The sequence below is a fragment of the Erigeron canadensis genome, chromosome 5 (assembly GCF_010389155.1).
Source record: "Erigeron canadensis isolate Cc75 chromosome 5, C_canadensis_v1, whole genome shotgun sequence".
In the NCBI taxonomy this organism is placed as follows: Eukaryota; Viridiplantae; Streptophyta; class Magnoliopsida; order Asterales; family Asteraceae; genus Erigeron; species Erigeron canadensis.
Window position 1 is genome coordinate 3,806,942 of NC_057765.1, and position 60,948 is coordinate 3,867,889.

At 33.1% G+C, this 60,948-nt stretch overlaps 5 protein-coding genes and 1 long non-coding RNA gene across 6 annotated transcripts; 4 read left to right on the forward strand and 2 right to left on the reverse strand.

Annotated features, from left to right (window-relative positions):
• Nucleotides 1–2,943: 2,943 nt before the first annotated feature.
• Nucleotides 2,944–7,336, forward strand: LOC122600730 (sugar transport protein 7-like). Its single transcript, XM_043773484.1, has 4 exons — nt 2,944–3,244; nt 4,325–4,644; nt 5,594–6,220; nt 6,609–7,336. The coding sequence occupies exons 1-4, from the start codon at nt 3,100–3,102 to the stop codon at nt 7,080–7,082; spliced, it is 1,566 nt and encodes a 521-aa protein (XP_043629419.1). The 5' UTR covers nt 2,944–3,099; the 3' UTR covers nt 7,083–7,336.
• Nucleotides 7,337–9,758: 2,422 nt separating this feature from the next.
• Nucleotides 9,759–12,878, forward strand: LOC122600457 (sugar transport protein 7-like). The gene is made up of 5 exons (XM_043773170.1): nt 9,759–9,968; nt 10,088–10,247; nt 10,814–11,133; nt 11,386–12,009; nt 12,258–12,878. Exons 1-5 carry the CDS (start codon nt 9,966–9,968, stop codon nt 12,672–12,674), a joined length of 1,524 nt encoding a protein of 507 aa, XP_043629105.1. The 5' UTR covers nt 9,759–9,965; the 3' UTR covers nt 12,675–12,878.
• Nucleotides 12,879–41,950: 29,072 nt separating this feature from the next.
• Nucleotides 41,951–45,432, forward strand: LOC122600491 (leucine-rich repeat receptor-like protein kinase TDR). The gene is made up of 2 exons (XM_043773213.1): nt 41,951–44,363; nt 44,945–45,432. Exons 1-2 carry the CDS (start codon nt 41,981–41,983, stop codon nt 45,259–45,261), a joined length of 2,700 nt encoding a protein of 899 aa, XP_043629148.1. The 5' UTR covers nt 41,951–41,980; the 3' UTR covers nt 45,262–45,432.
• Nucleotides 45,433–47,246: 1,814 nt separating this feature from the next.
• LOC122602301 lies at nt 47,247–48,980 on the forward strand. Its single transcript, XR_006324205.1, has 2 exons — nt 47,247–48,048; nt 48,756–48,980. It is a non-coding gene; the product is annotated as an uncharacterized LOC122602301 (long non-coding RNA).
• Nucleotides 48,981–50,359: 1,379 nt separating this feature from the next.
• Nucleotides 50,360–55,983, reverse strand: LOC122599382 (ATPase 6, plasma membrane-type-like). Its single transcript, XM_043771887.1, has 8 exons — nt 55,617–55,983; nt 54,361–54,912; nt 53,801–54,127; nt 53,250–53,492; nt 52,464–52,854; nt 51,364–51,878; nt 50,824–50,997; nt 50,360–50,525 (listed from the first exon to the last, which is right to left on the reverse strand). The coding sequence occupies exons 1-8, from the start codon at nt 55,776–55,778 to the stop codon at nt 50,373–50,375; spliced, it is 2,517 nt and encodes an 838-aa protein (XP_043627822.1). The 5' UTR covers nt 55,779–55,983; the 3' UTR covers nt 50,360–50,372.
• Nucleotides 55,984–56,708: 725 nt separating this feature from the next.
• Nucleotides 56,709–58,453, reverse strand: LOC122600675 (60S ribosomal protein L39-1-like). Its single transcript, XM_043773429.1, has 3 exons — nt 58,352–58,453; nt 57,049–57,152; nt 56,709–56,938 (listed from the first exon to the last, which is right to left on the reverse strand). The coding sequence occupies exons 1-3, from the start codon at nt 58,352–58,354 to the stop codon at nt 56,890–56,892; spliced, it is 156 nt and encodes a 51-aa protein (XP_043629364.1). The 5' UTR covers nt 58,355–58,453; the 3' UTR covers nt 56,709–56,889.
• Between the last annotated feature and the right edge of the window lie 2,495 nt (nt 58,454–60,948).

A 60,948-nucleotide genomic window follows, 5' to 3' on the forward strand; every position in this document is an offset into this window, starting at 1 on the left:
ACACCTATAGTTCATATACACCCAAAATATGACTCAATTGACACAAGAAATCCTATATTGATTCACGGATTCAGTAAACACATTTTACAATTGATTTGACACTCGATTTGACCTAAGTCGACTCTCAAACATGATCGAATCCAAACTGAAACCCTTTGACCAGAAATGATTGACATAATAAGATCAAAAGACTGTTAAATTAAATCAGAAGGGAAACATCATATATACTTGTAGATGATTACGGGGATGAAATATCTAGACAAAAACTCTATCAAATCACCTTAAATCGGAAGAATCACACAATAACTGATCAAGGAAGGGAGAGGGCGGTTACGGTTTGATAAGAATGAGGGAGAAACTGATTTTGATTGTAATTAGGGCTTTATTAACCCTTAATCCTTTTTTTTTAATTTTCCCCCTATATCAAAACTAGTCCTTAGACTTCCTTATGGCTCATTTTAGGCTAAAAACACCTATAGGAAATTCTTACAACATATTAAGCACTTCAAGTACATCTAAAGGCATATAAATATACCTTAAACACATTAGTACATAAATCATTAAGGCATTAAAGCCTCATACCTATAGCACATTCAACACATCTAAGCATTAAATCTCCTACAGACTTAACGGACACGTTGTGTTGACTTTACGACTCAAGTCAACCGTTAATTAAAAAGTTTGGGATATTACAACATTCCACATAAAAAAAAATTTCCTCATATTTGCATACTAATTATAGTTTTTTCAGGATAACATGAAGTTTTTGATCTCTAAATTGAACTCTTTAAATTACCATTTGGTGACAACTTCAAATCTTTTGATTTTTCCGATTCTATCCCCATGATAAAGTATTGAGACTTACCATCCCCATGATAACGTATTGAGACTTTGGGATAACTCGTGAGATGACGTATTATGGGACTATCTAGTGTTTAATACTTTAATTATACTTTATTTGATTATTATGTTGTATTAAACATACATTGTATTAATGTTGTATATTATGATTTCATTTTGTCATTAAACCTTTTATGAGATATGTGGTGTAAATTATAAATGTGTTATATTTAGTGTAACCCGAGCAACACACGAGATTGTTCTAATTTCTCTACCACAAAGAATCTACCACAATCTTACTAGATTCTTGTTACTAATTGATAAACATACTAGATTTCATAACAATAACTATATAACCATTATCAACGTCAACGGTCCAAATAAGTTTTCTCTAATATAACTCATAAAAATTTATTTACAGTCTACAATGTCATAGGAAAAATTAAATAGGTTTGCTATTTAAACAATTCAAAACTTTATCTTATTAAGTTGATTATGAAGATTTGATTAAAGAGTTTAGTCCTGAAAAAACTATGAAAATAAACTTCATAAAAATATTTTAAATGATTTTAAGATTTTTAGTTTATTTTTGCCTAATCCTAATCCGGATAATGAAAAATGATTCTGTTGAAGAATTTACATAAATGTCCCCCAAATAGAGTCTTCTCACAGTCACCAAAAATGTTAAAAGCAACCTTGAAAAACACCCTTTTTCCCACTATTTTATTTGGCATTATACTATCTACAAAACTATGATGGGGAAAAAACGCCAAGAGGATGAACCAAATTACAGGTGACCACAAGAATTCATTTCTTGTATACACCGAACAAACGGAGATAGAAAAGATATGGTATCTACGCGGACACAATACTTCTTAACTACGAGTAGTTGATATCAATCTATACAAAATCCCTATTTTGACGCTTGGTTTGAAGAAACATTTGTTTTTCGTATACATTGTCTAGATTTAGTGTAATAGAGTTGTATATGTTGATTTTAGTGTTACTGGACTATTTAACGCGCTCGTGATTTACTGAAAAGTGAAAACTTAGAAATTTCGGGTTAAGCTTAACAACCGATAATTTAGGAGACTGCAAAATGAAATGCACATTCGTTTAAGCTAACTAGATAAAGCGAATGGTTGCGTTTTGGTTGATGCTTTTGACCATAAGACATATTTGTTTGTCAAATGGTGCAACCATCCATGACACCCTTTTTGGCTTTTTCACCAAAGGATGCAACTTTTCATGTATGTTTATAGTCTTAAAAATACATAAGATATATAGTACATATGCTCTACAATCTACATTAGAGTTGCAAACTTGGTCAAATTCAATTTATAAATTTTGCATAATTCTATATATTTGGTTAAAATATTTTCATACTTGGTGGTACAACTTGCAAGATTGAGAATATGTACAACTTTCATACTCATAGAATCACAGTGTCCAATTTAAGTTATTTAAAAGTCAATGCATTAACTGAAAGAATGAGTGAATGACTATGTACCTCTTTCATACACGGTAGTATCAATTTGCAAGATTGTGAATCCCCAAAATCTAAAACATGCAAGTTGGACTTAGGCATGTGAAATGTTAGAAAAAGGTATCAATCATAACACAATTCTCAACTGAATGGATATCATGATTACATGAATATACCAAACATTAATGTTGTACTTTTCTAAAATCCTTCCAAAAGTATTTGACCAAAAGTGTTTTATCAAGTATCATTTTAAAGGATATACAGTATATATTTGTAACGTTTCTCCACATCAAATCTAATAAATCATATAATTCTCCACAAAATAATGTGACAACTTTTTGGATATATGTATGTTTGTATAAAATTAATGAACATTGAAATTCATTTGTAATTTTTGTTATACAATTACGTGTCAACAATTACTACATGTCTACATGGTACTTTAAGCCAGGTAAATATCTTGTTTGACTATTTAAATAACTTATCTCAAAAACATCATTAGATATTGATTACTTTGTGGAAATAAAAGCTGACTTTTTTCACTCAAAAAATACCAAAAAAAAAGAAGATATAATAGACAACTCACATCAGCTTCAAACAAACACTAGTTTATATTTAGAACTCTCAAAATCAACAAAGCATTAAAAGCTTCCAATTATTGCATATAACAAGTTAGATATTTTTTTGGAACACTTGTTTGTGTTTACATATAACAAAATCACTCATAGACATACACATAATTAAGCAGACAATCTGTGTAAGTGTGTGTAAATATGGCAGGTGGGTCATTTGCACCAGGAGGAGTGGCTAAGGAAAGAGCAGAGCTATATCAAGGGAAGGTTACAACTTATGTCATCATTGCTTGCATTGTTGCTGCTGTTGGAGGTTCTATTTTCGGTTATGATATTGGAATTTCAGGTAATTCTATCATCTTTACTTGGAATTTCTTGATATCTTGACATGAAATTTAGTTTTATTCATTACTATGGAAAAATTTGGGAGAATGATGAATATTTCGAGGTTTTTTTGTTTGGTAAGTTATGGTTCAGTATATATCTTGACAGGTGGTAAATTGGGTAGAGTTGAAATGGGTTGAATAACAGGTCAAAACAGATTCAGTTTTTATACTATTTAAAAGCGCCTTTTCAATAATTCAATTGAAAGAACAAATTCTTTCAAATCTCTGCTCAAATGTTTTATATTTGATAGACTTTTGTTATTGCTTTTCACAACCAATGGGTGAAACTCTTGTGGTACCGTCATCATGTGATGGGCACACAGAAGAAGGTTAGAGGTCATAGGTTTAAAACTTGTCAAGGACAAGCGGAAAAACTATATTTTGTGATACATGCGTGAGGATGATGACTTCTATTCGTATGTGCTCTGATTATCAAAACGGTATATGAGACCAATGGGTTCACAACCATTTATGTTTTTTTTTTCTTTTATTTTATAAATATTTTACTCAAAATGATATTACATCTATTAAAAAGGTTAATGAATACGTGTTGAATACTATGGACCAGCTAAGTGGGTCCCGCATCCTTTATATATGTCGATAGTTAGAGGAGGCAATATTGAAGTACTGTTCTCATTCGGGTTATGTTCATCTTTAATGGTTAATAAGATTAGCTTAAAATGTATTCTAAATGCATAAGTAACATCATAGATAAATTTATATACGTAACCAGATTACCAATTTTTGGAAAAATGGACAAAATGCGTTTTACTTCTAGTTGGGTAAAATAAAATAAAAATGATCACCATAAGAAGTGAGCCGAATGGGTCAAACACTACCTCAAGAGCATTTTCAGTGTAGCATTATTCACATTAGATGAAAAAAAAAAAAAACTCAGGACGTTGATGCAATTCATTCAATTTACATAAAAGATTTGACCAAAAACTTGGGACAAAATGTGATTTGAGTCAAAGTCAAACCAACCCGACCTGTCTGTTTTGTCAACTTTGCTTATGACTAATAATGAATTCGTATACTAGGCGGGGTGACATCCATGGATGCATTCCTTAAAAAATTCTTCCCCTCGGTGTATAAAAAGGAGATGCATTCACATGAAAGCAACTACTGCAAATTCAATGACCAAGGGTTAGCAGCATTTACGTCATCCCTATACCTAGCTGGATTGGTTGCAACGCTATTTGCATCCCCTGTCACACGTAATTATGGGCGTAGAATCAGTATAATCTGTGGTGGACTAAGTTTTCTTGTGGGTGCTGCGCTCAATGCTGCATCAGTCAATTTTGCAATGCTTCTTTCAGGAAGAATTATGCTTGGTGTTGGCATTGGCTTTGGTAATCAGGTACTTTGCTCTCCATGAAATTATTGTTCCATTTGAGAGGGGACACTTTTCAGTAGATTTGGTTAAAAGAACATTTTGCAAAAAGGTCGAAATGGACAAGCATAAAAACCACTTAATCAGTTAAAGATTAGAATGGGTCACATTAGATTGTGCTGACTGATTAACATTCAAATGCCAATTACAGTATCCAATCTGATAGCAAATACTATAGTGTTAAAGTAATACTGAGTATGAATAGATGTAATCGTGTTATTGTCTATATCTCTCAAGTACATTATAGAGGAATGTATATATAGAGATTACATTTATAATTTAAATCTGTGAATGTTACAATCTAATAGAGGTTGTAGGAATTTGATACTTTTAAGCATTAGATTGCCAATGTAATGTAATGTAATTAGTTAAACAATTCCGATGCTTTAACAATTAAGTTTATCGTTTAAAATAAGAACTTGCTTTTTCATGTCCCTTTTAAGCCATTGTTAAGTCCTTAAACTTACAAATGTGTTCCAGTTTCATGATCCTACATTTGGGTGAAAAACAACTTATTATAAATAATAAGTTGTTATTTTCAGACCACAGATCTAAATTATCACTCGTTTCAAAAACATTTAGTCAATTCTAATGGTTCATTTTGATCCTGGTAAGTCATTACTTAACGCCTTTCTGAGTTCTGATGCGATTTGTTGAGCAAATTCAAGCTCAATTTTCCACAGTTGTATCAACATTATTTTATGCTGTGTTGATTTCTGAGTTTCTGATGATTATTTTTACAAAAATAAACTTACACAGTTTTGGTTTCGTTTCTTGTGGTGAAAATTCTAACTGATAAATCTAAACAGTTTAGCTTTTCCGGTAGAGCTACCAGGATTTGTATCAGTGTCAAAGAATATGAGTTATACTTCTGCTAAGTGACATTTTCCCAGTAACAATCTTTCTACTGTTTCAGGCAATTCCGCTCTACTTATCAGAAATGGCACCAACCCATTTAAGAGGAGGATTAAACATGATGTTCCAATTAGCAACAACTCTAGGAATCTTCTCAGCAAACATGATAAATTATGGTACCAGTAAGCTTGACCACTGGGGTTGGCGGCTCTCTCTAGGGCTAGCCGCTGCACCAGCAGTTCTAATGACTATAGGCGGCATACTTCTTCCAGAAACCCCAAATAGCTTAATCGAACAAGGATCAAAGGAAAAGGGGAGGAAAGTTTTAGAAAGAATTCGTGGGACACAAAATGTTGACGCCGAGTTTGAAGACATGATTGATGCAAGTGAGTTGGCTAACTCAATCAAGCATCCTTTCAGAAATATTTTGGAGAAGAGGAATAGACCACAATTAGTGATGGCAATTTGCATGCCGATGTTCCAGATTCTTACAGGGATTAATTCTATTTTATTCTATGCCCCGGTTTTATTTCAAAGTATGGGTTTTAAGGGAAATGCGTCACTTTACTCATCTGCCCTGACTGGAGCCGTTCTTGCTCTTTCTACATTGGTGTCCATTGCAACGGTTGACAGATTGGGTCGAAGAGTTCTGTTGATTGGTGGAGGCATCCAAATGATCATTTGTCAGGTAAGTTACAAAAAATTTCTTATTTCTAGAGATGGCAATATTTAGTAATTTACTCAATGTTTTTGAACTGCAGACTAATTTACCTGTTAATGGAACAAGTCATAAGTACACACAGCCATAGCATAATTGTAATGCATACAACATCCTAAATCCTTTTTTTCAAATACTTGTAGTATAATGAAAACTATACATTTTATAAGTTAGATTCCTAATGTAATAACATGATCAAATCTAACTCTCAAGAGATTTATAAGAAAACTGATAGAAAAGAGCTGTACATCAGCAAACCTGACCTGACAAGTTTTGACCTCTTATACGACCCGCCTAACCCATCCAACTTGCCAGTATGCTGCATTTTATGTAATTCATATCTTGTCCTGTAAAACAGGTCATTGTGGGCATCATATTAGGTGTTAAGTTTGGCAATGATCAAGAACTCTCCAAGGTTTATTCAATCATTGTGGTGGTTGTCATTTGTCTCTTTGTGGCGGCATTCGGGTGGTCCTGGGGACCACTTGGTTGGACAGTTCCAAGCGAAATATTCCCATTAGAAACAAGGTCAGCAGGTCAAAGCATTACAGTTGCGGTCAACCTCTTCTTCACATTTGTAATAGCACAGTCTTTCCTCTCACTTCTTTGTGGTTTGAAGTTCGGGCTATTCTTATTCTTTGCTGGGTGGATTACTGTAATGACAATTTTCGTGTACATTTTTCTACCGGAAACAAAAGGAGTTCCGATTGAAGAGATGATTTTGATGTGGCAGAGGCACTGGTTTTGGAAGAAGATTATATCAGAAAATCCAGAAAAAGACGAGAGTTACGAGAGACAACGTAATTCCTTAGTATTGCCACAAGATATCTGATAGTTACATTTAGATTATACTTGTAGAAATTTATCAAATTTGTATAATGTGTAGGAAATCAATGACTATTAGCATAATAATTGCCAATATCAAACAACACATGTCTTGATGTAGGTCACACCCAAACTTTTTGAGGATCATCCATCATGTTTCACATGAGGAGCATTCTTGCTCGAAAGTTTGTAATAATTCTCTCGAGGATTATTATAACGTGTACTTATGAGTAAATATTCAACCATCAAGAACTGCAAAAAGTATATATTCAATCACTCAAAGCCGGCCTTAATAGTATATGAGAGTCAAGCCATTGCTTTGGGTCCCCATACTTTTGCTAATGACATTATTAGGAAAAAAAAAAAAAAAGCGTAGTAATCAATCTTATAACTCTTGCCTCTTGATAATAAGTAATTAGCTGCTCAGAATGGTCTCATTCTAATGGGTTAAAACTCAACTCACTATTTAACAGTAGCAGGTTCTATAAAATCTCCTTCACAGCCTCATGTTTAGTTAGGTACCCTTTTTTTTTATGCTAGCAAACTAGGCCCCCAAAATTTATCTTGCTTAAGGTCACCAGAAATCTTAAGCCGGCACAATCACTGAGAATTATTTTTTTTCTGTGTATACAACATACACTGAGAATTATACATACTGTAGTAACATGTTTATATATACTTAGTTGTATATGGAAAGAAAATAAAAATGTTTCTGTATCATCTATTATGTAATTTTAAAGTGATTAAAATGATCTGACACTTTGATCAACTCAAATATAATCCTTGTGTATACAACTCCATAAATAACCCCCAAATTACATTCATATTTCAAAAAATGTCTCTTCAATGGCTAAGCTTAGTTGTTACTATTGGGCTTTAATCCATCAGTGCAACAAACACAAACTTCCCAGCATACTTATCTCAGCTCCAATCTCTTCTTTCACTATCACAACTTCAACTCAAGAATCTGAAATATACAGTGACTAAGTGTTTGTTTATGCATGTATATGTAGTGATGATATATATATATCCTATAATATAAGTGGGTTTTCGTAAAGAAAAACTTGAAACATAATTCCCATGTGAAACAAAATCATACACATAGGGAGAATATGTCACAAGTCATTTTGGCACTCGTGGCCTCGTGAATGTGTCACTATTATTGTAACAATATAGTTTTCGATATGTTTAACCATATTATGTTAGACTCGTAGAAATCACAAGTCCATTATATATGCTTTCATGGATGAAGAGATCAAGAAGAAATAGATGCTTCTTTCATGAAGATGAGAAGTAGTTAGAATGCATTCATGATGATGAGAAGTAGATGAGAAGTACGTAGTTGATGAGCGATTGATATGATGTGTTGTGAGATAGAAGAGAAGAGAAATCAGAACAAGCATGCTTCTTTCATGCTGCTAAGAAGTAGATGTGAAGTACATAGTTGATGTTGGATATCAAGCCCAAGTTTTAGTTACAACCCACTCTCTCTCTCTCTCTCTCTCTTTATATATATATATATAGGGGTAGGTTATTTGTAGTACATGTACTTTTTATACTACATGTGTAACATGTGTAATTTAACTTACACACTACTTCTTCCTTCTTCCTTCCATCTCCGACCACCACCATGATCATCTCCGACCACCATGATACTCCGGCGACGGCGACCATCTCCGGCGAAACTTACACATGTGTAAGTACAACATATACATGTGTAAGTTAACTTTCCGGCGAGAATCAGGTTCGTTTTCGGGTGTTTACGGTACGGGCCAGAGGCCCTTATCCGTTCTAAACTTAACCGTCAAGGGACGCATATGGGAATCGTATGGATTTGATGGGCGGCAATCCTAGAGATGGTGGCGGTGTGCTACGGTACGGGCTCCGCCCTTGCTGCCGGCGCAGGCACCTTCGCTGGGTGGTCAGAGATGATGGTGGCTGGTGGTGGTTGTCTCGCGAAGGAAAAAATCTAGAAATTTTAAACGCTAAAATGCTAAAAAAGAAGTTGTACTTACACATGTGTAAGTCTCGCCGGAGATGGTCGCCGTCGCTGGAGGATCATGGTGGTAGTCGGAGATGATCATGGTGGTGGTGGTGGTGGTGGTCGGAGATGGAAGGTAGAAGAAAGAAGAATCGTGTAAGTTAAGTTACACATGTAATTACACATGTACTATAAAAAGTACATGTACTACAAATGACTTTCCTCCATATCTATATATATAATAATATGAGAAGATGCATGATAAAAGCGATATGCAGAGAAACTTTCTGTTCTATCAAAGGGAAAAGGTGTGTTTCATTCACTAAACACAAAGGCTAGTTATAGCCATACAACTCAAGAAACTGACCAACTAAACCCACTAAAATTACTACCTAAAGAATCGGTTTCATGTGACTAACTACACAATTAAAAGTGGTCAAACAAAGACCCGTTCTACCAAGTAAATTAAACATGCTAATAAACTCTAGACACTAAAAAACAACTGATAATAACCATAGAAATAGACTCATCAAAATGTACACCAAAATATGTTTTAAAATATTTGTATGTTTGAAAACTAACAATATATCGGATACCAAACAAATATGTTTTTGCAAAACACAAGCCTGTCCTGCTTTTCTCCTATGTTTTCAGCCATTGTCATATTCCAATGGTCCAAAACTTTCCATATAATATATTTCTCCTTCTGCCATTGGTTTCGGAGAAAATAACTATGCATTAAATTCATAAACAACTCTGCCAAATTTCTGGGCAGAAGAAATTAAAGGTGGATTGATTGTTTCGTGTGGAAAGCAAAGATGGCCATTGGCGATGGAGGAGATAGCCGGATGGAAGAGAAAATGATCTTTGAACATTCTGTTAAACGCGAATATAGCCATCGTCTCATAAATGGTAAGAACATAAGACAATGCCCAACAAAATTAAAATTTGTTACAATGTATTCTTTGTTTTTTAATTCACATGCTACTTTTGGGCGTAATGATAATATATATGTATCAAAATAACCATAGATATATCTAAGGAAGATGGCAGGGGGGGCTTTTGCACCAGCAGGAGTGGCAAAGGAAAGAGCAGAGTTGTATCAAGGGAAGGTTACGAATTACGTCATCATTGCTTGCATTGTTGCTGCGGTTGGAGGTTCCATTTTTGGATATGATATTGGAATTTCAGGTGATTCGATCGATACAGTTTTTATTTTGGTCAGTCATGGCCCAGATTTTAGGTTCAATATGTTTTAAGGGTCTAAAATTGTTCAGACCTAAGCATTTTCTGTTATGGGTCAAAATGAGCCATTGCTCTGCAAGTGACAAGTTGAGCGGCCAACATATTCTGTTACATATAATAAATATGACTACAAAAAGATATTGAAATTAGTTATCCCTAATCTAGCCTTTTTAATAGCCCTTTCGATGATTCCAGGCATTTGAATCGAATTTGGACCACCTTCACATTTGACTGTTCAAAGTTGCAACCTTTAGATTTTTTGATCATTAATTATATCTGTAATTTGTATTGCACAAACATCTATAATCAATTTAGTTGTTTAAACAAGTGTCAACTGACTAAATGGGATTGCTCAAACATCTATCATTAAATTTTGTTTTGGGTCAACCGACTTGATTTAACAAGTAGTAGAAAATTACCCATTTTGACCTGAACCCATTTGGACCTGTTACCTGACCTGCTCAATCTCCCATCTTTTCTGATAACGTATGAATAATTCTTTTGCAAACCAGGAGGGGTGACATCCATGGATGCATTCCTTAAAGAGTTCTTTCCCGTGGTGTATGAAAAGAAGATACGCTCACAAGAAAATAACTACTGCAAGTTCAATGACCAAGGACTAGCAGCATTTACCTCATCTCTATACCTGGCTGGCTTGGTTGCAACACTGTTTGCATCTCCTGTTACACGTAAATATGGGCGTCGAATCAGTATAATATGTGGTGGGTTCAGTTTTCTTGTGGGTGCAGTACTCAATGCTACAGCAATCAGTTTTGTAATGCTTCTTTTGGGACGAATAATGCTTGGGGTTGGCATTGGCTTTGGTAATCAGGTAATTTAGTCCTCGGCCTTCACTTAAATTGCTTCTTTAGGGACTTGAACCGGCTACAGAATGGTTGGTAGGCTATCTCACTGCCTCTATGCTTGATTTTGGCAAAAGAAATTGCAAAGAACTAGCGTAAAAGAAAATGTTGCTTGGTCACAAGATCCGAGTTTCATTCATATAGATATTCTATAAGGAACATTGTAACTAAGTTAAGCTTTTTCAAATATATCTATCAACAACGTGTTTTTCTGTTTGAAGGCAATACCACTTTATTTATCCGAAATGGCCCCAACCCATCTCAGGGGAGGCTTAAACATGATGTTTCAGTTAGCAACCACACTCGGAATCCTGTCAGCAAACATGATCAACTATGGAACAAGTAAGCTCGGGCAGTGGAATTGGCGGCTCTCTCTAGGACTAGCTGCTGTACCAGCACTATTAATGACAGTGGGGGGTATATTTCTTCCAGAAACCCCAAACAGCTTAATCGAACAGGGATCAAAGGAAAAAGGGAGGAAAGTTTTAGAAAGAATTCGAGGAACCCAAAATGTGGATGCTGAATTCGAAGACATGATTGATGCAAGTGAATTGGCTAACTCAATTAAGCATCCTTTCAAGAATATTTTGAAAAGGAGTAGACCACAGTTAGTGATGGCGATTTTTATGCCTATGTTTCAAATCCTCACAGGGATAAATTCAATTCTCTTTTATGCCCCGGTATTATTTCAAAGTATGGGTTTTAAAAGGAATGCATCCCTTTACTCGTCTGCTTTGACTGGAGCAGTTCTTGTTCTTTCTACGTTGGTGTCTATTGTCACGGTTGACAAATTGGGTCGAAGAGTTTTGCTGATTGTAGGTGGCGTTTTAATGATCATTTGTCATGTAAGTCGAAAAATGATCAGAGTTGGCTATTTTGACTCGTTTATTTATGAACAAGTCAATTTGTTTATCATCAATCTCTAACGGGAAAATATAGAAAATAATAGTTAAGACACCAAAAGCTACTTATTTTGTGACTCAAGTAAAATTACCCAACCCACCCATATTGTCCCTTCCAAGATTTTTATTATTTTACATAGTAGGCCTAACATACTGAATATATGTGGTATACCTGTTTTCATTTAAAACAGATCATTGTGGGCACAATAATGGGGCTCAAATTTGGCGATGATCAAGAACTGTCAAAGAGTTATTCGGTCGGAGTGGTAGTTGTAATTTGTATCTTTGTGGCAGCATTTGGATGGTCCTGGGGCCCACTTGGTTGGACAGTCCCAAGTGAGATATTCCCATTGGAAACACGGTCAGCAGGTCAAAGCATTACCGTTGCAGTCAACCTCTTCTTCACGTTCATCATGGCGCAATCTTTCCTCTCCCTCCTTTGTGGTTTGAAATATGGGCTATTCTTGTTTTTCACTGGATGGATTACTGTAATGACAATATTTGTCTACATTCTCCTGCCAGAAACAAAAGGAGTTCCTATTGAAGAAATGATGCTAATGTGGCAAAAACATTGGTTTTGGAAGAAGATCGTATTAGAAAAGTCATAAGAAAGACGGAGTTAAGACAGACAGAACATGGTCGCCGATAGGCACATACTGTAATCAGTTTAATTATAAGTTGTCTGTTAGAATCATATCGCTTCTTTCTTTTTTTTATTTATTTTTTAGTTATTTTATAAATCATCTATCTCTAACGGGGCAATTTCTTTTTGTTAACAGAATTGAACCCAAGGTGTTTACCACTGATCCAAATCATGTTGTTTTAATGATTTATAAATTAACTCATTCATAAATAAACATGTCAAAATTCAGGCAATTATTTCTTGCCATGTAGCATAGAGCGGGACATACCATAATGTACCAATTATTGAGTGGATACGCCACCATAATACATCAATTATTTACATTTTGAATATAATACTTTGGATTTATGTTGATATAATTCTTTCTATTTTTGTTATATGGCACAGGATTTCCAAAATTATTGGACGGCCCTGCTAGTTTGTAGTAAAGATTGTATTCTATATATCCAGGTCACTTTATTTCACTTTCCGAACATTTACTTAGTCTTGGATGACTTAAAAATGTACTTGTTAGGTTGTTATAGTAGCATTTTTTGATAAAATAGCACTCTGGGGTGAAAATGCAAAGCCTCACCCCTCCCCCTCCTAAAGAGATCCTAGCCTGGCATAAAAATTTCGTTGTGTTTTTAATATTTCTTGTATTTAGAAAATATGCCTTTTTCACGTAAACAAAAAAAGAATCGTATGTTCAAAGTGATGGTGAAATCTATAGTAACTTGTCACTTTGCTAGATTGCACTTTGAAATCTATAGTAACTTGTCACTTTAATAGAATGCATTATAGAGATATCATATCATTTCACTATACAGAGCATTACATGCATGCTAATTAAACAACATATATACATCTTTGCCAAAAGAATTGCGACTCATGATGACATTTTACTGTCATTTGCTCATAACGGTCGAATCCAGTTGTATAAGGCACAAGCTATTCATTCCATTACAATTATGGAAATTTGTTGGGTATATTAGTTATGTTAAATGTTTTTAAAACCAGGTTCGAAACAACTTCTGGTTAACTGGTTAACTAAGACCAATATATTAGTTAAATTGGTGGATTTTTTTTGTATCCTGGGTTTTTGGTTGTTATTGTTCACTTGTTTAATTTGATATATAATTTATGTATTTAAATATTGTTATCGCTTAGTTAGGTTATAGGTTTATTTCATTGTTTGTTAGAGCGGTTTGTCACTCATTTGTTTATTGGATGGTGCACTCTAAGTGCATAGGTTGTAATTAGTCTTGACATTCTTTCAAACGCCTATTTTAATTGTGAGTTACAATGTCTAAGATGATGACCTTTTATCGAAAAAAACTATAAGTATTGGTTATATAATGAATTGTAAACGCATTTTTGTTTAACCGTATATAAGTATTGGTTATATAATGAATTGTAAACGCATTTTTGTTTAACCGTATTAATTTAAATATATTACTTTTATGAAAACAATTTAATAATACCATTTGATGATTCTCATGTACCCTAAAGACGAAACATGTCATGTCTGCCGCAAGGCCTGCCTGGATAAGTATGGGGAACATGCGGTTCATTGTAAGGAGTTGTCTGGGTTTAAATATCGACACAATTGGGTGTGGGACGTTCCATGGGACATTATAAGGCGAGTCGGGATCGCGTCCAAAAAAGAGGCCCTAGTGAACTTCTTTACAAACCCCGCAGAAGGGAGATCTACTCTGCGACTAGCAAATTTGCTCGTCTTTGGTTAGGTCGGGGGAAAACACGCATGTGTTGACCTCACAGGGGTATCCCCTCTAGCTGGTTTGAGGTATATTGGTTTTGTAGCTGAATAAGCAATGAGAAGAGCTGAAGCGAAGAAAGTTGAAAAGCATGTCAAAGCTTGTGAAGAGAATCAACATGTATTTGTTACTCTCGCATTGATACCTGTAACAACCGTCACCTGAGCGTTCGTCTGACTGTACTTTTCCGTTCGAATAAGGTTAGTAACCGTCAAACATAAGTCTAAAGACGTGAGTTTTTATAGATTAAAGTATGATTAAGACATGTCATTTTATTGTATACTAGTGTTTTAGACTTTTTAGGACTTGGTGCGAATGTTTGAGGAAGACTAGCTGTTTAATAGAAATGCCTAAATAAAGACTTAAAATACTTTCATGAGTCAAATATGGTCATGTGACTAGTCGTTGGGTTCGTAATTCAAAAATATATCATAAAATATGGTCAAATCATTTTTATGACATTCGGTGTTCATCCGGTAAGCAAAAAGGACTAAAACTGTCAGGCGTTCCGTTAGTCTGACGGACCTCCCCTCCCTTGGCTCTCCCTATAAATAGAAGACCAGCCTTTTGCCCTTTTTTTCTTGTTTTGGTCGTTCACATAGCTACACACACACTCAAGGTTTTCTTTCAAGAATTCTAGCAAAATTTTCTATTGATTTTCGGTTCTAAATGCGTGTAAATCAATCAAGGCTTCAATCATCGATCAAGAAACAAGTGTTTATTATCATAATTATCATCAAAAAACGTGGGTAAGGCTGTTCTTCATCTATTTAATTCGTTCTATATGTATATATACGTTTACTTTTTCGTTATTTATCAAAAGCTAAGCGAATCATGTCTTTGATTATTGTTTGTGCATCTTTCGGTTACATTTGTGTTTAAGAACTGAAATTGAACCTTGATTAAGGTTTGATTCGACTCGTTATGCACTTATGTAATCGGTTTTGTGCAACTACAAATTGAAGATATCCTTTACTTGGCTAAAAGACTCAAAAACTAGTCGATTTCGTATCCTAGATCAAGATTTGTGCAATTGTCAATCACATTATGTATGAAATCGGTCAATCATCACCCTTTTTGTACTGAGTTGTGTAACTTTTGTGCATCCAAGATCCATGGGTATGAATTGGCTAGCCATAATCTACGTCGTTTTAACAAAAATCGCATCGAAATCGTCGTTTTTGATCAAAATGCGTCCAAATCCGACCCCGAACAGGTCTAGCTCGACCTCTACCTCTACCTGGTCTAAGTTCAACCTCTCATAGGTTTTGTCGCTTAAACGTCTCGTAAAGTTACTAGTTTGACCCGAAATGACTTGTTTTAACTCTCGGACCCTTAAGTATTGGGAAGAACTCATTTTGACCTCTGTCCAGACCTGTCATGGTCGAGTTCAACCACTTCCCTACTCATATAATCGATTTCTTTGGCCCTTCGTGTCCATACGCGCTTAATCGGTTCTTAAACTTGACTAGTCTTCTCAAAAAGTGTAGTTTTGGTCCAATTGATTAACGTATGATTAAATGGTTTCAAAATAACATTTTTAGGCTGTAGTTGGTCGAGTTCAACCATAAGGTTGAGCTCAACCTCAACTCGTTTCGGTTTCGTAAGCTTTTCGGTTAAAATCTCCGGTTTCGCCTAGTTTTGATTAAATTCGAGTAAAACTTATTTTGGGCTACAAAATGATTTCAAATCAGGTTTTATTGATAAAATAATTTATTTTGAACTTAAGAAAGGACATTGGTGTCAAATCTAGACTCTTGTTCGGTTTATTCGAATTTTGTCAAACGTCGTTTTAAAAGTTAAATAAAGACATGTGCACTTAAAGGCATTTCTAATAGGCTAAGACTTAAGACCAAAGACTTTCATTGTGACTTGTTATGTATTATTGATAGGTGTTGATTGTCGTGGACTTTGATTGTGCTTGTCGTGCTCGTTCGTTATACTTTCATAACACTTTTAAGCTGAGTTTCGTAGCCCCTCTTTTTACAAGTTTTGGGGTGGAAAGTATACTTATGTTTCAAATAGTTTTGTCGATTTCTGTTTATGTTCAAAACGGAGCCTGTGCGTATAGAGTTACTTGTGCCATTCGACGTGCTTGATTTTGTTTATATGTGTGCGATTTATGTGTTTATTGTTATGATTTATGGTTTGGACGTGCTTATTGTATGAGTTTGAGACTTGGACATGAGACTTGAGACTTGGACTAAGGCAGGTACCGTAAGGCCAGACTTTGAGACATTGAGACTTTGAGACATTGAGTCTTCAAGACATTGAGTCTTTGAGACATCGAGACTTTGAGACATGAGACATGAGACTTTGGACATATTATGTATTCAACTAATACTTGTTTAGACTTTAAAAAATCGACAAAAGACTTATTTCTTTGACTAGACTTTTTGACTAAAACCTACGAACTCACCAACCTTTGTGTTGACACGTTTTAGTATACTTTTCAGGTACTCAGGCTATTTAGGGATAAGGACTTTCATGCTAGGACTGGACTTTGGAGACTAGAGCTCCTTTACTTTTGTCAGACTTTAAGGCTGCATGCCTTGGTTTATTCCTTTTATGGATGTACTTGTGATAAGCTTTCCTAGCATTGTCATGACTTTGAACTCATGTTTTGGGAATATATTCATTATATTCTATTCCATATAGCAGTATCTATGTAATTCTATGACGTGCTGTACTTTTCATGACACCTCATGTTTCCACCAACGGTGGGGTGTTACAATACCTTTGGTTCCTTGGCACCAAAAGCAATTCGTTTCCTGTCCAGGGTTCAAGGAGTTATTCATAACAATATCTCGACTCCAAGGGGCATAGGTTTGTTTCCAGTAGATTTGGTTTCGCAATTCAGGAAGGGGTGGTGGCGCAACTTGTGTGGCGCAACTTGTTGCCCACCTACCAGCTATTATGATGTAATTTGACAAAATTGAAGCAGTAAATTATTTTAGAACTTAAAAAAAAATATTTAATAGTTAATCCAATTCAACCTGTTTGTTTAATCCGTTGAATTAAAAATTTTAACACTTCGTCAATTAACTCAAAAACGGATTTTAAACATTGTTGGCGAGTATTTTTTATTTTATGTTCTAGTAGTGATCTTATTTTGTCATATATATGTTTGAACATAGAAAAGATGGAATTCTGATCCACAAATCTTGTCTTTTTTGTTTTTTAACTTTAACTTTACCTAAAAAGTAGAGTTCGTTGTTTATCTCTTGCCCCAAAGCCACACGATGGGTGTATGTCTATTTCAATTTGTCATGGAAACTAATCTCATCTAAGATTCCCAAAACATTTTTATAGTATTATAAGACCGTTAAAGTGTCAATCATGATCATCGCATCTATATCCCCTTGCTATTAAAAATTATAAACCCCAAAAATAGGACACTGCCCTATAGTCTAACATATATATAACTCTTTTTTTTTGTTGATAAATTACATTTTTTTCGTCCATGTGCATGGTGTATTAAAGTTACAGTTTCGTAAAAAGATGATTGTCAAGGATGTTAAAAGTGGGCAAACTCTCAAACAATGGATGTTTGTCATGTCAAATTTGTCAAATATCAAAATATACCAAAATATGAGAGATGGTTGTCTAACCATACCAATTCATAGCAAGATATAAAAATATTTAATGCACTCCAACAATCTTTTTGACCTCAAATTATCCTGATTCATACCAACTGTCAAATGTTCACTTTGATCAGCATCCCACCACCAGTTAATTATATATGCAGATGATTGATGCTAAATGGTAGGGGGGTATTCCACCTTGCCAATAATCAATATCGCCACAATATGGTTAATTTGATGGTGGTTCACTTGTAAGGTCTTTTGACCTTAGGAAATCTACCAAGGTTCAATCTTACTTTTTACATCATAGACACGTGTGGTTTGAGTTCTGCATACTGTCCTAATTAAATATCAGTGTGATGTCTCGAATCTTAACTAATAACTACTAACTCATTTTTTAAAGAAACTTATCTCCACCATATGATGTCCTTCCCTACTACCCTTAAAAATTAAGTATTGTATATGTATCATGTTATGTGTTATCTTATTTATTTGGTTTGTTATAAACTAGGTACATACAAATCGAAGATTTTAATTTTCTTTTTAGTATTCGTTGGTTGTCTGATTTCTTTAGCTTTATAGCTTACTTTTTGTGTTTATATATTATAGTAATTAACGAAAATAGAAAGTACTCCATAAACCTCAAAGTAATATAAAATGTGATATATTTTATTAATTGTGTAAATTATTCATAAATGTTGAGAAATTTACCATAGATTGTTTTAATTGGGTATTGTTTAGATTATATATTTGCGGAAACCCTCAAATTTGCCTAGAATTGAACACGGACCTAATACCTTTTGTGAGGAAGGGTCGTTTTCATTAGATTATTTGGTTGTGATTATAAAATGTGATTACTTAGTTAGAATTGATATTAGTGGAGTTGTTTGTGACTCTAGATTTTGCCGAAAAGTTAAAGCTTGATTGAAGGATGTTCCCTTGTGTTAAATGTACTTTCTTTGTTTCAACGTATGAAACTATTTTGGAATTAAGCTAATATTATATTTTATTATTATTATCATTATATATTGTGTACTTTTAATTAGAAACTATTTATTTATTTCAGGACGTTGCCTCGGGAGACATTATGTAATATCTACACTTGTGGCAAAAGTTATATAAAATGAAACTTGTGTGTCAAAAGTTAAAAAGTGAAAAATTATGTGGCAGAAAGTAAAAAAAATGAAACCATGGTGGCTGAAGTTGAGATATTTAAAGTTTGTGTTAAAAAGTTAACAATATGAACCTTTGTTGACAAAGGGAAAAAATTTAAAAGTTTTGAGGTTAAAAGTAAGAAAATAAAACTTTCTTGACAAAAGTTACAAAATTGAAAATTATGTCACGAAAACTCAAAGTTATATAGTAAAAAGTAATAAATAACATGAAATTTTGGTGACCGAACTTGAAATACCTAAAGCTATATGGGAAAAGGTTAAGAAAATGAAACTTCGTTGACAAAAGTTAGGTGGTAAAAAGTAAAGAAAATGAAGCATTCGTTTCGATCAAAGTTATGTGCAAAAACAAAGGAAAATGAACTTTCGTGAAAAAAGTAAAAAAACCGAAACTTATGTGGTAAAACTTAACAAAAGTTATGTGGTAAAAAGTAAGCGAATGAAAATTTCGTGGCAAAAGTCAGAAAAATAAAAGCATAAAAGCTATGTAAATAGAACAAAACTTTCGTGCGAAAAGTGGAATAAACACAAGTGATGTGGCAAAAATAAAAGGGCGAAAACTTTAGTAATTTATGTGATAAAAATTAAAGAGAATGAAACTTTCATGGCAAAAATTAAAAAACCAAAAATTAACTAAAAAACGAATTTAAAAAAAAAATCAAGCAGACAAGCAGGCTGCTGATTGAGCAGCCTACCTAGTTGCTTGTACTGTAGTAAACGCTTCTTAAAATGTTATATATAATAATGGATTTCAAATTATATCAAACAATTTTTAGACATTTGATTGATTTTAAATCATTATTATCATCTATTAGACTGGTACCCGCACATTGCAGCGGCTAAACGGTACGTCAATATTAGAAAATACTCAAATAGGGTATGTGTATTGAAGGGTATTTGTATAGTGGTTATATGAGAATATTCAAAAAAAAAATGCTTAATTACTTAAAACAGTTTGCATTATAAAGAAGTATAGATATATATATAGATTATAATTCTATGTGAGTTAGGGATAACACTTGAAAATTTGCTTAATTACTTAAAAGTGAGGGTTCAGTTTGCTTTATATAGAAGGGTATCCGAGTAATGCAGCGGCAGTTGGTGGTGCGGGCGGTGGTGACGGCGAGGGGGGGCATTAGTAATGGTAGTGGTGGTGTTAGTGGTGGTGGTGGTAGCAGTAACGATGTGATTGTTAATGTAAAAAAAAGATAGTGAGTTAACATTTATATATGGGTTGAAAGATGTATGTTGTAGATAATTTCATTAAGATTGTTATAAGTATATATTAGATGAAAATATTTAAATAAATGAATAAGATAGTGAGTTAGTTTAAATAGATAGATGGGTATTTTAGGTAACTTTGGTGTGTAGGTTGAAAATATGTTAAATTTAAAGGTATTTTGAATTTTTTTTAAAAATAGAAAGTTTTTTTTAAAAAAAGAAGTAGTTTGTTTTATAAATAAGTAATACATTAAGGATGTTTAAGGCAAGGGTATTTTTTGTATAAAAAAAATGCTAAATTTCCTAAAATAGAATAGCCAATATGCTTTATAAAGGATTATAGATATACTAGCACAATGTTGTAGTGATGGCAAGGGATGACAGTTTGGTGGTAACAGCAACTGTTGGTGATCGACGTCGAGTAGTCTACATGAAACAGATAAACACTAAATATAATATAAATAATATATAAGTGTTGTTATACATGAAGTTTTAAGTGTAACACCCCAAATTTCACAGTATTATTATATTATTAAAAGTAATATATATCAAATGAATAAATTCTAAGTTATTTAAAAGGCAGTATTAATCAAATGTCGGCCAATTGTTTAAAGTAATGTTACTAAAGGACTAAAAGTGTAAGAAAACTAAAATTGTTTAAAGTAATGTTTACATTTGACAAATTTCAAAATTAACAACTTTCGTTTTTCGTCAAATTTGTAAGTCGAAAGTTTGTCTAAGTATAAGAGAGCACGGCTCGTGTTGAAACAAAGGTCGTGCTCTCACTGCTCATATCTAGTTTATTCACCGAGCATTCGTTACATATGCTATTGACCCGAAACTTGTTCCTAAGCCTTATAGTATCATTCTAAGGTGTTTGAAAGTGTCAAATTACAAATCTAAACACTTTGATTTTTCACCAAAATTTGGAGGCCAAAATTTTTCTAAGTGTTGAAGGTCAATAAAAGTCAAGATTGTTGGAATGGTCAAAATTAGTCAAGAACTTATATATATCAGATTTGTATTTGAATTTAGTCGGATTGTGTTTCATTTTCATAACTCATCTTGTGACTATCCCATTCCACAAATCTCCCTCTCTTGGTAAGCATCCTCTTAACTTTCTTTCCTTATCTTTTGAAGTTAATATTGGTTTAGGAAAATTATTGTTGTAGTGGGATTTCATGGGAGGATGCAAAGGCTTTTTGTAGATCTCCAGGAAGAGCACGACTCTTGTGCCATGGAGGACGGCCTCAGTTAAGAGCCGTCCGGATCAAACGGTCATAAAGCATTCTTTGACTATAAAATGAAGACTTGGGCTCATTTGTACCTCACCTCTTGCATCTACTACTCCTGGAAAATACACATTCATATCTCATATCTCATATTAAAGATCAATCTAGCAAGAGTGATATAATTGTAGTGAGGAAATATTTGTGGAATATTGATTAGCCTACAATTGTGTAATTTATCATACTAGTGAGTGTGATAGTGGGTTGAAGTTCTAGTGGTTAGGATTTCATCTTGATTGATATCTCTAGTGGTTAGAGATTGTATGTTCATCTCTTGAAGTGTTAAGAGTTTGGTGTATTCTAGTGGTTAGAATACTTGGTGTAATTTCGGATTCTCCACCGGGTTTAGAGAGACTAGTGCTACAAACTCTCGATTCGTGAATCGGGGAGTGGATTACGGCGAATTCGTTAACATTCGCCCGAACCACTATATATCGTGGTGTCTCTTGATTTGGTGATGTCTTTCTTACTCTTGTTTTTCATTTTAATCATATTTGCTATATAATTGTTGTTGGGTTTATATATTGCACAAACAAAGGATTGAATTGATATTTTACAAATAGTCTTTCAAAAAGAAGTTAAAATTTGGTATAATCTATTCACCCCCCTCTAGATTACACTTACAGTTCTAATTGTTGGAAATATATGCTGAAATTGCTATTATTAATTAAATTATGCAGGATTGAGTCGTAAGATTGAATTATATGGAACTCGGTTATATATGTGTGATCGATTTCATGTAATAATGCAGTTGGTGTTAATATAGTAGTAGTTGATATGCAGTCTTCTTTAGTTATGTGATATGGCTTTTGTTAAAATTATGAAGATAAATAAGTCGTAGCAATGAGATTGTTGTTTTGATAAGATCATGGAAATTAGCATGGTAATATAGAAGTTGTGGTAAAAATTTGTTGTTATTGAAAAAATTAAGTTGATAATGTAATAAGCAGAATCCTTTTTCTAGTTGTAAGTTTTAGTTAATAATCAAGCAGCTAGAAGACTAATAGCCAGTATTTGCGGTTAACCATTGTTATTGGCCTTAGATAATGACCATGCCAAAGGTAGAATTTAAGTCGTTGATGTTGTATATTGAAGAATGATTATAATGCTGAATCGACTTATTTGTGTGTTAAAACGCTAAGTAGGCTAGAAATGTGATAGCCGTGTTCTTTGGATTAACAATGTGTTACCTAGATGTTTGGTTGTGTAAGTGTGTATGTTATTCAACCACACGAGCTTTAATTGTTATGTGATTGTAGAATTGTGTTAGTCATGTTGTCATGTGTATGTAGATGTTTTGTTGTGTAAGTGTGTATGTTATGTAATCACACATGCTTTAATTGTTATGTGATTGCCATGTGATTGTGTGATGTAAATTTAGATGTATAAGGCTAATGTGTGTGTGTTGTAAATTTTTGATACATAAGGCTAATGTGCAGATTTTGTGGATTTATGCAGATTGACGATGTAGAAGCAGTTAATCCTTTGATGCAAATAGTTGTATTATTTACTTTCTTATAGTTTGTTACAATGAATCTATTTTAGCAGGCAGAATCAGAGTTGATTATAGGGAGGTTGGTTATATACGTGTAGTCTGGTCCATATAACTGAATAGCTGGCAGATTACAGTTGCAGACTATCATACAGTTTATCTCATGCAATACGATATACACGCAGTTTATATAATGCAGAAGGTTAATATATTATACACGCAGTTTATATAATGCAAAAGATTAATATGTTTACTTTCTATATATTCACCAAGCGATGTGCTTATTCCCTTAATTATAATGCTGTAGGTGCTTATGGATTTAGCGTTTAGTGATGAGCAACCTTAAAGAATGAGCCCTAAGAAGCCATAACCGTGGATGAGCACTTGTAGAAGGTTTACACAAGTGTTATCTTTAAATTACAGCCGAGTATATTATGCTTGTTACATTACTAGCCCATATTTTTACGAATTTAACGTGTCGATTACTTTAAATTGGTAATGTGGTCGTTAAGCTGAGTCATGTCAAGTAATTTGGTTCTTTATAAACAGGTGGTTTGGATTAAAAATAGCAGGTATGGATTGTTCATATTACGACGAGGTCATGCCGAAATTTCTAGTTTTTCCATTGCGCCATTTGATATAAATTAGTATTCGGCATTGTCGAATAAATATGTATTTACTGAATACATATTTATCTATAGAAAGTTAAATGAAGTTATATATATATATTTATATATATATAACGGGCGTAACATTAAGGTTTAACATAAAATTTAATAAAATATAATAAATAAACACTAAATATAGATGACTTCAATTCGGTCATATTCTTCATTCTATATGCTACTAACGACACAAAAAGGGTCACATTTCACAACCCTCTCTAAATTCCACCAGGCTTTATACCCTCCAAAACCAACCCTCTTATAGGTGGCGTAAGTGTTCGTTGGTGGCTTGGGCTGGCCCACCAGAAACCGTCTTAACTCCTGTCCCCCCCCCCCCAACTTATTGTAACAACTGCAATACTTGACCGTTTGACTTTGTATGTAACGTGACTAACGATCTCAATTAATGATATAATAGAGTTCAATTTGAGACTAAATGACTATGTGATTTATCTAGTAATTTGAAACGGGTCAACCACAACCCATGACCCAAGTCCAAGTCAACCCAACCATATCTAACCCTCCCCGCCTTATCCATTCATTCCACCATTCATCCTCCATCTCTTTCTCTCTCTCTAGTAAATGCACACACTCTTCTCTCTCTCTCTCTCTCTAGATTCTTGCATCATAAATGGGTGTTTCAAACTAAAATTTCACAAGAATAATCATCTTCATCGTCTTCTAAACATCATATCTCAAATTTGGGATTCAAAGTGCAAAAATTCATTCAAATAGGGTCAATTTCGGGTTTGGACTTTTGGAGGTGACCTTGGTAAGTTAAATCTATCTTATAATTTCCATTTTATGTTGTTGAACATTTATCTAGTCAATTTTAAGTAATCTTGGGTCAAATTGGAAGCCAAAACTGAAATGGGTCAAAACTAGGGTTTCAAAATGGGTAAGATGAGTCATTTTCGGATTCATGCATGAAATTGTTGTTAGGAATTGAGTTTTGAGATGGGTTGTCTAATTTCATTTTTACAAGCTTCTAAAATGAGTTCCATGTCTTCCAAAAATCAATTTATGTCAAATTTAGGGTTTTATCAAAAGTCAAAATGGGTAATGAATGATCCAAGCAAGAATTTGATGTTATAGAACAAAATTGGAATATGGGTTATGCTTGTTTATGTTTATTTATGTTCCTCCATGTATAAAAATGAGTTTTGAACCTTTACAAATCGTTTTGGGAGTCAAAATTGGTGTTTGGGTCGTGTTAGTTCCTGGAAACTGGGAAGTTGTGTCACAACTTTGGAGGGTTGTGTCACAACTTTCATTTTTGTTTCCCCACTGATCAAACGTTGCGCCGCAACTTTGGAAGGGTGTGACGTAACTTTCATTTTGGTTTCCCCACTCATCAAAAGTTGCGCTGCAACCTTGGAAGGTGTGACGCAACTTTCCCTCCTTTAACATTTGACTTTACTTTCGTTTAACGTTCGTAACTTTTAAACCGTAATTCCAATCTTAACATATGACATATCTTTGGAATCGTATGAGAGTATACTTTCTTATGGTGTCATTCTTTTGGGCTCAATACTCCTCCATTTCTATAAAATGTTGGGTTAAAATACCCTTGTTCTTGCTAGGGAAAGCCGTTGAGGTGTTTGTAGGATTATGGCATGACCTAAACTAACTAGACCTTATTACTTAGGGTGTTAGTGTTGAAATTTGTTGCATTGTGATATACATTGATAGGTGGTGGACACGTGGCGGTTATTGAACGCTTATAACTTGATATTAACTCGTCGTTTTGCTTGGAAATCATGGTGAGTTCCGTAGCTCCCTACTCACTTTGAGATTTGGGCTGGAAAATCTACGTGTGATTATTTGATTGTTTGGTTTATTTGATTGATGATTGATTGATTGTTTGGTTGACTTGCACACGATTGTGAAATTATGTTTTATTTAGGATAGTTGTACATACATGGAAGTCGATTATGCCTTCAAAGGGTTGTAGATGTGGTGGGAAGGCTGCAGGTGACCCTATATATAAGCATCTATGATTCTTTGAAAGTAGAATCCTCCGAAATGTATGCACTTGTTGTTATGGTTGGTTGATGGTCGTATGGACTTGTGATCGATTTGGTTACACTAAAGATGTTATGTATTGTTGAGAAACAAGCATGGACACCCAAGTATATAGATGTATATGCTTGATGATTTTGAGATGCCATGATGGTCGGATTGACGACATCATGAGTATCGTTGCATTGGTGAAACGGACATGGGCATCCGAGTATTTAGACATATATATCTCAAGGATTTGAGATCCCACATTAGTCATGGTGATGATATGTGTGTATCATTGCATTGTTGACTTGTGAGTCACACTTATGATGAATGTTACGACATTGACATGCTTACGACACATGACTTGATGTTGAAACCACTTGTGCTCATTTATTACACGCACTTAGCTTACTTCATGTAATCTTGTTGTGAATGATATTGTGATTATTGATAATGGTTCCTTGTGAACCATTACTACGAATTCACCAACCTCGTGTTGACTTGTTTAATACACTTTACAGGTAATTAGGTGAACCCAGGACGTGATGCATGATTGATTGTTGCTTGGACCCGGACTTAAACTGTTATGGATCAAGGATTCATTCACCTTTCTTTTGCATTATGCTTAGGATCGTTTGCCATCTTTTGGATTTTTTTTGTAAACGTTTGATAGCTACTTGCTCCTTATGCATTTTTTACTTGTATTCGAATTATGTTCATTTAGTTGCCTACGATAATTCCACCGTGTCCGTGTGTTATTTAATTTTCGTAATATTTCGATCCCTAGCTCGGAGTGTTACATGTATATAGATATATATATATATAGTTATATAGTTATATTCACTTTTCTCACATATATATATATATATATATATATATGGGAAAGATAATTTGAGACCAACTAAAAAAAGTCCAAAAAAAACCATTGATTTTCGTAAGTTACACACCACCATCATCATCTACTACGATATACAAGACTTTTTTTGTAAAAACACTAAAACTTTCCGGCGACGGGCCCACCAGAAAATCATGTGTAAGTTAACTTACACATTGTTTTTTTGTGGGTCCGTCGCTGGAAAGTCTTAGTGTTTTTACAAAAAAGTCTTGTATATCGTAGTAGATGATGATGGTGTACAAAAATCAATTATCCTAGTTGTTCCTAAAATAAGAGGTGGTCTCAAAATATCTCACCCCTAGTTAGTTATAGTTATAGTTATTTAAGCATTGTATTACATATATCTATCTGAAATCGGAACTTTCTTTGTTTCTTACAATAATTCAAAGAGCAATATTTTTTTTTTTAAATTTTAGTGCGTTCAATAATTTTTAGTGGCAACGGTAATTAATTACTTTTCATTAAATAATATAAAAAGTTCTAATAAGCACTTTAGGGTTTGTTTATTGGAGTTGGTTTCATGTCTTATTGAACTTTGATTTGATGTTAAAGTTATAGATTGAACAAAAACAAGATGCCAAACATATTATATATATGTACTTTTCCTGTATTTCGATAGAAAAATTTAAGAGAGACATTATTACGACGGACATATGTTTATTAAATAATTAAATGAAATTTGTCTATGATGTTTAAACAATCGATTTTGATACATTACTAACTTAATTGTTTGAACTTTTTTTTTCCCAAAGTAAACTTTCTTTGTCTCTTCATTTTATAATTGTACATGTGGACGACGATTAAAAAAAGTTAAAAACAACTTAAAAATGAACTATATTTACTGTAATATATTATAATGTTATGATTCGTATACCTCATTTTTTTAACTATATATCATTAAATATGATTTAAAATATTAGGTTGTATAATAATGTCAAGCACATTTAAATGTGTATGATAAAACTAGCACGGTACCGCGCAATGCGGCGGTGGTTGTGGCGGCAACGTTGTCGTGGTGAGGGTGACTGTACCCACGCAATGACTGATATTATAATTTAATCATATTATATATATATATATATATATATGGTTACCACTACAAAGAGAAAAAAATAAACAATGTTTTAATCTAGACCATTGAAAATAAACCAATAAGTTAATCTCTACCATTAAAACTAAAAGTCAACTTTGATGGTTAAATATGGCAATAATGCATTAATCCATAATTAAAAAACCAATTATTTGTTATAAATAAATAAATATAATATAGATAATAAAGGTGCATCAAGTTGGCGTTCAAAAAAAATTGCATCTCCATGATAGATTTATGTTATACAAAAGAAAAAAAGAGTTATAAGATCCAATTAAAACATATTGAAAATTTGATTCTAATTAAAACCTAATATATAAAAAAGGAGATAGTGATGTACCTTTTTAATTAAGATATATAATAAATCTTGAATGGGTTTATATTGATTTGGATTTAATATTCAAGTAACCATCTGTCATAAATCGTGTTTTGTTCTGTGATCGTCTCATGTTCAGTGATTTCTATTGTGTTTAAGATAAGGATGTTGTATTGTTTGAGATATGTATCTAAAGTTCAAATTGTGTTTATATTAAATATTAAACTAAATATGAATATTTATTATTTATAAAAATCTAATTTAATATTTGTTACTAAGTCATTAGGTTTTGAAATAATTTTTTATAGACAATATTTAATATGTTGAATTTTTTTAACTAATTAAATGATTATAAATTAAAAAAAAATCTCAAGTTGATGATTAAAAATTAATATAAATCAAGTATTTAGGGCTAAAAATGTAAATTATTGATGGAAAACAAAAAAGTATACATTATGAGACTTTTTCTACAAAATAATATAAATATTAATATAATAATATACTAGCTAATCAACCCGGATTTAACCCGAGCATTTTAAATAATATTTTAAATGAAAATAAAATGTAAAGAAAAATATATGTAATTTTTGTTATTTAATACATTATAACTTGGTTTGAAGATATTAAACTGACTAATATAATATATATATATATATATATAAATTGCATTAATAAAACATAATAGAACATTTCCAATCAAAATTAGAAATTTAAAATAAGTATTTAATGGGTTATTTATAAGATTTTATTCAAAAACTAGAATAATATCCGTGCAATGCGTAAAATGATAAATAACGAAAAAATTTAAATTTGGATTTAAAAATGATGCTCATAAGTTTTTACTTGGGAAAAACGGATGAGGGTGATGATGGTTAACTTTATCAACCGTCAATTTAAAATTTTAATGCACGAGTAAATAACTTTATATAAAATAGTAACTAAGACAAGTATAAGTATAATCATAAAATAATTAATTGGGATTGACGAGTTCGGTTGACGAATTGATAAAATCCAACACGAACCCGACCTCATATCAATATCGAGTTTGAAATCTCAATTTAAATCTGTCAATCCGTAAACCCAAACCCAACCCAACCGCCAACCTAAAAAAATTAAGATCACAGGTTAAATGAATAGGTTAATTAATTTCAAGTCATATGAGTTGATTAATTGGTAGATTAGCGGGTTGGCTTCAAGTCATATGGGTTAGTGCGTTGACCCCGTCAACAACCGAGTATTGATCTAGTTATATATTGTTGGTAGAGCTAAGAGAAAAAATTATGTTTAATCTTCAATCTTCACCCTTTAAAATAAATTCTACATTTAATCTCCACCATTGAAAATAAAACACACAATTTAGGAAAGAAGGTGTGAAATTAAACCATGTATTAACTAAGAATGAATATTACTCGTAAAAAACAAAATGGTTACATGGCTCATGATGTTCCGAAATCAAATAAGAAGTGACATGGAATATGTTTTGATCTTATGGTTTTGCAAGCACAAGTTCGTGGTCAAAATTAATTGTCAGTGTTTTAAAAAAAAGTTGCCCTATAATTGGTTACTGTGAACAATTAGTTTTTATTAAAGCTATCTCTTATGTTGTGGACATTTATTTTATATGAAAAAAGATAGTAAAAATTTTTGTAGAAAATTACGAGGCTGGTGGAGACGAGTGGTGATTGTGACCAACTACATCATTAGTTTTGGACTTTAATATATATCTATTGATAAAATATTTAAAATTAAAATAATTATGTAAGTAAAATTGTATAGGGGGGGTATGGTAAAAATTATTAAGATTAAAGATTTATACATGTCAAAGTTATTACTCCTAAACGGGTGAGAGTGACGACGTTCCACTTCACCAATCGTGAACTTTAAAATTTTTGATGCATGATAAGTATAAGTGTATAACTATAATATAGTTATAATGCAGTTAGGCTAACGAGTTTGGGTTAGCAGGTTGAAATATTCAACCCGAACCTGACTTGATATGAAACTTCCGAACCTCTCAACCCGAACCAAACCACTAACCCCAAAAAAAACGGGTATGCGAGTTAAATGGGTTGGTTTCAGGTCACAGAGGTTGGTAAGTTGTTGCAATAAATGAGTTAGTCAGTTGATCTTTTAATATATATAAATTGGCGGATTAAGTTCAAGTCAAAGTTGTGAGATGTCGGATCAAGTGAGTTGGTAGGTTAGTTGACTTAAAAAAAATATTATATAAATTTAAATACTTTTAGGTTTCGACCCAAAAAAATTAAGTGAGTTGGTAGGTCGGTTTCAAGTCGAATTTTGGGTAAAAATCTTTTAAATTTACTTGGTAACCCGGTCACCGACCAGGTATTAATCCAACGGCCCTAATCCAACGGCAGGACATGACATCCATAACATCTGCATGGCCATTTACAAAATGGGGAATCGACATAGTAGGTACCAAAAGCACTGGGAAAGGTAAATCTCCTAATTGTAGCCATCGATTATTTTACAAAATGGATAGAAGCTAAACCAGTAGCAACAATAAATGGAAAGACAATCGAGAATTTTGTCTTAAAATGGGTAGCATTTATTTATATGGCTGCATGCGCTTTAGAGCCATTGGATTAGGGTGCCTTGAGATGCGAGCTAACCTACCAAGAGTAATTAAGCCTTCAAATCAATTTAAACCAAAATACTAAGGGTCATTTTACAGAAAAAACCCCTTGAAAAATAAGGAATGGCAAGGAAAGTCCAAGACCACCAGTCTTTCGCAACACTAGTCCCCTTGGACTGGGGGGCTTGATGGTGTACCCACCCTACGACACGCAAAACCTATCACACGAAGCATCAACAGAATACGCTGCGGCACGAAAGAACGTCAGATATCGCACAAAGCAAAAAGGGAAGGAACTAATTATCCATAAATAAAGGGATTCGATTCCATCCTTGTAAGCAAATAATTAAGGAAATGGTTGAGGTCGATCGAAGACCTAGGAAACCCTAAAGAAAAGTCTACTTTGGCGCCATTTTCCTCCCGCTTAAATTATCTCCTATAAGTAGGAGATCCAAAAGACCTCCAAGACACGACATAACTCATTCATATACATAGACACACGCACATCTCGTTCAATTGGCGTAAAGAGGCTAGAACCCTACCTTCGAGGAATCGCCAACGAACGACCCAAAAACATCCACCACCCCATCTTCATCCTAACCTCAGTTCGGTGTACAAACACATTCCCTATTGTTATTAGCTGATCAGGAAAGGCTTGGTTTACGAGTACCTTATCATTATTTTGCATTTGATCGTTTTGGTTGGGTGCCTCCTTTTCTTCTGGTTCCTCCTTTGCCTTCTTGACCTCGCTCACTTGCTTTGTCTGGTCGTAGCTTGACTTTATCATTCCTATACCTGATTTCGTTTGGAACAACACCATGACATGGACTGTGGAAGGTACCACTTCCATCCGTTGAATTGCTGGTCTACCCAGGAGGAGGTTGTATGGTGAAGGTGCTCGTACCACGGTGAAGTCTAGGGTCTCTGTTTGTGAGAACGGAGGGTTTCCTAGCGTGACGTCTAGATTTATCTCTCCAAGGGGCCATACGCGGTTCCCGACAAATCCTACAAGTGGGTCTGTAGGGTTTGTCATTCTAGCCTTGATCGCCTCTGGTAATTGTAGGAAGCAATGTTCATATATAATGTCGCATTCGCTTCCATTATCTATATATACCCTTCGCACCGAAATATCGAATACCTGTGCCTGTATTATTAGTGGATCTTTACTGGTTTTTTTGTCTCCCAAAGCGGGAAAACACAAGTCTCTTGATGGGATCTGTGAGTCCTCTGGATCCTAGCGTTTAGCGGTTGTTTTATTTTTTTCTGCTACGGCATGCATTTTCGGGGGTTGAATATAACTACAGGGAATCTAAGGCGTCCTAGTTTTGTTAGGAAAATGAATTTCTTATGAGAAAAGAATTTTTTTTAACAGGTTTCAACCTTTTTCGGCGTAGCTTGTGGTGATGAGTAGCGGCTGTCCCGCGGATGGCGCCAATTGTTTGTACAGCCGATTAGGTTAGTAGGTTTGGAGTGTTTTGGTTGATCGGACGGCGATTCCCTGTTGGTAGGAGTTTAAATCCCTTGTACGTCGGTTTAGAGGTATTTAGATCTTGTTGTTTTTTCTAGAGATCTAGTATATGATATATTTTTAGGGTTTTCTCCCCTTTTTATAGTGATGTTTTGTGAAGGGTAAGTCTTCACACGCGTTTTCCGCCTCTTATCTTTAGCAACGATCTCCCTTATTTAGGGAAATGATATATCGATATCTTCTTTGTTCTTATCTCCTTTTACCCAGGCTACGTAACACCCTGAGTAACTTCTTAATCTACATCCTTCCCAGACTGGGGCTTACCCTGGGTAGCAGCGGGTACGTCATCAATGTCCAATTTTTCAATACGAAAAAATTGACATTGCGACATCTCATGTTAAATCAGAAATTATTTTATGCTGATGCTAAGCAAACACATGTCAAATTAAAAATATAGATAAATATTATCAACAAAAAGGTATTATAACTGATGAAATACAATATATGTACTCCTTTATAAAAGTTATTCACCCTTTATAAATAAAAAGTGTTACTCAAATGTGACATACGAAAGTACTGAATTGTCCTTAATAAACACCCACTATGAAAAAAGTTTTTATAAATTACCAAATTTGTCATTAATGAATTAATTTATACCCTAAACCCAAATTTTAATAATTAACACTTTAAGCCATTATCTTTTTAATTATTCCATTATGATCTTTACATCAACCTACGCCACTTGACACCGCCACCACAACCAATAATACGGTCACCAACAACATTAGACCGCCGTCCCCGTCACTACCGTTGCATCGCGCGGGTACCATTCTCGTATATGTTCAATGTTTTAAAATTATATTCTTTTGATTTGATTTTACTTATACTTTTTATATTTAAATTTACATATTTTAACACTTTATTTTATTTTAAAGATATAAATAACCCGTATATTTGAGACGACATAAATTTAGTACAAACACTAAATGCCTAAAATCCCCTAATCTAAAAAGAATGACACCGGGTCACCGGCCACACACCATATTTTATGGGTCCATATATATGTCAATTATATGTCGTAAAACACGACATCCATGCTTTCATAAGAAAACATCAAAGATCATATTCACCAACTCTTTTAAATATGTATATATACCGGTTGGAATGTTGCTCAATTTCCTTGAGTCAACCTGATTTTAAAATAAATGTTCATAACATATATGTACCTTAACAAGAAAAACACACTTACATCTTGAAAACATCTATATTGTAATTAACTTGATCTGATGATAATTTAGTGTCATGAGCAGTTTAATATGATTATGATTTACTTGATCCAAAGGATATCATCAATTTAATCTTAAATACGAGCTGGTAAGTGTCGAATGCAATTAGCTCGTTAAAGTTAGTTTGATTTTCACGTTGTATGGTTGGGGTCAAAGGGATTTACTTGTAATCCATTGTTCTTATCATAAAAGGCCGGCTAAAATTGAAAGAAAAGCATGATTTGGATTGGGATGATCTAATCAAACAAAATAAAAGAACTCTGCAACTATTATTCCATATTAAAATTACATTATCCGTATTGGATATAAATATAACATGCAAATTTAACATGTAATGAAATGTGTCTACCTACAATGTTAGTATGTATTTATATTAGCACCAAGCCCGTCCCATGGATTTTATATACCCGGCTCGATAATATAAATGGTGTCCATCAAACACTAAAAGTTTTTCTTTAACCATAAAAAGATAGTAGGTATTTATAAAAGTATCGAAACAACTTTGCAAAATTTTTCAATTGTAAGCTGTCTAAATCTAAAATAAAATAAATAATGTAATTATATAAAAAAATAAAACTGTAAAAATAAAAAACATAATTAAATTAACAGGTCAAAATAATATAGCATATAATAATTGGGAAAAGTAAGTATGGGGTTGTTATACACCAAACTTAGGTGAAAAACCCCTCACATACTATTTTTATAATATTTTGAATAAATGCTTGGGTCCTCTGATTTTTGTGGTTTAAAAAAAGGGATGTGAGAGGTTTTTCACCCAACTTAAATGTCTAACAACCTCATATTCCCTTCCCCTATTGTAATTAGTAGGATTATGTTTACGTCACATAGAAACTAAGAATTTTTTTTTAAGTAAATCGATTTATGTTTGAGTACGCGTTTTGGCTGTCTAGACTTTCTCCGAAAACATCAAAAAATATATATCATTAGTAGGATGTGATTGTTCGTTTATAAATAAAAATAATTATAACTATAGATATATTTATTAGACTTTGACTACAATTGAAGTTTTACAATTGAACTTTGACTTATATATACATATATTAACGTATCTTAGTAACAAATTTGGTGCCCCATTAAATTTTGTGGCCCTGCTCATATGTGTCTATTGCACTTGCTTAAGGTCGGGTCTGACTAGCACGGTAACTGCACAATGTTATAACGGTGGTGTCAATGATAGTTTGGTGGTGGTGGCGACTCGTGGTGGTGGTAGTGGCTGCGTCGAGCTGTGTAAGTTGATATAAATGTAATTGATTTGCAGGTGGTAATGAATATATTTTAGAAGATAAAAGTTTAGGAAGTAAGTTACTAAAGGATAAAGGTATAAATTATTTTATTAATGGCAAATTAAGTAACTCCTTTGAAATTTTTTCAAAAGTAGGATTCATTAGGGCAATTAGATCATTTCCAATATCCTATTTTTTTTAACATTTTTAAAAACGGAAGGGAGAAGAGTTTTTAGTTTTATAAGGTAAAAGTGATTACATAAGTCTAAAAATCAAATGGAAAAAGTAGGGCAATAATGAAGGATTAGCACTAACATCAACAATATTGTCTCATTATAACAAGACCATAATTCAAAGCGTAGAACTTGACTAATAAGCGCATATAAAATTACCAAAAAGGGCGAGCTCTTTATTGCCAAAAGTTTAAAATTCGAAGAAACCAAATCAGTTCTTCGTTCTTCAATCTTCATTCACACTATAAGTTTTGATTGATATATGGTTTCCTTTAGTGACTCGGGTTTAAACATCTGAAACTAGTTATTTTGTATCTTGGCCTTGAGTTCGTCTATGAACATCTAGTAGACTACAAGTTTTTCGTACGCATACATATCCTGATCAAACCCGATTTCACAAACTTTTAAACTTCTTCTAATAATCCCTCTATGAGTCGCCCTATACTTGGTTTTAGACTTGACATTGCTAACATCTTCATAATCGGATGGAGCCAAACGGAGCCTAGAGTTCCTCAACGAATAATTCTTAAACATACAAGTACATGATAATGTTATGTTATTAAAATAAACAACCGCATTTGCCAAATGTGTGTTAGATATCTTATTTTAATAAAATTAACTTATATCGTCCATTTTTTTTATTATTGGCCCAGGATATCTCTCGAAGGTGTCTTAGCTCCACCGATAGTAACCCTCTTTCTCCCGTCATTTCATCCTCGTCATAATAAGAGATCATATAGATTTGGATGTACGGAGTGCATGGCTATATAAATTTATTTTGACCTCAGGGTCGAAAACCCTTTAATAAAAAATGTTGTGATTAGCATTTATTAGATTATAATTTACCTTGTTAATTAGTTTTTAATGATTTAAAACTCAAGACACATCACACATACTTTATAAATTTTATGTAATTTCAGCTTGTTAATTATAACTTAATTTATTAAAATTTATAAAACATAAATGATTATTTAACTTAGGAAATGTTTTGAGTTTAAATTAATACCAACAGATATAAACTATTTCTAAAAATAGTTAACAATTAACTTCATTGGCTTTTGTTTGGTCTTGTTATATACAACTTCTAAACTTAATAAATATAAAATAGTTGTATATTTATCATAAATTTCAGAGGATGAATTTTTGATATGAAATGTATAATTTTTGATATACGTTAACTACAGCTCTTAGTGTTGTATTTGATATATTTTTTTAAAAATAAGAATGGTATTTCATATATCAAAATTTAAGTAATTTATATACAAGTTGAAAAATTATCTGAGTTTGATACAATTTGCTTTGGTGATTTTTTTTTTATCCATATATATGTTTTTTTTTCTTTAAGAAAAGATTGAAAAATTTCATTACAGACTAGTAGACTACCAAATGAAAGAGAAACTTCAATAATAATTGAAAAAAGTATAAACCATTATATTAAGTTCAAGTTTTAATTAGAGTTATTAAATCAATATGATAATGTCACATATATATATATATATATATATATATATATAGGATGAGTTATTTTGAGACCTCGTTAAAAAAAAAGAACTTAAGAACTATTTAGGACCATACATTCTTTCTCTCTTTCTTTCACTTCAATTAAATTAAAAAAATTCACCCAACTCATTCAAAATGTTTTATCTCACAACCGTAAATCGTTAGACAAAACAAAAAGAATGGGTAGTCTTAAAATTCCGTCCTCTTTCATTAGAGATCCAATCCAATATACTTTTAACGACTTTTTCATTTTCGCTTTCTTTTTGGTACTTACACATAAATTACACATGCATAAAACAAAGATGGTGGGGGTGATAGGTTATTGAGGGTGATAGGTCATAGTGTGATAGGTCATAGAGGGTGATAGGTCATACGAGGTGACCGGTGATGGGTGATCTACCTAACGGGCTCCGCCCTTAGCCGCTATGGCTCCACCATGGACTGACAGGCTCCGCCCTTGGCCACCATGGCTCCACCATGGATTGACGGGTTCCGCCTTAACCTTTATTGTTGTGTACATATGTTCATTTATTAATTTACATGTGAAAACAATGATCCTACACACGTGTAAGTACACAAGTATAAGAGGAAAAAAAACGAAATATATATATATATATATATAGGAAGGGTTATTTTTGAATCCACAAATAAAAAAAAAACTCAAGAACCATTATAGATTACACTTTCTTTTCCTTTTTCTCTCTCTTCAATTAAATAATAAAATTCACTCAAATAATTCAAAATGTTTTATCTCACAAATCGTAAATTGTTAGACGAAACAAAAAACATGGGTAGTCTTAAAATTTCTTCCTCTTTCATTAGAAATCCAATTCGATATATTTTTGACGACTTTTTAAATTTTGTTTTTTTTCCTCTTGTACTTGTGTACCTACACATGTGTAGTATCATTGTTTTCACATGTAAATTAGTAAATGAATGTGTGTACACAACAATGAAGGTTAAGGGCGGAGCCCGTCAATCCATGGCGGAGCCCGTAAATCTATGGCGGAGCCCGTCAGTCCATGGCGGAGCCAAAGCGGCTAAGGGCGGATCCCGTTAGGTAGATCACTCATCACCAGTCACCCCCTATGACCTATCACCCTTTGTGACCTATCACCCTCAATTACCTATCACCCCCACCAGCTTTGGTTGAAAATATCCGTAAGGGCGAAGCCCGTTCCGAATCATAATTTTTGTTCAACCTACACATGTGTAAGTACCAAAAGAAAACGAAAATTAAAAAGTCTTCAAAAGTATATCGAATTAGATCTCTAATGAAAGATGACGAAATTTTAAGACTACCCATTTTTTTGTTTCGTCTAATGATTTACGGTTTGTGAGATAAATCATTTTGAATGATTTGGGTGAATTTTATTATTTAATTTAAGAGAGCGAAAGAAAGAAAGAATGTGTGGTCCAAAATGGTTCTTGAATTTTTTTTTTTTAATAAATTTCTCAAAATAACTCACCCCATATATATATATATATATATCTTCTTACCTTTCTTTTTATTTAATTTTAATTTTAAAAAAGTCAAATATGCTTTACATTTTATAATCATAGAAATTAATTTATAATTATGAAAAATAACTCTTTAATTATATTTTAAATAAAAATTATAAAAATGGCAAGATCACTATTTTTTAATACATTATATTTTTTTTTGATTATAATATTATAAAATTTTAATATATTATTAATTACTTATGTATATTCATATATTACACGGGATAATAATCGCACGTACAAGATAAACTTTACATTACAATTTTAAAGACCAATACAACTTGAAATCTACAACTTAAATATCCTTTCCCAATATACGTACAGTATATATGTCAAATTTGTATTTTTTTATTTTTGAACTGACGTTTGTTTTGAATTTAAGAGACTAGTGATAGATTTTCCAAATTTGTCGAATACAATGTAGACAAAAATGCACAAAAGTGATAGACAAAAAGCGCAGATGCCAAATAGCTGATTAGGCACAGAGATACGTATATTTCAGTTTATGAAATTGAGAAAAGGCAATTTTACATTAGAAATTGCATATCACAGCAGCATATTTATATATAAATTATACTTTTTACAAAATAATAACACATAATGTCTAATTTCTTTTATGATATTTTTTGGGTAAAATTATTGTTTGATATTTTCTTTATGCTATCTTTTAATTCATTTAGGGTGTTTATTTTTTAAAATTTTGAAGTATTATATTTTTATTTTATCATTTAATGTTTATATATTATGTATATATTAGTTTACATAATCATTTGCATTTTAAATGTTTTAGCAATAATAGTAAATACCTTATTTATATACATGTGTGTTAGATAATCTATAATCGGCGGTCCGCAAAGCGAAGATCATCACCATCATTTGTTTTGACACATATAGTGAATGAAGTTTAATTTTATGTATAATCACAATATAAGTTTTTAAACAAATCACCCCAGCATTATCCATTGTGTAGTTATACTTTGGGTTTTTGCTAAACGCAGTTTTAAAGACTATAATTGCAGTGAGTAATTTAGTTGTATATTTATCATAAAATTAACAGGTGAACTTTTGATATGAAATATATAAACTTTTTATATACGTTAAGTGAACTAAAGGCCACATTTATTAATTTATTTAAATACATACAAAATGTCTAAGGAGTAAGGCCATATATATTACAAAAATTTGATGTCAACGGATTCGCCATATAAGGATATCGCATTATACTTTTCCTAGTATAGTATTAAATTAACAGAAGTTGACATTTCATACTATTAATTAAAAGAAAATGTTAAGGGAAGCATTTAGGGCTTCACTTAACGTGTATAAAAAGATTGTACATTTTCATATTAAATGTCGGTCTCCTGATTTTTATGGTAAGTGTACAACTAATTAATGCAATTTAACAAAAGCCTTAGGACTTTGTTTAGCAAAACCCTGAAATCCTAAAAAAAAAAATTTTTTTTTTTTGAAAGTACATACTTGTATTGATTTTCCAAAATTACTAAAGTTACATTACAATTGTTTTAACCAAAACAAATTGCGCTCTAGTATATTGTGAAATTATCAAACAACCGTCTTTGTTATTTTAATTCACAACTGATTACGTTCTTTCAAATTTTGTAAAAATATCAAGAAAGCCAACCTATCATTATATATATATATATATATATATAAAATAAGAACGGTGAGAACACTTAAAAACATCATTTTGATGCATTAAAAGTCCATAAAACTAACATAGTGCTTAACTAATTATCATTATTTAAGTGTTTAATAACACATTGATCCGTCAAAATCGAAAAAATCATGTTTTTTGTTTTGTGCATCCATCTTGTATGCATATTCATCAAAATGATGCATCCAACAAAAAACGTGATTTTTTCGATTTTGACAGATTAATGTGTTATTAAACACTTAAATAATGATAATTAGTTATGCACTATGTCAGTTTTATGGACTTTTAATGCATCAAAATGTAGTTTTTAAGTGTTCTCATTTGTTCTCATTTGACTGCCACCATATATATATATATATATATATTATTTTTTTGAAAATAGATCTTATGTCCAAGTGCCAGGGACATGATTCCTTGCCTTTCAAGAAGGTAGGTCAAGTTTAACACAATTGTTTTGAATGAGAATGAGATAAAAAAAAACAGATTAAAAAATTAAAAAAATAAGGAAATAGGGAAAGAAATTGCGAACAGTGATATCGGATGAATCAGATGATGGAACCCTACTAATTTATTGATTCACTTAGTGAATAAACTTAGCAGGATCTGAATAATATTGAATCTCTGCAGCGGAAACAACCAAGAAAATTAGGTTTATTGACAAATAAACCTAAAACTCGATTAGAACTAGAAACCCTAATTTTCTCTTCCAAAAATTCAAGTTTTTTGTAATAATTAGATTTAGTAATACAAACGGTGATCAAAGGATCATACACCGTTCACAAAAACAAGATCTAAAAACAAAAACCCCAATTTCGATGAAACCCTAAATCGAATTTTTTATTATTATTAATCAATTTTAATCTGATTAAAAACGATAATCTAAACCCGAACTAGCTCTAATACCATGTCAAGATTATCTAAAAAACCTGAAACCTCCTTTAATAGTAACCTTATAAGGTCCCCACACATCTATGTGAATTAATTCACCTAATTTAGAACTTTTATGATCATTCAAGGGAAAATGATCCCTAGTTTGTTTTGCTTTAAAACATATTTCACAAGCATTAAGTTTAGTATCTTTATATTGTAAAGAAGCATGTAATTTTTTAAGTACAATATCAGTAGGATGACCTAACCTAGCATGCCATACAAACTTAGACACATTGCAAGTAAATATCACATTATTACTAGAATCTGTTTCATCTATATAATAAAGTCCATTAGTTTGTCTACCAGTCCCTAGAACCTTCATTGTTCTCAAAATGAGAAGTCAAGGGCTTGTGCATAAATTGGCTCAAGCAATGAACAATGTATGATATATCTGGTCTAGTGTGAGTGGGATATATTAGCTTACCAATAAGTTTCTTATATTCTATAATATTGTCAAGAATTGAATCACTAGTAGTCTCAACACTAGTAATACTCAAATTTTGTTCAAGAGGAGTGTTTATTGGTTTGCTAGCTAGCAAACCAAATGCAGATAATAAATCTAAATAATATTTCTTTTGATTTAAACACAAACCATCTTTTGTTTCCAAAACCCTAATTCCAAAAAAATACTTGAAAAAAAGATGTTGTACATGTCGATTAACCGTTATTTTAAGGCTTAGTTATTTAAAAATTTGTATGTAAGTTTTGTGTCACTAAAAAAAAATTTGGCCATAATTTCTTCCTCTCATTTTTGACGATAGAATGATAAAGGCCCATTATCCAAAATTGTCAATTAAAAAGAAAATTATAAATAACAATGATAAAACAAAAAAATGTATATGAATATTTATTTTCACTCTTTCTTTTTTTATATGTATACCTTTTATTCTGTTTTCAAAAAGTTATATACTATTATATATTATATATTAATATTAATATTATATTATGCATAAACTATTATATTTTATAAGAATCATTTATATATTCCAATTTCAAAATATTATTAATTTAAGAAAGAGTAGATAGTACTTCACCAGTCACCACAACTATGGAATATGGACTTATTGAGTAGGCCCCATATCATTCAAAAAGCAATTCAAAACCCAAGCATCCTATTTCCACAAAAATATTATGTCATTCCCTCCTTTTCCTCCAAACCTTTTTTGCAGTCCCAATGCATTGATAATAAACCATCATCATCATAAATTAATAAAAGCATCATTCATTATCATTCATGTACATATGCATACATAAATAAATATAAATATAGACAACATATACTACAATAAATTGACCTAACTTTCTTCAACAATTAAAGAATAACACACTTCATTTTTCTCTTTCAATGGCAAAAACAATCTTCATAATCCTCATTTTCTTTGTTTTTTCTTCTTCTTGTTTTGCTAGTGATCCATTTTCAGAAGCACTTTTGAGCTTAAAATCAGAGCTCATAATTCCATCAGAAAATGTGTTAAATGATTGGAAAATCCAAGAAAATCAAACCCCATCTTCCAAAATCATAGCTTGTTCATGGACAGGCATAAAATGTGATGAAAACATGACAAAAATCACATCTTTAGACCTTTCTTTCAAGAATCTTGGTGGGGTTCTGTCACATAATCAATTTGGTCAGTTTCTTGATTTAATTGATTTAAATATTAGTCACAATTCATTTAGTGACCAAATCCCAGTTGGGATTTTTAATCTTAGTAATTTAAAAACATTAGATATTAGTAGAAACAATTTTTCAGGTGTTTTCCCATCTGGGATTTCAAAGCTTGAAAATTTGGTTGTTTTTGATGCTTTTAGTAATAGCTTTTCTGGGTCATTGCCAAAAGATGTGTGTGAAATTTGGTCACTAAAAGTGTTGAATTTTGCTGGTAGTTATTTTAGTGGAAGTATTCCTAGTGAATATGGATATTGTAAAAGCCTTGAGTTTCTTCACTTAGGTGGTAATTTTTTAACTGGTAATTTACCTAAAGAATTTGGGCAGTTAAAAAATATTGTGCATATGGAAATAGGTTATAATATGTATGAAGGTGGCATTCCTTGGGAATTTGGTAATATGAGTCAGCTTCAGTATCTTGACATAGCTGATGCTAATCTTTCGGGTCCTATTCCGAAAGATTTAGGTAATTTGACTAAACTCGATACGTTGTTTCTGTTTAAAAATCGTCTTTCTGGGATGATACCGACCGAGTTTGGTGATATTTTGACACTTTCAAGCTTAGATGTTTCGGATAATATGCTTACTGGTCCTATTCCAGAAAGCTTTTCCAACTTGAAAAACTTGAAGTTGTTAAGTGTTATGTATAATGATATGAATGGTTCTGTTCCTGATGGTATAGCTAAGCTGCCTAATCTCGAATCGTTGCTTATTTGGGATAATTTTTTTAGTGGTGAACTTCCACAAGAATTAGGTAAATATTCGAAACTCAAATGGGTTGATGTTTCAACAAATGATTTTGTTGGGGTTATTCCACCTGATATTTGCTCAGGGGGAGAGTTAAGTAGACTTATGCTCTTTTCGAATTATTTTTCGGGTGGGCTTTCTTCTCTATCCAATTGTTCTTCTCTTGTTCGTGTGCGTCTTGAAGATAACTTGTTTTCTGGTGGGATTCCTTTTGATATATTTCATGCTACAAATCTTGAGCATTTTAATGTGTCTAGTAATCCTAGTCTTGGAGGAATACTCCCCGAAAAGATATGGTCTTTGCCTGTTCTCCAGAATTTGTCAGCCATATTTTGCAACATTTCGGGTATTGTTCCTGGATTTCAGTCATGTAAGTTGTTATACGTTATTGAGTTGAATGGAAATCATTTATCAGGAACTATCCCAGAAAGTTTGTCAGTTTGTGAGAATCTTGGAATGTTAAATTTAGCTGAAAATAACTTATCTGGTGAAATCCCAGTCAAGTTAGGAAGCTCGTCGAAGTTGAAGTTTCTTAATTTGTCATATAATGATCTTTCGGGTTCGATTCCTATGGAGAATAGTTTCAAAGCAATGGATAGTAATTCATTTCTTGGAAACCCGAATCTTTGTGGGGCACCCCTAGCAAGACCATGTCATCATGGAAAAGCAATAAGCGAGGGTTTGGATCTGGGAAGCAGGAGTCACAAGGTTGCTTGGGTGATCGTATTATGTGCAGTGGTGGTTCTACTCGTGTGTTTCCTTATAGGGATCGTTTATTACCGGAGACATAATGTGAATCGCCACTGGAGAATGGTGTCATTTGGTGGGTTACCTGAGCTCACGGCTGCTGATGTTCTCAAGAGTTTTGATTCTGTTGAAGCTGTGGAAACACCATATTCATCAAATTCAGTTTGCAAAGCGGTTTTGTTAACTGGGATGACAGTAATAGTAAGAAAGATCGAATGGGGAACAAAAAGTTCCAATCTTTTGATGGATTTTATAAACCGATTAGGGAACTCTCAACATAAGAATTTGATTCGGTTGTTGGGTTTTTGCTACAACAAGAATCTTGGTTATTTGTTGTATGAATATTTGCCTAATGGAGATCTTGATGAAAAGATTGGAGTCAAGAGAGATTGGGGTTCAAAACAGAGGCTTGTGGTTAACATTGCAAAAGGGTTATGTTTTCTTCACCATGATTGTCGCCCTGCTATTCCCCATGGAAATTTAAAGGCGAGTAACATAGTTTTTGATGAAAATATGGAGCCACATTTGGCGGAATTCGCTTTCAAAACAATATCTGCAATGGAAACAGGTATAGATTCATTTGTTACCTAATATGCTGATCTTAATAATGGTTTTATGCTTTCATATTTAGTAATTTAGAAGTACAAAAATGTAAAGCTTGATCTAGATTCGTGTTAATGTGGCAAATTGGGCAGATTGGGTAGGCTCAGCAGGTAATATGTCAAAATGGGTAATAATATTTTTATATGAAACACTATATGTCCAAACAAATTTATGTTTTTTTTTCCAAGTCATTAGCGCATCAGATAGGATTCTGGTGTTGTATAATTTTGTACCAAAGCTTTTAGTATTTCTGATAAATATTAAGTGCATCAACTGCATAGTTGTAACATTTCATTAGCTAATTTGTTGAGTTAGTTGGTTCTAAGTGTTAAATTAAACTACACACAGATTGCAACCCTGCTTGGCCCATTCCACCCTGTTGATCCAATTCCTTTTTTGCTAGATTTTATTTTAGAATATTGTACCCGGGCATATAAAAGATATAAGGTAAACTCAATGGGATGAAGTTACTACTTCTAGATACTGGTCTAGAAATCAATTACTTTTACAGGTCTGGATATCTATGTATCTATTTCTGCATGACAGGCGATTACAAGGGCCTCATGGAACATGAGTTAACTGATGATATCTTTGACTTTGGGGAAGTTGTTTTGGAGATTTTAACAAATTGTAAGCGGAAAAATGGTGGAGTGATGATACACAGGACACCAAGAGAGGTTCTATTGAAGGAAATTTATCAAGCAAATGAGGTGGATTCTTCTTCGTCTTCAAAGTCCATCCAGGAAGAAATCAAACTGGTGTTTGAAGTTGTACTTCGCTGTACGACGAGCAAACAGACAGATAGACCTTCAATGGAAGAAGTTCTAAAGATTCTTTCAGGATTGAAACCTGAGAAGAAATAAGATTTCACATGCTTTTTTGTAAGTTAAGTTAGTGTTGGCGTAAGTAGTTTATAAAAATGTTGATATATAATGCCTTTTTTTTTGTTTGTTTTAGAATGTTATGTATACCAAATTGATAATGCTGGATGCAAACTTCAAGCTACTAATGATGTTGTAAAACATGATATTAAAGCTTGTATATTATTTCATATTTTTTTCCTCTTGCAGTCGGTTGATTTACCATCTGTGTCGCACATGTAAAGTAATGGGTTCGTATTCTTTCTTCACAATCTGTAAAGATGATAGGCGATATTATTCGCATTTTAACCGTGGATTTGGTTTCAGAAAGATAATAAGAAAAAAGTGGTATTTGTCCTCAAACAGCAATACAATAGGTATTACACCCGCGCGTTGCCGCGGAATATATTTTTATATCTCAGCATTGTATGAAGAAAGTTGAGATGTAGATAACTTGACATCTACCTAGGTAAAGAAATTGCATTCAATATCTATTTAAATGATAGAAAGAACTGTCGGCTTTTCATAGGGTGAGGATTGAACCCTTCACCCCTATCTCAAAAAGCAAAAGTGTTAATTACTTAGTTTAATCATGCTACTTTTGGCTTAACAGTTGATATACGGTAATTATAAAAATGATGTTGAAGCATCACAACCGTACCTATCCATGTAATTAAAAGGTTATTAATTTTTTCAAAAAATAATTTATTATCATTAAATGAAGATAAATTTAAAATATCTTTATCATCATTGAAGTAAAGATAAATTTAAATATCTTTAAAATAGACGTATTCTTAATGCCATATCAAATATGTTTTTAACGTATGAAAGATAAAACGCTAGTGTTTGCTTTTAGTAGCTACCATAAAACATAAAAGTTTGGTAAATTATAAAAAATCTTACAATAATAATGCTATTTGCATACGTGGGCTTTACTACTATTCTACTAAAGACGTGTCATCAAGTCCTTCTAAATAAACTTCATTTTAAATTTTAAGAAAATTTCATATATGCCACTAATAAACTTCAAAATATCATATATGCCCAAATAAACTTTTAAATATTAAATATGCCATTATTAAATTTGAATTATATCAAAATTATCCAAATGCTTTAATTTAATTAAAATAAAATATTTTAATTCAGTTTAAACTATAAATAACATTTGCAAATGACAACTATATCCTCTTTGTTACCCTAATAAACAACAATGTTGAAGTGATTCAATCAATCTGAGCAACTCTTCAGCACTCGTTAGGTAGATGTTTTTCATAATCTTAGGGAACAACAAAGTTCAAGTGATTTAATTCCTTATTATTTTGCAAATTCTATGTTCCCTGTATTGTAAAGACTACGTATTGCGATGATATACAATTCGAAAACATAGACTTGTATGTAAACACTTATTCTAGGCTTGGATAATTAGTTTTGTTATATAAAAATATCACAAAACAAACAATACTTAAGAGGTCGGGTATAAAACATATTGCAGACTTTGAGAACCTGTAACTTTTATTGTTTGGGTTCAAACAACTCAAGTTTTAAATGATTTAAAATCATGAACAAATTTAGGTCGGATACAAACGAAGATTTGAATCTACATCATTGTGAAGGTAGTGAATCAAGTTAATATAAGAAAAGTTAGGGAATCTGTCATTCGATTATAAGTCTATTATCCAATTAAGGATTATAACAAAGAGAGTGTAGTTGTCATTTGCAAATGTTATTTATAGTTTTAAATGATTATAATATTTTATTTTAATTAAATTTAAGCATTTGGGTAATTTTGATATATTTCAAGTTTAATAATGATATTTTTAATATTTAAAAGTTTAGTTGGGCATATATGATATTTTGAAGCTTATTAGTGGCATATATGAAATTATCCCTTAAATTTTAGTCACAGCAAAAGCACGAAGTGGTATTTTAAAAACCATAGGCTGCTTTCTCTTTGTGTATTATTCCGTATTTTTTTCAGTCTCCCACCTTCATATTTAACCTTGACTTTTCACTAAATATTTAGCTTTTTTTTTTCATCGGAAATGATATGTTTCTACTTTCAATTTTTATGACAATAATAAAAATACAGTGGAGACATGGAAGGTCAATCTCAGTACAACCCAGTTAGGTGTTTTGTACTATTCTTTTGGTTTCTGAATGCTTTCAATTCTTTTTCGAAACCAATAACCGCATTTATTTGTTATGGGATTTCATTACAGAAGGTCGTCAACAATGTCTGTTACTTTCATTTGTTACCCGTTATGTTAGGTGGCTCAGAAGTTTTGGTGGAGGATGTAAGAGAAGGTTTGTGTTGAAAACCGAAGAGGTGAAAATTTTAGTGGCAGAAATCAGAAAAAGGAAGAGAGTATGATGGTCTGTAAAATTTAACTTGTATATAGTCTACTGGTTGTTGGTGTTGGGTTGCCGATGACTGATGGTGGTCAAAGTTCTTGAACGGTGGTTTTGGTGGTTGTCAAGATAGGCTGCCGGCGGTGGTGGATGTATATGCTTGAAAGAGATTGAGTGTAGAAAGTATGAAATGGAAAAAAATTGGTGGTGAAAGTTTAAAAGCCAGAAGTAAGAGGACCTGAGATGTAATATGTATAATAATGGGAGTTGTAACTTATGCATGTATAGTTGTAGGTTGTACTTTGTGCATACCAACATGTAAAAAACTGGTTGGTTTTTAGTATATTGGGTAAATATGAGTTAGGGAAGACAACTATAAATGGGATTAAAGAAGTTAATTTGGTCATTTCCAGGCGTTAAAGAAACGGATGTTATCTGCAGGTATGAATCACATATAATGAAATGGTTATTGTCCAGTTTCTTCAGGATTCAATCTTTGTATGATGCATGTGTTGTTTATCTCTCAATGAAAAACCTTAATAATCTTAAAGTAAAGAAGTTTAAAATTTTTTAGATGAAATTTAACTTTTAATTAAAATCATTAGATCAAATTGTTAATATTATATATATATATATATATCAAACTTTTATAGTTTTAATTCTAATTTAATAAGTCATAAATTATGAAAACTTATGAAAACTAATTCCTACATTTTATAAATATAAAAAAATAATTATTTTAATGATATAAATATGAAAATTAATTCCTAAACTACATGTTATTACTTTTCAAATCACTTTTTCCCTTGATTTGAAAATTATGATTTTTATATATGATTTTTATAATAAATATAGAAAAGGGTAAATGTGTGAGAATTGGTTACAAATATTTATAAAAACTTTTAACAGCTAATATCTACATTTACCTTTATACCATTATTTTATAAAAGATAAAACTAACATGCATATCCTATTAAATAACTTCTAATACAAACCATTTTTCAAAATAATAGTATCAGCAAACCTCAATGTTTCTTATTAATAACTATTAATTTTGTATAAGTTATAACAACAAATTAATATATTTAACTCGCATATTACACGGAAAATAATCTAACGTAACACATAAATTGAAATTGTCAACATAGAAACAAGGCCAAGAGGGTTGGATCAGTGGTTGGAGTTCTTGTCTCTAAAGACAGAGGTCATGGGTTCGATCCTTATACCAAAGACAGTATTGGACCAAAACTCATGAAGACGGTATTAAGAGTTATTTTTTAGAAACGAGGCCAAGAGGGTATGTTAGATTGTTATTATTATGTACTCATGGACAATGACATCCCAATTCAAGAAAAATGATTTAAGGTGTTGTATACTTGTATAATGTGAGGCATATTCAAAGATATACAACAAAAAAAAGTGATCGACAGTGGGGTATTTTTTTTTTGTTAAATGGTAGTTCGAAACCGAGTATATCAAAATTAATTCTAACACGAAAACAATATACCTCTACATCGCAAAAAAAAAATTCGGGGGTCTCCCGACCCTTAAAAGCTGTGCCATTGCCATTTCGAGTATATACATCTTCATACAGAATTCATATTTTCGGACTTGTATCATATTCTACAGTAATAAATGAAATTTTAAAAGGAAAAGAGTCATGTAAGTCTATATATCACATTATTTTTAGTTTTCTTTATAGATTATTAGTATTTATTAATTTTTTTTTCAAGATGTGGATTATTAGCCGTGAAAGATTTAGCAAAATTTGTATTAACCGGATCCGCGCTAAAGAGCCTCTCACCTCTAGTACGGGGAGAAACCCCAAGTAAACCATATGAGACACAAATTTTATCTTGTTAATAGGCTGTATTTGGTTTAATTAGACCTATAAAACGAGTCAAACGATGCTTAGAAATGTCAAACGCCTAAAATTCCCTAATCTGAAATGAAAGACACCGGCCGGCCACACTATATTTTATGGGTCCACCATATATCTCAAATCTCAATCATGTCCTATAACACGACATCATGCTTGTAAACATCATAGATCATCTCCAGGCATCTAAGAAACCGAATTCATATGCAGGCATGACTCACTCAGTTGTTAAATAAGTTTAAGTAATTGGTAATATATGTATGTAGTTATAAGTTTGTACAAAATTAAAGCTTTATCTTTACTCTTGTGTTAGAATGTGTTTGATTCGACACTGCAAACTCCATCGATGGGTATCTTTGGGTTATTTTTCACCTCTAACGGGTCAAATGGGTAAATTCAGAAAAGTTGGCTAATAAGGAAACGTTTCGAGTCAATCTGACCCAACCTTTACCAAAACTGACCTTTTGGCCCGACCTGTTTTAATCCGTATTTAATATCCAAGAGTAATGTTAGATTGGATCATCTTCTCAAATGAAGAAAATATCAAATATGATAATTGTTTCATGTGATTTCGAGCATATTGACATTGTAAACCACAAGTCTCTCTCATTCTGAGCTAGTGTAATTCATCCTAACCTCATGGCATGACCGGTCTATACAATGTATTCGCTTCATCACATTTAGAGAGCGCTTTACCTTGCAACGTAGGGACATGTTTTATACAACTTGTAGGCGAATGGACTTGTGCTCATTGTCCTTCTTTCCCTTCTCGTAACCAAGCTTCTAAAAAGAAACAATAAACAAATGTTCCCCGTTTGAGTATTTGTTAAGTAACTGTTGCCGGGTTGTTTATCAGTTTAATATGCCTGGTTCTTGGTCATGTCATCTAAACAAACGTGAGGCGAATGATGAACTTGAGGACATCAAGAGGGAAGTAGGTAACAATGCTGAAGATCCAGATTGCTGAAGCCCAGCCCCATCCGATTCCCTCAATCCTAGCAAAGCTCCATCTTGCGTATACAGCAATTAAGGTAGCCACCTGTATGTACAAAAAACATACATTTGTTGTTTTTAAATAAAATAATATTGAAATGGAATTAGAGGTGTCAAATGGGTGGGTTGGGTAATGGGTCAAAGTGTTGGTTTTCATTCAGGTTGAATCATGAAGTGAGGGGGGACAACTAAGGTCCATTTTATAAAGCACCTTGTCCGCTTTTGTTGTTACACAGCCTTTAAGAGCCCAAAAACTTTTTGTCCAAATATCTATTAAGTACTTAACTAGGTATATTATTATGAAAAGAAGATACAATACCCTCAGAAAAGGCTACACTACTTACCAACTGGGCTATCGCAAATGCCACAATCAGGAGGATACCGGGACGTTCAACAAATGACCAGCCACGAGACCTTGTCACGAATATGAGTGCCTGACTGATAATGCTCACTTGGAGGTAAAGTGCAGCATTAATCTTATCCTCATTTCCGATGATTGATTGAACTCCGAAAAGATCCTAATACAATGAAACATACCAAGTTACGCATCTGAAAGAGAAGATAATAGAGGTAGCCTAGGTACCAAAATGGGTGGGTTGGTTAGTGAGTCCAGACAGGGATTGAATTGGCTTGGTTGACTTGTCTACAAATTTTTGCCTACTAAATAAGATTACTTAATAACTAATAGTTATTTATAAAACAGTTTACGAAGTCAGTGGCTCTTGATCCATTTGACCCAGTCAACTGTAAACCTGTTGAATCCATGTCAAATTTAACTAAGTTGTGTTACTTTACCCCTTTGACTCATTAACGAAGAGAATACAACCCAATGTAAAATGGGTCAAAAATGCAACCACTAGAAGATAACATGCAGGATTACTTACGGGAAAGAAGTCAACCCGAGCTGTAAGCCAGAAGAAGATAGCGGTTACAAAAGCGAGATAAGTTCCTAGGACAACACCAGTGGCAAAAATTTCATTTAGCTTCCATGAGTCTGGGATAGGAGATGGCTTAACTCTATCCTTGGAGATTGTCATGATGGTTCCATCGTTAAGGATGGCTATGATAAGGATCATAAAGGGTGAGAAGTCAAATTCCCAAATGAGAGTAACAAGCATGAAACTGAGTACAATACGAATGGTGATTGAAACAGCATATATGGTGTAGTTCTTCATTCTCTGAAAGATGGCTCTACTTGTCAACACGGCACTCACGATCACACTAAGACCTGGCTGAGTTAAGACTATGTCAGATGCACTCCTGGCTGCATCGGTAGCATCATCCACGGCTATCCCAATGTCAGCTCTCTTGAGCGCAGGTGCATCGTTTACTCCATCTCCAGTCATACCGCAAATGTGGTTCCTCTCTTGCAACTTTTTGACAATCTCATACTTGTGCTCTGCATAGAAAATGTTTATGTGATTTCTAATAGGAGAAGCTAGTTTATTGACCATAGAGGTGAAAATATGGAGGTGTTAGGCAGGTCTGGTTATGTGTCAAACTGGCTTCGGTCCCTATTTGCAATTTAGTTACACGTTGAAACTGGTCAAGCAGTAGGGTTGACTCAAGATACATTTTGTTAAAAACTTATATAAAATATATTTTTCTTTCAGATATGTATTCAACTTTAATATCAGTCAGTAAATATCTACTTTTGAATAAAATGATTTCATTATGCATTGAAAATAAAATGGGGAAATTCCATCCAATTTTAAGAGTTCGACCCATATGATGTGTCATAAATAAATATCACCAGAATCGATCGATTTATAAGTAAATGGGAGAAGCTAAGTTTCCAACAGTAAGGTGAGTAAGTCAGATGGCTTGGCAACATGTCAAAATGGTTCAGTGTGTAAAGTATGATTAAATATGGAATAAACTTTTTGAAAAAGAAGAAAAAAAGAAAAAGATGGAGTTATCTAAAATTATCAAGTAAGTGGGCTGAAATTGCTACTTGTTATATGCAAATGTGAATCATATTTACCAGGGAATACTCCAGCAAAGCCATCAGCCTTCTCAATGAGCTCATCATCTGTGCTTTGTCCAATAAGTGAAGAAGAGGGGTACATGTCAGTTCCCATGCCAAGCCTCCGACCCGTCTCCTTTCCGATAGCGAGCTGGTCACCGGTGATCATCTTAACTTTGACACCGAGTTCTAATGCCTTCCGGATGGTATCAGCACTATCATGTCTTGGGGGGTCAAAGAGTGGAAGTAAACCAATGAATTCCCAGGGGGAACCAGCACTTTCCTTAGTCTTCTCTGGGACAGTTTGACGAGCCACAGCTAAGGATCTAAGACCACGGTTAGCAAAGGTGTCGATGATACCTTGAGCTCTCTTCAAACTTTCACCCTTGAGGTCACATAGCTTGATGATCTTATAAACATTTTATATTTGTCAGACATTTGACTTAAAGATTTAAGACAGCAATTTCAACCAATTTGATTTTATATCTCACAGATCAACAAAAAATGAATGGGTCGAAAGTGGCCCAATGTGTAATTATAATACAGTCAGCTTCTTTAATCATTGGATTCGAATCAATAGTGTGTTATTGCGGAAATAGCAATTGTGTAATCATATTTAACCTACTATTTATTTTAACAAAAAATATACTCGTAATAAGTGAAAGAAAGGGTCAGACAAACCCATTTTGGCCCTGTCAATAAACTCACCCATTTTAAATAGACCCATTTCGGATTGTTGCACAGACCATTCATTTTTAACCCGCTATTGGAGATACAAAACATAGAAATTAAATAACGCAGTACCTCCTCTGGAGCACCCTTGCTGGATCTATGCCAGTTTCCATTATTGTCAATATAGGTTATAGCCGTGCGCTTGTCAACTGGATTAAATGGCAAGAAATGCACCTCTTTGATTCCAGCTCTTGCTTCTCTGGGGTCATCCAACATGTTCACCATCGAAGCATCAATGGCATCCTGGTTCTCGACCCTGGAAGCTCTAGCAGCATACAAGATGACCAAGTCCTTGTTGCAGTCCTTGACAAAAACCTGTTAAATTTGATCACAAAGATGAACAGCTTTTTCCTAGACGTTAAACCCATATGCTTATTAACGGGTTGGTTCACTAAACGTCTGATATGTTCAAATTGACTAAATGAACCAAATATCTCTAAACTATATGAGTATTGAATTTATATACTGGTAATCATATCTGATATACTAACTTGTTAAAACTAACAAAATAGTTAACAAAAGTATCTCATGTCTACCTAACCCATTTTGACCCAAGCTAACTCCTATGTATTTATTGTATATAAAGTTAGCTCATCATATCATTTGGTTGGAGATAAGCAAACCTCAATCAGGGATTTGTCAACGGTCAGCTTGTTCAGGGTGAGGGTACCAGTTTTGTCACTGCAGAGAATATCCATGCCTGCCATTTCTTCAATAGCTGTCATCCTCTTGGTAATGGCACCTTGTTGTGAAAGGCGGTGAGATCCAATAGCCATTGTCACAGATAGAACCGTAGGCATGGCAATCGGGATACCACCGATGAGTAGGACCAACAAGTTATCAATCCCATCTCTATATGCTCTTTGTTGGAAAGCAAACATCACTATGGCTTCGATGACAAGTCCCACAGCAATGAAGCATATACAAAAGTTACCAATGGCAGTCAAGACCTGGTAAAAATAACAATTACCGTGTAATTTAGAGAAAATATCATGTCCTAATTTACTTCATTCTATTTATGATAAACATGGTTAGTCAGTTAACTAGTTAGCAGATAACAGATTGCTTACTAATTAATACGTTGGGTTACGGTACAAGGAAATGACAAACCAATAAGTTTGGTTTATCTATAGAAACTGCAATTCGGTTCAGTTTATCTTACGTGTTATGGAGGTAATGTTACCTGTTGAAAGTGACCGACTTGGTTGGTGTTCTCCACAAGATGGGCAGCCTTTCCGAAGAAGGTATTGATACCAGTGGCGATAACAACAGCCTCGATCTCACCCTGCTTGCACGTGGAACCTGAGTATACTGCATTTCCAGGATACTTGGTCACAGGGAGAGATTCACCAGTGAGAGCAGATTGGTCAATCTTCAAAGGATCACCTTCCAGAAGCCGAGCATCAGCTGGAATGATATCTCCCAACTTAACACTAATCAAATCTCCAGGAACCAAAATTGCAGCTTCTTGTTCTCCCCATCTCCCATCTCTAAAAACCTTACACTTGGGGGCAAGACCTGCCATAAGGGCGGCTGCCGCATTCCCAGCATTGTTTTCTTCAATAAAACTGACGGTTGCATTGATGATTAGAAGGACAACAATGCCCACAAAGTCTGGCCAGTCTGGTGGCCTGCCACCTCCGTTGGCCAAAACAAGGGCCATGATGGCGGCAGCTTCCATCACCCATGAAAGAGGATTCCACATGAACCCCAAAAATTTGAGGATCTTGCTTTCCTGTTTCCAAATATGTACAGATATAAGTTACATTACATTGGTCAATTACCAAACGAACAATGAACAATAAACAGTCTATTTGAACTCGACGACAGATGCTTTTAGCCACTAACAATTGAACCCGTAACTTCTTGATTGATGGGCCTCCTCAAATACCATTAAGCCAAGACCTTTTCATATCAAACAACTGATCATGTATGATCTTCTTATTCGTTTATTTGTTACTTATCTGAGTACGAGTATTTCTTATGTAAGTTGAGTGTATTAAAAGGTAACCAAGTTTGTTTAATTCCCATTTCAATTCCCTTAATCTTGGAAGAGTTCAATTTAAAGTGATCATTAACTTTCATATGAGGCGCGATTTGTTTCATGCCAAAAGAAAGTTAACCTGGTTTACAGGTAGCGGCACATTATTCGTGACATTCATATTTTGACCAGATAAGGTCTAGAGGTTAGCATAATACGAAGTTTTAAAAGGTATATCGGTTTGAGGGGGAGTGTTGGTTACTCTTTATTTACGCAATTACCGTTGCAATCATACATAAAGTTTATATGAACCAGAAGGACCCAAAATTAGTATGAATCAAAGGAAGTCTAGAAACCGGGCTTAAACACACCAACCAAATCTGGAACTTCTCCTATAATCTATATCTATATCTATATAAGTTTGATGGAAAGAAGCATTAAAAGAGACAAGAGTATGCCTTTTTCTCCTCGAGCTTGTTGGGCCCAAAAATTGCAAGCCTTTTGGTTGCTTCATCGTGGGTCAACCCTTCCTTCGTACATTTGAGTTGAGTAAAAATGTCCTCAACGGGAATTTTCTCAAGGTCGACATGTTTAAGTTGCTCCAAGGAGATATTAGCCATTGTTAAAACGGTAATATTTACACCCTCATAAGGGTCTAAAATTAAGAAAGTACTCGCTTGATACTAATAAAGATTTGCCAAACAAACGGGCGTGTCGTTGATAATCCCTCTCGTAGATGGCTCCTCCACCATGCGCGGGTAAAGCACACAGCAGAGGCACAAAAAGAAAGATCAACACAGAACCCTTCCCAACCCCCTACAAAACTTAATTTCGAGTCTTGTAACATTACCCACACATATTCAAGGAGATAAATTACCAAGTAATGGTAACCCATCATTTTCTCACCTAAAGGTTCGATTTGTGGTGCTTATAGAGTTTTTATTTTTCAACCATCTATTGACCTGCCCAACCTATATTTGAATCTTTTATTTAAAAGATTGAGTCAAGCCACCAGAATTTTTGGGCAAAAATTATCTAATAAATTAATGCAGATCTTATAACTTTAATGGAACAAACAATAAAAAAAACTCAAACTTAAACACGTATTTTAGTACAAAGCTAAAAGTATAAAACGAGTACGTTCAAAGCTTTTCTTAAACATAGCTTGATCTTTGAATCATAAAGGTTATCTAGCGATCAACTCTAGCGAGACTAGTTTAAAATAGTTCAGATTCAGCCTTTAGCAGTTGAGAGTATGCATGACTGCATGAGAATAAACCAGCTGGCCAAAACGACTGCTGAATTATTATGGTTATCTAGCAATCAACTCAAGCCAGACTGCTTGAGTTTAAAATAGTTCAGGGGCGGTTGAGAGTATGCATGACTGATTGAGCATAAACCAGTTGGCCAAGACAACCGCAGCAGTCTAATCAATAAATAAGCCAGTTGACCAAAAAGACTGCAACAGTCTACTCAACAAATAAACCAGTTGGCCAAAACGACTGTAAGTCTACTCAACAAGCACATAATTAACCAAACAGATTCCAAAATTATAAAAAGGTCGCATAAGATTAATTCAAACTACGAATAATTGTACCAATAGACAAGGGTATCATCAAAATCCCTTGTACAATAGAAACCTTAAGGTCTAGTCATATTGTTAAAGCGATAAAAAAACACAAACTTCCAAGTCGATCAGGAGCTAATTCGACATACTTCAAGTGAAACGCCTCAAAATCCAAGCTTGGTTCTGCGCCAGTGCCTGCGCTTTGCATTGTACCTGAATCAAATTATAAGCATGTCAGAATAAACAGAAAAAATATAAATATCACAAAATAACAGACATGTTTTAAAAAGCGTAAACATAGTTTTCAAAAACAGCTTATATACCTGATAGTGTTATCGGTCCTCAGGCGAATCCAGTTAGGGATGGGCCTGTTCTGCCTCTGCTTCTTTCCAAGCTTCTTCTTGATCATGAATGTCTTGTGTGACGGCTGTATGCAAACAAATACATTTAGATAAGAAATAAATCAAGCCCGTTACAACACAATAACTGAAATCGTGTATAGTACAAACCCTGAAACAAGAAAACAAAAAACCAACTCGACTAGCAAAACTGACAACAATCATTTTTAACACTTGTATAATGACAACATTATCAGGTTAGCCTATTTGGGGATAAAAAGAAAACAAAAAGAGAACATTATCAGGTTAACTGGATTTACGGAATGTCGGAACCACGTCAAGAGTAGCCGCAATAAAACCAAGTCAACTACATTAGATCTTTTATTTAAATCAAGTGTCGGTTTACAGATGAATTCCTATAAAATCACAAGTTCCTATATAATCACAAGTTCGTAGACCCTTCAGTGACACAAAGAATTGGCTTACAGGTTAATTCCAATATAATCATAAATTCGTCGAGAGTCATAGTGCCTACTAATTATTATGCAACTATAACCACCTCAAAACAAGCACTATGATCATGTATCACATACTTTTCACAAATGCTGATTAACTAGACAGTCAATAAACCCAAATTTTTTCTACAGTAAAATAGTAAATGATTAAAGTCACCAAAGTACGCGCTTTTCACAAATATCGATTATGTATCGTGTACTCCTATTTTGTTCATATATTTTAACAGCAGAACTCCTAGTTTGTCCATTTAGGTCGTTTAATACAACTTACTTGCCAACTTTTATAATCCAGAGATCCAGATAACCAAAGAATATATATAATATATATATATATATACACACACACACACATATATATATAGGGGGAATTGAAGGTGGTATGATACAGAATAATTTCTTACAAAAGAACATTGCATTACAGTATTACACTATACTCCCTAGCGATTAATATTACAATTCCATTTTTTCCAATATAACAAAAACTTGAATCAAATGAAAACCCATACATTAAATAAGATTTAATTAGTATATCAAGCAACAAACGCAGCTTAAGGTACAAACACTATATATAAAAATAATATAAAAATACTATATATGTGTGTGTGTGTGTGTGTTTATGGTGTATGATTAAACTATATAAAAGAAACAAAATCACTTAATTAACATAAGTAGGTTATGACATGAAAACTTTTAATATAAGTATCGTTTATGTGATTGATAAAGATGAATTTTTTTAATTAAAAAGAAAAAGAAAAAGGGATAGATCGGATTACCATGGTGGCGTCGGCGACTGCTGCTGATGAATGTCGTTTCTGATGCTTTCAGAAGGCAAACGGCAACAACAACAATGTTTGCTTGCTATGCTGTTTAATAGGTTGTCCTAGGGTTTGTTTTTGATGGGCTATCATTCAAAGCCCAATTACATTTGTACTATAAAGAAAAGCCCAACTTATTCTTGCTATAAGTTAAGAATAACGAAAAAAAGAAAATTAGAAAATTCTTAGTAAGAAAATTCTTTAAAAAGAAAAGCCCAACTTATATATATATGATTTAGTGAGAATGGAAGGATGAATGAAATACTAGAGTATTATATTTTTTTAACGGAAGATATATATTTTGTGTGAATGGATGAATCGATGATGATGATATAGATATACACTTTACCAGAGATATAGATATGATGTAGAATAATTTGCAGCAAGTAGTTGAGTTTTTTTTTTTCATTTTATATGAAATAAACCATGTTTTAATCTTTTGATGACCGGTAACCTATAGATTAGCCGGTTACATACATCACATAGACACAAGTACGTTTTTCGTTGCATTGCATAAACGATTTTAAAGATGGTTACATTACATAGACATTTTGATTTAGTTAGCTACACTCACAGGTTATTATTATCCCAAAAAAATTTAGATGTATACAATAGAGTCCAAAATCTGTCAGGAAAAATTAACATGATTTCATATAATAATATGTTTTAATGCATGCATGAACACACATATATGAACTAAATAATGGCGTATGTGTCTCCGGAATAAACTCGACATGAAAATAACTTATATGGACACACTTTCATATATTATTTTTTATGGTAGTTTTGTCATGTCATATCTATCATGTCATTCACTTGTATTTACATGCGTCCATGTAAATATATAAAGAAACTGATTAATTCTCCTACGATTATAATCCATGACTATATAAAGAATTTGCAACTTTGAAATCAACTCCACGATTATAATCCACCAGTCATGGGTCTTATCTTGACCCACTATGGTTTCAGAGCCCGTTGTTGCCCTCATCTGGCTTCAGCCAGTGGTAGAGTGTCTCTATATCACGGGCGGACCTACCAAGAGTTTTGAGCAACACAGACTATTGGTCGGTTTTGTCTGTGAAGTGTTAATTCGTTTCTTTATTTTTTTTATTCTCTAATGGTTTCCCGGCCTTGAACATCTTAGAGTAACCTGCAACTACCATGCATGGTTTCTAAAAAATTGACTGAAGTCCCAAACATGGGAGCCACAAGTCACAAAAAATATGAGTTAACACGATTGTTTCGTCAGTGAGGCTAACGAGTTTGTTACGCCCATCTATTCAGGCCGAAAAGGTAGCCCTTGCACCTGTGGATGAAGTCTACGCATCACTTAACCAGGTGTGGTTTTGCATGTAGATTTTGGTATGAGCCACTCTCTGTTCATATATTTGATCGCACTCACTTTATATATAATTTTTTCTTTTGGCTTTTGTGAAAAAAGCCCAGTTATGGGTTCCGATCAACTCAACAATTATCATTCTATTGATTTTTTTTTTTGTTGTAGTAAATTTATTCACATTACTTTTTGATTCTTTTGAAATATTTTTATATTAGGAATCTTTCTTTAACTGAACTTGATGCTAAGGAGTACCTTTGCCTTTCTACGATGGTAATATTTACAGTTATACATAAATTAACTCTTAGCTAGGGTTAAAATGGTTATAGATGTACAAGTTTTCTACATATAGTAAGGGTTATAAATTACATATATAGTGCTTTTTCGGATTTGTATGTTACTTTAAAAGCTGCCCCGAATGTAAAGGTTTTGTTTTTTCTTTGAAAAAATGTCAATTACTCTAGAAAGTTTGTCACTGAATGGGCGTGTCACATTTGCTATTTGAACGTTCATGTTATTTTCTAATAAAATTCAAATGTGTTTTTATTTTTAAAAAATTTTTGGTTACGGTGGTTGTTATTTGTTACAGGAACATAGACAGTGACAAGAGCTGAAACATTCAAGTTGGAGTGTCATCACCCAGGTACATTAGTAGTTTACATGGATTATACGGACCCCCTAATATATGTTGAAGGAATGGGAGGTAACAGTATGATTTTACCATACTGGAAGGAACCAACGTATGGTGTTGGTGTTTAACTGCTTATATGTGTCCATGACTTTTCACCTTATTCCGACAGCCAACGTGCAACCAATTACGTGTGTCTTATATAGTGTTATTATATAGGGCAGTGATCCGTAGACCACATGTTTTTAACCATACACCGCCAAACATTTTTTACAGTTATAACATTCTATGTTCTCCTTCATCTTATTGTCGTAAACTTGATTTATGTAGTAGCTCCATGAGAAATACACTTTAGTGCTCCACTGTTTCATAGATTCTTTACATACGGCCTCCGCATGTAAGTTGGCAACAGTGGATTTGGATGGACAATTACGTTGAAACACAAAACAAAGTTACAGTCACAAAAAACCAAGCTACCCTTGATATGAATACTGCCAGGGAAAAATAATTGGATTGTGCTTAGGTTACAAAGCAGAACAGGTAAAATTTTTATTGTTCGAGTTGACCTGGTACCCCTTTTTTTCCTAC

Bases quoted from the DNA above. Each gene is read 5' to 3' on its own strand.
- LOC122599382 (XM_043771887.1), bottom strand. From the start codon at position 55,778: ATGGCTAATATCTCCTTGGAGCAACTTAAACATGTCGACCTTGAGAAA. The intron at 52,855-53,249 runs GTACTGCGTTAT...AATGTTTATAAG, and splicing joins GCAAGGGTGCTCCAGAGGAG to ATCATCAAGCTATGTGACCT. The intron at 51,879-52,463 runs GTAAATATGATT...TTTTCTATGCAG, and splicing joins CTTTGCTGGAGTATTCCCTG to AGCACAAGTATGAGATTGTC.
- LOC122600730 (XM_043773484.1), top strand. From the start codon at position 3,100: ATGGCAGGTGGGTCATTTGCACCAGGAGGAGTGGCTAAGGAAAGAGCA. The intron at 4,645-5,593 runs GTACTTTGCTCT...CTACTGTTTCAG, and splicing joins GCATTGGCTTTGGTAATCAG to GCAATTCCGCTCTACTTATC. The intron at 6,221-6,608 runs GTAAGTTACAAA...CCTGTAAAACAG, and splicing joins TCCAAATGATCATTTGTCAG to GTCATTGTGGGCATCATATT.
- LOC122600675 (XM_043773429.1), bottom strand. The intron at 56,939-57,048 runs GTATATAAGCTG...AATTTGATTCAG, and splicing joins AGGACCGATAACACTATCAG to GTACAATGCAAAGCGCAGGC.
- LOC122600491 (XM_043773213.1), top strand. From the start codon at position 41,981: ATGGCAAAAACAATCTTCATAATCCTCATTTTCTTTGTTTTTTCTTCT. The intron at 44,364-44,944 runs GTATAGATTCAT...TCTGCATGACAG, and splicing joins AATATCTGCAATGGAAACAG to GCGATTACAAGGGCCTCATG.
- LOC122600457 (XM_043773170.1), top strand. The intron at 10,248-10,813 runs GTGATTCGATCG...TTTGCAAACCAG, and splicing joins ATATGATATTGGAATTTCAG to GAGGGGTGACATCCATGGAT. The intron at 12,010-12,257 runs GTAAGTCGAAAA...CATTTAAAACAG, and splicing joins TTTTAATGATCATTTGTCAT to ATCATTGTGGGCACAATAAT.